We start from the raw sequence: 72,089 nt of genomic DNA, 5'->3' as shown, positions 1-72,089 counted from the left end.
AGCTCACGCTTTTGCATTGTTGTTGATCAGATATTCTGGCTAGCGTCACGATCATTCTGATCTACTCAATTTTCGGTAGAAGCACAATTAGTGACATCGGCAAGAAGCCAAGATACGTAGAACCATGCATGTATAGGTATGTACCGTTTACAAAAAACGGCCTCGTATCTGCGTGCTTCGCTGCAAATGTCGTCGAAAGACGATAGTCTTAGCCGGCCGTACTACATGAGTGCTGGTCTGATCCTGGCCTGGCCTGTTGCATCCGGGTGCGCCTCGACTCACGATCTTGCGCTAGCCGCTCGGCTCGTTGCTCAGACGTTTCCTGGGCACGCTTGAGACGACGAGCTTCGGCACACCGGCGCTTCTCCGCTGCAATTTGGTCGTCGGCCTTTTCCCTGCGTTGTCTGGGCATGTCTTGTAGAGTGGGTTGTATTTCATCAAGCGGCCATTTATGTTTTGCCCTGCCTCAGACAGCGCTTCCTTTATGTTGAATCGGCCGCATCTGGCTGGCATTGATAAAATTGAGGAGGCGGAATCGGCCGCATCTGGCTGGCATTGATAAAATTGAGGAGGCGCTGCCTCAGACATAGACGCCATCTGGCAATACATCGGGAAACATGAGCTTGTGCAGAGGGTGTCCTTCCTCCATGGCAGAGGGCGCTCGTCGGCGCGCAGTCGGGGAAACACGAGCTTGTGCAGAGGGTTCCCTCCCTTCGTGGCAGACGTCGTTCGTCGGCGCGCATAGCATGGCATTTTCAGCGCAGCTTAAGAAACTAGGGTCTCTAGAGTTACGTATCTATGTATTTTCTATTAAAGGAACACACCTCCTAATACTTACCTAGTGCTGTTGCGCCTCAGATATGCGTAATATTTACTTTTTGATCGATAACGTTCACAAGTATGAACAGCCGTACCAGTTTAAGTAGTGTGGGCGGTAAGCAAGTGGTCCAACTTTGGCCGGGTGGCTGAATCGGTTGACAGACAGACAAACAGAAAGACAGACAGACAGACAGACCAAATTTTCAGCGTTTAAGTTCCCCAAGAAAGACTATTGTCTTTAAAAGTGGTAACAGGGCAGCGCAAACAGCGCTGACGGAAAGAAAAGCTGTATCTGTACATAGCCTGGGAACTAAGATAAACCGCAATCGTTTACACTACACGTATCCTGAATGGCAGTAGTTGAGCGCTTAGTAAACACAAGGAAAAAAACGGAGACACACGAACACGGGTGCTTTGTGTCCTGTTTTTTTTTGTCCTCGTCTTGACTAAACGCTCAACTAGAGCCATCAAGATGAACCAACAAGTCCATCTCACCACACTTATTGACTACACGTATGACTCCTTTGCCGTTTTACGCTATGGCTGCGTGATTTGGGGCAAATCAATGGAATGAGGTAATAAAGACTGACAAACAAAGAATGCGTCAGCCGTATGCGAGCGCAGTTTCAGAGCGCAGCTCTTAGGCACCCATTCCTGTGTTGAGCGTAGGCGTCCCCCTGCGTAACCGAGCGAACAAGCACAGCGAAGGATGAAAGACCTAACGCGGAACACAGCTGTGGGTGAAAGACGGGGATAGGGAAGAGAGCGCAAGGAGGAAAGCGGAGGAGGATGAAACTGTTCCATGAGGCGGTAAGGGGAGGAGGAGCGCATGTCAGAAGCGTCAGAAAGAAAGCGTGGTGCCGCGAAAGACATGCTCTGTGGCGGCGACCACTACGGTACACGTAGCGGTCGGCATACTGCCGGAGCAGTGTGCCATCGTGTGTTCACCGATGACGCCATCACAAAGGCATACGGCGAGCACGTCCACCGATACCATATATGGAAACAAAGCGCTGCATGAGCGCATGTCTGTGTGCGGCGGTTGCTGTGGTACGCGTCCACTCGTCACCCACTCGCTGCCTCCCGATCTCCCGCTTAGAGAGGCAGTTGCGCCACACTTCGCTCCATTTCCAGTGCGCCGCACGTGTACCGTGCACCTAAACACGGCACGTGTGCCTGTACCTACAAAACCTTGCACCTATTAATCACAATACAAAATAATGACACGCATACTTCTTTATCTTTCTTTGGTCACTGCTTTTCACCGGCTAACAGTTGTCAAAGGTTATACCTCGATGCACGACTCGCTTGCATGTATCATAAATTTCTGGAATGTTATCGATAGTTCTATCCATTGGCTGTATTCACCAAAACTTTTAGAGTGCAGCTCTCAGGCGCCCGTTCCTGGCTTGAGCGTCTCACCCTCTTGAGCGTCTCACCCTCTCACCCTTGAGCATCTCACCCTTACTGTAATCTTATTGCACAGCTGGCTCCGATGCTGTCCATCATGCCAGTGTTTCCATACTGCCCCTCTCTCTGTGAACACGCTGACGGCACTGGCCCGCTCCCAGTCGGTTCGGTGATTTCGGTGTCGAATTTTTTTGCCTCAATATATCGCTAAATGAAAACACGTATACAGTTGCGCACAAATTTCCTGTTAGGAAGCCTCGTAACCGTAGGACACATTTTTGGCATCTCATTTCTTTCGCCCATAGCCCGGCCTCTAACCAGCAATAAAAACGAAAGCGCAAATCTAAATCTTAAAATGTGGATGTCTAAATACACTAGGATGTTAAACCAAAGCTCATTTGGATCAACTGGGTCTCGTCGTTTTCCTGTAATTATGCCGAAACACATGGTGAGCATGCAAAACCACCGCATGCTTATGTGTTTTGGAGCTGCTTGGGATTCCCGAAACAAGATATTCACTTTATAGACTGCGAGTGCTCGCTAAAAAAACACTACACGCTGAAACCAGCAAACAACCTATTTGTGTTACACCGACTCGTGTTGCACACACACACACTTACAGGCGAGAAATATCACGAACGCGTGCTTCAATGTATTCTTTGCCTCTTCTCGCGACTTTCCGGGCGCTGTTGCTGCTGCTGTGTACTTTCTCGTACGCGCCGCTGGGTTCCTTGCAATAACTCCAGATGGTGCTCGCCTCCGCTCATTCCTGCCGGGGCCACCGCGGCAGTGTTTCACAGTTTGTGAAATGTGCCGTGCTTGCGACAAAAACACAGGTGCTGCGGTATGGAGGTCGCTTGCCGGGCTGTGATAGTGTAAACATTACAACCGTCCATAGCCTCGAGAGAGTGCTTGGAGATGGCGTCTCAACAGCGTGCTGGTCAATTATGCATAAGGGCCACGTAAACACGCCCCCAGAAAAATGGCTCCAAAGCGTGCACTCAGCGTCGAAGACACCCAGACTCGAAAGAAGCGAACGGAACAGGAGCGTCTTCGCTATGCAGCGAAACGAAGTCCAGACCGCGAATGTATGTTGGCTCAAAGACGTGAGGCGAGGAAACGACAAGCGGAGCAACAAGCGTGGCGGCCATGGGAGACAAGCAGCGTGGTGAGGACTACTGCCAGACGCGAAAGGTGGTACAACGCGGGGCGGCCATGAGAGATGAAGAGCGTGGTGAGCTCTAGTGCGAGAAGCGAGAGGTGGAACTAGTCGTGGCGGCCATGGAAGTCGAGGAGCGTGGTGAGCACCTTGACCAGAAGCAACAAACAGAACAATAATTATCGTCAATCAAAGCAAAGAGCATGCAAAGCTTCGCTTACTTCGATTCCCAGAGTGCATGGGATCCGCATTAGAGCGCTGCACGGGCCCGGCCCGGCGATTGGGAAAGTTTATCCTCCCGAGCCCGGCCCCGTGACTGATAGCGATACCCGGGCCAGGCCCGAGTCCGAAAAAAATGTCACCTACCCGGCCCTGCCCGACTGCAAATCTGGCCCGACGGAGGCCCGAACGTGCTGCAGAAAGCAAAGTGTTTGAAGTCGCACCAATCTATGTTTGTTGGCGCATGCTTCTCTAACAAGGACGTTAACCTTCAGTAATTTAATTGACAAAACGTCGTCACGGTGAAAATATATCACCAGACATAGAGGTACGAGGAACGTTCACTCAGCTACGGCATACTGTATTTACTTTTTCTGCAAGAACATTGGTGGAAATTGTCAAGGGCGCTTTGGAGCAGATATTGTATGATGCTAAATTATTTGTAACCCCATGTCTCCACTTTAGTAGCAGGTTGCCATAGCAAGAGAAACCGAGGATGAAAATGAAAGTTATTGGCATTGTTGCAGACACAATCGAAAGTTGATATAGAGAAACAAAGGTTAACGAAGATTTTTTGTTTCCCGAACTTTATTTATCGAATCTCATGCATTTTACCCCCGCAAATTAAATACTTTTGCCATCTTTTCTACTTAGTGAGGACTTCGTGCAAAGCGTCTATTTATCAGAAGCCGTAATGGACAGCCAAAAAATATACGTTTATTGTTATATCATGTCACTGCAAATAATTATTCTATAAGTTTTTTTGCAGCATAATTTACTTTGTCTGCGTGTACATGTCTATGTGCAAAAAAAAGGAAATTATCATAAGACTCTGGCTTTAAGCACGTCCTGCGCTCATGCATCACATAGCCTGCGGCGCTAAGGTTTCTCTGGCTGCTTGCACTAGCTGCAGGGATGCACAGAATCTGCCTTGCGAGGTGAGAATAGCGAAGGAACTAGTCTTTCTTGGACTTGCACCACTGGAGCAAATTTTCAATGTGTTCACAAACCTCCGCGGCATGGACATAGCTGTCTAGCTGATCACGTCGTTTCTCTGGCTCCCTAATGTCGTGCCACTCTTCAAAATCGTCCATAAACCTCCTCTTTGTAGCTTTCTCGCTGCAATTTTCAACAGTGTTTCCGTCAGTCTGCAAGACATTGGTCGGAATGGTGGCAATTCTTGCTTTCACTGAGGCGTACACTGTGCTTCTTCCATCTTCCTCACGCACGCGCAGCTTGCGGAAGGGCGGCCACAAAATCATCGCTGTGTTGTGGAGTTCACTCATCTCCACTTTCCCCTGCAGAAATTAAACGGCCCTCAATTTCAATAAAGGTATTGTCGATGCGTCAGCTGGCATGACCGTCTAATGCTTCGTCAGCTTTGTTTGACAAAGCAGAACGAGGGGCAGATTAGGTTTCTTCTCTTGCTCGAGCATGTCGGTTGCTTCCTTAAACGGAGCCAAAAAGTCAATCATCTCTTTTATAGTAGTTTTGCTAACTTCTTCCATTAGTGAACTTCCTCTGGAATCCAGTAGCACTTCAACCTCCTCGTACTGCGTGTGCACAGAATTCAGCATGGTGAATTTTGAATTCCATCTTGTACTCACTGCTTGATTTACACCGTGGGGTAGCTGGCTCTCCAGCCTACTCTGCTTCAGCCTACTCTGCTACTCTGCCTACATTTTGCAACTGCCCATGCACGTGTGGTAGATGCTCATTAAAGAAGCCACCCTCAAAGGTGTGGCGAAGGATGGTGTTCACATTTTGCAACTGCCCATGCACGTGTGGTAGATGATCATTAAAGAAGCCACCGTCAAAGCTGTGGCGGAGGATGGTGTTCAGGACGTGTGCAGCGCAGCTGATCCTCTTGTAGGGTCGAAGTGCACTGATGCCGTTTGCTCCTTGGTCAGTCACAAACACAAAGTTTTCTAGCAGGCCCTCATCCAGTCTAAGCTTCGAGCATTAGCCCACAAGCTCTTTCCGGATGTTGTCACCTGTCTTCTTCTCGGGAGGAAAATCACTCGTAAATAATACCAAGCTTTTCAGTTCCCAGTCGTAATTAACCTAGTGAGCAGTGGCAGTGATGTACGCCGTTTTCTCATAATCGTCAGTCCACATGTCGACCGTAATGGAACAACGGCCTTCCTCCATCGCTGCCTTGATAATTGGCCTCAGCGTTTGTCGTAAATCACCGGCCACTTGAGCTGTCTTGCGGGCACTATTGTGAGGTACAGAATTAGTTCTTTGGCGGATATGGTTCCGTACCGCGCACTGGCAGCGACAAGCTCATCGGCAAGCTTCAAAAATCCATCATCTCGCATGAGATCGAAGAGCCTCATATCTTTATCGCACCATCGGACGCACGCTGTCGCCAAGCTATCTTTCAGGCTTGTAGTAACCGTGGCCTTCTTTTCAGAAAAGAAGGAAGTTGGCACAGCAGATGCTCCCCTTGATTTAAACTTGTGCCTGTTCAGGTGAGACGTTCCGGTCTTACTGGTGTCAAATCTTAGAAGGGCATTGCCCTCTTTGCATTGCACATGTCCTGCTGGAGATAAAGTATTAGAGTCAACAACCATAAGGAACTTCTTCCAAACTCTTTTGGGAGTGCTTCGACACACGCTGCAGTTTTCCAGAAGCAATGCCGAGCTTCAAGCATGTATTCATTGTCCCCTGCATACATGTAAACCGCCTTTGGCAACCGCCTTTCCGGAGCTAGGCAGAGGGAGACGAAACAGAGGGAGAGGGAGGTGAAACAGCGCCGTCAGGAGGTAAGGCGAATGAATGGCGGAAAATGTGCGGAAGGTGCGGCAGAGTGCTCAGTGTACCAAGAGGTGTGCCAATGCGAGCGGTTTGATGGGGCTTCTGCATTTGTGACCTGAGTAATATGGCTGAGTCTCAGAGGTTTTAGCTCCCTCGCACTGTGTTTGCATGTTTAAAATGAGCTGGCATATTTCATCACATTGTTAATGAACTCGTCCCTTGGTTATATCATAGAGAAACCGGCTAAACATAGCATTCAATATAACGAGTTCCGTGAAGCTCGGTCGAGGCATGCAGTGATGCATGCATTTTTAATTGAATCATAGTGAAACTGAAGTAAAATTGAAGTGGCAGGCCTTCGTGGACGATAAACAAATTGTACTTTTTTCGTCCGCGACGGAAAATGTAAGCATGGAAATGCCCCCGAGAACGCGCGTAGAACATGCCCGGCCCGACCCGAGCCCGCCGCCTCAAACCTGGGCCCGGGCCCGGCCTAAACCCGCAGTGAAGGCTACTTCAACCGGCCCGGCCCGTGTTTTCGGGTAGGCCAGAGCCCGTGCAGTGCTCTAATCCGCATATTTTCCCAGTTGCTGCCATCGCAAGCGAAGCAGTAGGCACTGCTGATACATGTTGATGCTGCACTCCGTAGGCGACGAAGCGTCACAGGCTAATCGGATGTGTAAGACATACCATGTGCGGAAACCTCATGAGACGGCCTACACCGCCTATACCATGCTACACCACGTTGGAACCTCAATTGCGCGGATACTACCGAAGCGCTCACTGTAGGCGCTAGCTAGAGTCATGATGCTTCACCGCTCCTAGATGGTGGCGCCATTCCTATCAAAAGTGAGCATATTTCACGCGTTCGCACCGACGTCACATCTGTTACAGGAAGTAGATGGTGGACCCCAGCATAAAACACTTTCGTGTTAAAAAGTCACAGTTTCACTTGAAAGACGAAGGATCGATTGCCATAGCAAATAATAGGCAGCTATACAAAGTAAGGATAGTAGTTCCGTAGGCTGCACAAACTTGCAAACATTCGCTTAATAAATAAATAAATAAATAAGAATGGTGTGAGCGCGTAGAGGCAAACATGATAACATTACACTAGATGATGCGGGAACTCGCTGTCAAAACCCTGGCATGAGGATGCGCGGCAGCAGTAGCGAGCCAAGTATCCTTCCTGCTCTCTATTGCTTCAACGCAAACTGAGCGGCAAGAGCGCAGCACGCAAAAAGGCATGCGTAAAGCAAAAAAAAAGAAAAAGCCAGCGAAAGCCTAGACGCAGGACTAGAAGGAGGTATGGGAAGGAGGTATATGGTACCCGCGGCCGCGGAATACGCACTTACTGCGGGAGTATAATGACGCTCCCCTCCCCCCAGAACATAGCGCGCGACGGATCACGGAAGACGCTTTCCTCTCTTGAGCGCGAGTGATTGAGCCACGATTATCGGATATTAAAAAAGTGGCTCTCCCGTAATCGAGAGTAGGTGTAAGCATGAAATGGCCACCGGCCAAGCATATTGGTGCTGCGGCGCAGGCCTGAGAGCTTACTGAGCCAAAATGGACCTGTTTTGAACTGAACCTCGTTGCAAGCCTCGTCTAGGCCAAACAACTATCCGCGGCGCGCCGGACGCTGCCGGCCTGGTCACCTAGCGCGGCGACATCCCTCGAAGGAGGCGGCGAAAAACCCGCGCCGCGGAACTCACGGACCACTGGCGTTCAAAAAAGCCCAGGCAACCCTGTCTCAGCACCAAAAGATGACAGTCAAGTGTATGGTGTACTGTTTCTGCCTTTTGAATGTTGCTATTGTAAAAGGCAAATTAAACTTCAGCGTACCAGAAGTTACAGATTAAGTGATATTGTGAAATTAGGAAGAAATCGGAAAGAATATTTATGTAACTTGTTTGGGTAATAACTAGAGTATTTAATGCGGTCCTATAAAGGGGCTGGGGCCAGAGACCGCATTTTCTTATTTTTTGACTGGTTGCCCGGATGATCTTGTTTTACTCTAGAAACGATGCCCGGATGTTCTCGTTTCATTCCCGGCCCCTTCACCTCTTAAAGGGACACTAAAGTGAAATAAAAAGTCAAGCTGAAGTGATAGAGCAATGCTCTAGAACGTCTAAGGCGTCAATATAATCGCGATCAGAGCATTAGAAATCGAGAAATTGAGGTAAATGTAGGACATGATAAGAGACTCCCCAGGGACATTCCCGTACTTACCCGATGACGAACGCACTCCTTAAAATAAATATGTCACTAGTACTCAACCCCTCGCACTAAACAGATTGTTTCGTTGGATTATAAGACAGAAGAAAATGCTACTTGTCCACTTTTATTAGATTCTTAGAAAAAAATACTTTCTTGGATTTACACTTGATAACGACGCGGGCCGTCAAAAGGTTTTGTTTTCGCTCGACTCAGCGCCGGCCTCGCTTTCGAGTTTCAGAAGTTTCGTTATCGCGCAGTACTGCGCTAATGGGGGAAAATGTTTTCTTTCCTCCATGACTGCGCTGGTGTTGCTGGCTCGCTAAACTCGCACTTGAATTTGCTAGCAGCTTGAGCTACCAGCTTCGTCGCCCGACGTCGCATAGCAGGAGTCCTTGCTGCTTTCGCGCTCGGAAGAGCCGGTGTCGAGGCCGCTGTCGTAGTAGGCAACGACGCCGGCAGCGCGAGCCCTCAGCAGCATGTCACGCTCATCGGAGCTTAAATCACTAAAATCGAGCCCAGCATCGCAAGCCAATGTGTCGTTGTCAGGGTCGTCAACTAGTTGGTCCATTGCGACGAGCGTCTACTATTACCGTGTTAACAATTCGGCGCGCGCTTTACCTTCCGCTATGGTGGCGAGCCACCATACTTCCACTTCTGCACTGCCGTCGGCTCCATAGACTTAATAAACTGACTCTAGAGGCAAAGCTGGACCGAAAAAGGGGGGACCGCCAGGGCGCCGCCATCCTGTCGGCGCCATCTTGTAACTTGTCAATGTGGCCAGCGCAATTATTTTTGTGAGATGAAAACAAGTATAGGTCGCCTTATGCTGTGTGATAAAAAACGAATACCTGATGGCTTTATGAATGTTATGTGTGAATATTAAGCTTACAAGAAGCGCTTGCTAACGTAATTTATGCCGTTCACGATGTACTCATTCATTCAATAACGCATGACAGTTTCGGTTTCGGATATTTTTTGTTTTCGGATGAGTGGTAGTTTCCTTTGGTATAGTTTAGCTCTGATATGCGATCGCGCGACGACATCGGTTGACGCGATGGCACTTTCGTGCCTTTTGTGCAAGACTAAAGCTCCAAAGAGCTCTGGCATTTCCCTTGACACGTAAGTAAAAGTGCCTGACTTGTTCAGAACATCACGCGAGTAGACAGCTTTCGTGATTCATCACAATCGTTCGAGAAGTATCACAGTACATCATTTTTTTTACGTATTGCTCGTCAAGTGACACTTGCGACAGCAAACAGGGAAGCCTTAACAGCTATACGGTATTTTCGCTAGTGCGTGACCGTTGAAAACCGCATACTGCCGGAAATTTTAACAGGGTTATCATTGGGTTGCGTAAATGCCAGCTGCACGGCCAACACCTCCCACACCCACGCACACATGGCTGCACACACGCTACAAGCTATAAATTGCCAGATTAAAACTGATTGCTATCGCCAAGTCTAGCAAGCGTTTCAGGAGCTGGCAACATCAGCGTATCATAATGGCGGCGCTCTTGCGGTGACCGATTTCAATGCATGGGCCCTATGGGCAGCTTGTCCTCTAGAGTCAGTATATTAACACTATGGTCGGCTCTGTTCTGGCTCTGTGTCTTGCCGCGCGTTTTCACGTTCCGAAAAAAAAAAAAGCCGTAGCGCCGTTTGCGGGCGCCGTTTTACTAAACGGCGGCACAACGTCACGATATGGCCATGACGTCACCACTCCTCGCTCGGGCGCGTGATTTGAATTGCGTTAGAGGTACGCGGACGCTTCAGACGCAATTTTCTTTTAAAATAAGCGTTTTCTTGGCACGAAAGAAGCGTTTCGAGGTTTCTGGTACCATATTTTAACAGTCCACGTTGAAATAATATTTGCCTTTAGTGTCCCTTTAAGTGCCCGAATAACGACTCGGCACTTTGGGTCAAGGTCTCTTCAAGGTCACCGACAACACGGAGCTAGAGGTAAAATTGTTTCATCTGTAGTGAAGAAGAAGAACAGGGAGCAAGCAGTAGTGGGGCAGTAGTGGGGCAGTCTCATAGATGTAGGGCGTGAGCGCAGATCAAGAGCTCTTGGTGCCGAGACCGTTGCTCTCTTGCGACTGTACTGGTTTTTCGCCTGCCGCTTGAAGTCAGTAAATCTCCGTATCAAAGTGGTGGAGGTGCTGGGTGCCCTCTTCAAACCTGGTACTCCCAAGCCGGACGTTGCCCACCACTGCTCCGACAATGCCTGATGACGCCACCCAGCAAGACGCGACCCAAGCTACCCAAGCTTCATCGGTCATCGTATCAAGCGTGCTGCGCCAGCGCGACCCCGCTTTCTTTAGAGGCACCGATGACCATGACGTAGAAGATTGGCTATCGTCGTTTGAAAGGGTGAGCGCGCACAATAAGTGGGACGACGCTACGAAACTACGCAACGTCCTGTTCTACCTAACAGACGTCGTAAACCTCTGGTTTCGTAACCATGAGTCGGGCTACGCCACTTGGACCACTTTCAAGACGAGCTTCGCGGAAGTGTTCGGTCGCCCCGCAGTGCGCAAGCTTTGCGCTGAACAGCGACTACGCGGACGTGCGGCAGGGCGAGAATTTCACGAGCTATATTGAAGACGTCATTGACTTGTGGAAGTGCGTGAATCCTTCTATGATTGAGCAAGACTGGATAAAGCACATCATGGAAGGCATAGACGACGACGCCATTCAGATGTCGCTGGCCAAGGACCCATGCACCGCGTCTGAACTCGTGGCCTTGTGCCAGAGCTTCGACGAACTACGTAAGCAGCGCGTCCTAGCTCGGCGGTAGACGTCATCAGACGATTCCCTCGCTGCGGTGACCATCGGCGGCGACCACAGGGCGCTGCTGTCGCAGATTAAGGAGCTTGTGCGTGAGGAAGTTGCTCGACAGCTTTGATTTTTTTCTGACCGCGCAAGTGACTACGCCCTATCTGACTCCAACTATCCGACAGGTGATACAGGAGCAGGTCACCGAGGCTTTGCCGTTTGCCTTTCAGCCGACTGCTGTCACCGCGCCGCTATGATTTGTGGTGCCTTCTGCTGCTCCACCGACTCCTGTTGCCGCGCCTCTGACGTATGCGGGTGTCGTCATGAAGCCACGTCCTCAACCAGTACTGACCCCTCTACCACCAATTAGACCACCCGCGACGCCGCCTTTCGAGGCCCAGCCACAGTGCGCAAATCCTTGGCGCACTGAAGACAACCGCCCGATCTGCTACGCTTGCGGAATTCCAGGCCATGTTGCGCGCTTCTGTCGCCGACGCTTCGCGGCGACCCCGAGTACGCCGAGATATGCTGACTACTCCTTCCGACCTCCCTATCGCACGCAGCAGCAACGAGAGCCTGAAACATACTCCCGTGATCACCAGCCCACTTCCGATGCCCAACCTTTTGCTGCTCGTCGGTCCCCCTCACCGCGCCGCCGTTATCTTTCGCCTATGCGTCGCCGGTCCAATACTGGTGAGGCGGAAAACTGACTACCGCAGCTTCTGAGGCACGAGCTGCGCCATCGTCAACCTAAGTCCTCGCTTGTCCCCCGCCAATGTTATTGAAGTGTTTGTTGACGGTGTACGAACTCTTGCGCTTGTGGACACTGGCGCCGCTATTTCTGTAATGAGCCATACGTTTTGCCGTTCTATCCGTAAAGTGACGACGCTACCTTCAGGGTTTTCGCTCCGTACTGCGAGCGCACAATATATTCAACCCGTTGCAGCATGTACGGCCAGGGTGCTCATACAAGACGTGATCTACAGCGTTGAGTTCCTTGTGCTGGCCTCGTGTTCTCATGATCTGATCCTCGGGTGGGATTTTTTGTCCCGTAACCACGCTGTTATCGACTGCGCTCGTGCTCAGGTAGAGCTCGCTGTGTTTCCTGAGATGCCTTCCACCCATGTGGCCAGTCCTGGGGATAGAAAGCTTGTAGTCACCGCCGATATTGACCTGCCACCTCAGAGTGCCGTCATTGTTCCCGTTTCCTGTGCCGCCCTTTCCGACGCCACCGTTCTTTTCACGTCATCTGACTTGTTTCGTCGCCACCACAATACGTCACTGCCTTTTGCCATCCTCGCGCTTCATCAGGACAATCCCGGACTACTTGTTTGCAACCCCAACTCCGGCCCTCTGACTTTGTACCTGAAATGAAACGCTTGGCCACGTTCAGCCTGTAGACGCTGCTGTTGTCGTACCCCTTGACCCCTCTGAGCCTGAGACTCAGCATCCACTGAACGCCCTGACCCCTCACCTTGCGTCCGACGCCGTGCTCTCGGATTCTTTTCACCGTTCCATCGACAGCGACCTCGATCCGGCTGCCAGGACGCAGCTTCTTGCCCTTCTACATGAGTTCTGCGCTTCGGTTGACTTACCGCAAGCGTCACTAGGCCGAACTAATGCGGTTGTTCACACGATTGACACTGGGCCTCACGCTCCTTTGCGACAGCGCCCCTACCGTGTGTCACCTGCGGAACGTCGTGTCATTCGGAGCAGGTTGACGACATGCTTCAGCGCGGAGTCATTACGCCTTCTTGCAGCCCCTGGTCCTCTCCTGTTGTACTGGTCAAAAAGAAAGATGGTTCTATTAGATTCTGTGTGGACTACCGACGGCTCAACAAGATTACTCGCAAAGACGTCTATCCTCTTCCTCGAATGGACGACGCCCTCGATTGCCTTCAAGGTGCCGAATTTTTTTCTTCCCTCGACTTGCGATCGGGATATTGGCAGGTCCCTATGGGGGAGTGTGATCGTCCCAAGACGGCGTTCGTCACATCGGATGCCTGTATGAATTTACCGTGATGCCTTTCGGACTTTGCAATGCGCCCGCAACATTTGAACGGATGATGGACGGCATTTTACGCGGTCTGAAATGGAAGATAAGTCTGTGCTATCTGGATGACGTCGTCGTGTTCTCTCCCGATTTCGCTACCCATCTCTCTCGTTTACGCACAATTCTACGCTGCCCTACAAACGCACGCCTTCAACTCAATCTGAAGAAATGTCACTTTGTGGCTCGCCGGCTCACCATCCTCGGCCACGTCGTCTCCAAATATGGCATTCTCCCTGAACCGGACAAATTAAGTGCTGTTGCCGAGTTTCCCAAGCCTTCTACCCTCAAAAGAACTTCGAAGCTTTGTCGGCTTGGCTTCCTATTTTCAGTCGCTTCGTCTGAAATTTCGCCTCCATCATCGCACCGCTTACGAAGCTCCTCGCCGGCCCCAGCGACCTTTAGCACTGGACACCGGCCTGCGACGACGCCTTTGCGACACTGCGCTGCCTACGTACCCCCCCCCCCCCGTGCTACGCCATTATGACCCTGCTGCGCCAACCGAAATACATACTGACGCCAGTGGTATCGGTCTTGGTGCAGTTCTCGCGCAACGCAAGCCCGGCTTCCCTGAGTATGTTGTGGCCTATGCAAACCACGCCCTCACCAAGGCGGAAGCGAATTATTTGGTCACCGAAAGAGAGTGTCTCGCGATTGTATGGGCGTTAGGAAAATTTCGCCCCTATTTGTACGGCAGGCCTTTCGACGTTGTGACCGACCATCATGCACTCTGCTGGCTGGCTTCCCTCAAAGATACCTCTGGTCGTCTTGGTCGATGGGCTCTTCGTATTCAAGAATTCGACATTCGCGTCGTTTACCGATCCAGGCGCAAGCATTCTGACGTTGATGCGCTCTCTCGTTCACCCATCAAATCTGAAGCAGGGTCCCCCTTCAGCGGTCGACTTTTCCCTGGATGCTCTCACCATCACAGACATGCTTGCGGAACAGCGCAAGAACCCTTGGATCGCGTCCCTCTTGAAAGTTCTCTGCGCCTCTTCACCCACTACCCAACCGCGTGCCCTTCCTCGAAAAGCCAAGCATTTCGTCATACGCGATGCACTTTTATACCGCCGCAACTACCTGGAGGACGGACGTAAATGGCTGCTGGCCATACCGAAGCACTTGCGAGCCGATGTGTGTGCATACTTCCATGCTGATCAGCAACATGTCCATGTTGGCGGGCTGAAAACGTATCAACGACTCTGCCGATGCTACTACTGGCGCGGGATGTACACATTTGTCCGTAAATATATACGGTTTTGTTCCGCATGTCAACAACGGAAGACGTTTAACCGATGCACCCGGTCAGCTGCAGCCTTTACCATGTCCTGCCCGCCCTTTACCATGTCCTGCCCGTCCTGTCCAATCGCTGGATAATTGTCGCGGTGGACCATCTCACGCGATACGCAGAAACAGCTCCACTCCCTGATGCTGGTGCTCGTGACGTCACTTCCTTCATATTGCGCCATTTCATACTCCCTCATGGTGCCCCATGGGAACTGCTCAGCCACAGAGGCCGTGTGTTTTTTTCCAATGTCATACAAGAGCTGCTCCGCTCGTGTCGTATTGTTCATCGCACATCAACTGACTACCACCCTCAAACGAATGGGCTCACCTAACGTTTCAACCGCACGCTCGGTGACATGCTGTCGGTGTACATTGATTCTGATCATTCCAATTGGGACGTCGCTCTCCCCTTCGTGACTTATGCGTATAACACCGCGACACCATCTACGACGGGCTTTTCGCCATTTTCCTTTTATATGGCCGTGAACCATCCTCCACACTTGACACAATTTTACCGTACCGCCCGGACGCCTCCGAATTCAACGTAATTTCTGACGTCGCCCAGCATGCAGAGGAGTGTCGTCAGCTGGCCCGCTCGTTCACGTCCGACAGCCAAGCCCTCCAGAAAGATCCCCGCGACACCGACGAGCATGTGCAGAGTTTTGCCGTTGGATCCCTCGCCTGGCTCCGAATACCTTTCAATTCTCTTGGCCTCACTCCCAAGTTTGCTGCCAAGTACCACGGGCCATACCGCGTCATCGAGCGCCGGTCTCCCGTCACTTATGTCATTGAGCCGGTCAACCCCTCCTCTGACAAGCGCCGTCTCGGTCGCGACACGGTCCACGTCAGCCGCCTCAAGCTGCATCACGACCCTCTCATCCTTGCGTCCCCTTGAGTCGCCAGGATGGCTCCCCTTCGCCGCCGGGGTTATTGTAGTGAAGAAGAAGAACAGGGAGCAAGCAGTAGTGGGGCGCTCTCATAGATCTAGGGCGTGAGCGCTGATCAAGAGCTCTTGGCGCCGATACCGTTGCTCTCTTGCTACTGTACTGGTTTTTCGCCCGCCGCTTGCCGTCAGGTAAATCTCCTTATCACATCTCTTAAAATGGGTTCATGTTTTTTCTCTACAATGCTGGGGCCAGTTGCTGCTGTTGCGATATAAACCAGTTGATTTTCATGTTTAATATATCACCAGTTAAATTTATTCATCATTGAATTTGAACGAAGAATTCATGCATTGCTGCCTCCCTGTGCTCCGGAAGTGCACAAAAGACAAACTCGCTTTTTTATCAGACAGTGACGCCCTGTGCAGTTTCAAATATACTAACACTTTGCGGCAGCTGCATGCCATGGAGTGCCTGGCGCTTGAGTACCTACCTCGCCCTTCAGTTTCAATCTTCATTGTCGTTTTTGTAAAATGACGTTTCAGCTTGACATGAGAGCAGGGCTGGCTTTTCTGTGCTATCGAAAGTGACTGGTCGCAATATTAATAAATTGAGTGTTGATAACGGTCTAACTTAAGACAATTTTCATTTTATACTACAATAATAAAGACATGTGATGTAAACAACTACTATGTGTTCTAGTACACTTGCTATTATGGCCTTCTTGCAAAAAAATTATACTCACAGCCCATAATAGGGGACACCATAGACAACAACAGTATAATTATCGGTAAGATATACATTCCCATATTTCTCTCTCTTACGACACAGTGCTGCAAATAAAATAGAAACCATGATCAAGTGCTTATCGCAAGGACCCACAGGAACATAACCACAAATTAGGTGGTATTTTTATAGACAGATGTTCACGGCAATCCCGGGGGCATTTTATGCTTTATCATATGCTTTATCTTGCGCCTTGTGCGAACGGCGCGAACAGATAATACGGCGTTTTTCTAGATGTGGGGCTACAACTGTATTCCTAGCTGTGCAAATATTTCGCTTCTGAAACTATTCAGGTTCAGTGTCGTTTATTCTTGCTTATTTACTGCCAATCACTACTGAAGTAGCTCGGCTTGTCATGTTTCTTACTTATTAACTTTCCTTGGTGAATTGCCTGTCAGTTTTTAGATGCGAAGCAGCTTATGGCGGGGGCTTTGTCCGTCCCGCGGCGTCCCACACCTCCACAGCGCATGCGCGTCCCCTCCCCCTCTGCTTCCCCCTTTCTCTCCTCTAGGAATCCTCTACTCTACGGAGCGGCGCGCACGAAAGGTGGTGCGACAGCTGCATACTCCGCTAGGGGCGCCACGGTAGTTCCGCGGTATGAAAATGACGGAGCGCGCGCGCCTCATTCTCTCTCCTGTGCAGCGCCGCGATGAGCTCTCGGGTCGCTGCCGTGAAACGGGAGCGGCGACGAACGATTGGCTCGTCCAGCACATGCTAGACGTGTACTCGTTGCGATTCATTTCCTACGACCACAAAGAACCGACCACCATTAGGGGAACGTGCATAGACGTGATCTTCGCAAACTTCAGAATGACTACTCTGGAACACCAACCCTTGGCGCTACACTTCACCGACCACAAGGCCGTCGTCTTCAAAGCGCCGCGTGCACCGACGCTAGGAACCGCATGCGGTCTCTAAATAAATCAACAGGCAACCACCACGTTCTCTTTCTTCTCTTATACATTCTCATTCGTCCTCTCAATCAAATTACACCATCTCCCGCTCAAGCTAACCATCTCCCCGCTGCTTCGCATTCACACATGGTTCCCTTTAGCGGGAGATGGAGTAATTTTTTTAATATTACGAAAACATCATTTGCCTCATTACGCGAAAATAAATCGGCGGGACCGAAAGGTGGTAATAAAAGTGGTCAACGGCGAAAAGAGTAAAACCACGTCAAAAATGCTCGGATTGACGTCAAATTTTTCAGAAAGGTTTCTGTAAACAAAGTGTATTAAGCACTTTAAACATAACATCTGACCCGCCGCGGTGGCTTAGTCAGCTAAGGCGTTGCGCTGCTGAGCACGAGATCGCGGGATCGAATCCCGGCCGCGGCGGCCGCATTTCGATGGAGGCGAAATGTAAAAACGCCCGTGTGCTTGCGTTGTAGTGCACGTTAACAGAACCCCAGGTGGTCAAAATTAATCCGGAGCCCTCCACTACGGCGTGCCTCATAATCAGAACTGGTTTGGCACGTAAAACCCCAGAAAGAAGAAGAACATAACATCTGGTACATTCCTGTCTTGGTGGTAATAAAATCCGGGCCCTCACGGTGTGAGACGAGCGCGCTTCCCTAACGCCACGGCAGCTCCAAGGTTCTGGCTGACTAGAAGTGTGTCTATTGCGTGGGTTCATGAGCGCGTCCATGAGCGCATTTATGCGTGCAATGACGCATTCATTATGTTCTGATATCTACAAACGGTATAACGCTTTCGCACTCCCACGTGTAAGCAGGTTTAACTGTCTCTACAGAATATTCTTTCTGCCACGTCGCTTACGGATGTGCTCAGTTGCTGCAAATTTGTTATTGGGGCGCAAAAAGCTTGGACCGTGGATGTTCTGTTCTCTGTAAATTATTTGTTGCAGCGACGTGTTATTATTAAACACTCACTTATTCACTGGACCGCCACGAAATGTTTAGTTTCAAACATTCGTGGGTTACTGATGCATTCCGTCACTTACGCTTCGGCACATTGATTCAAGAACGGACCCATTCATTTTCTAATAGGTGGGAGATATAGTGGGCATAAGTTTGACTGGTGAGTCGGGGCCGATTTGATTACCTAACACGCGAGAAAAGTGCCACGTCAGGAAGCGGCACCAGTCCCTTTCCTCCTGTGCAACGAGCGCTACTCACTCTTGCTTAGACCTCGGGGTTGAAGTGCTTTGTTTTTTGAGAAGTTAGCAATAAACCTTCGTTTAGGAGTGAATATTTTTCATCCTTGAGGAAAGCCATACATCGCGAAAGGTCTGGTCTGCAACACAGGCTCTCTTTGCGTAGGAATGATCGGTGAACTTAAATTTTTGGCCACGCCGATTCACTCCGTTCCCTGATATGCCCGCCATTATTTTTAAAGCCAACACCAGCACATGTCTTCCGTATACCATCCCAAATTTCGCTGCGTGAATGGGGGAGAGTGCTTTAGCGATCAAGCAGTTGAGCTTCAGTCAACTTATCATTGAGTAGCCTGGCATACGCGCTAATGGTTTGGCGTTCGTAGACTTACTAGAGGCATGCAGCTGAGTGCCACTGCAGCTGCAGCTGAGCGCCATGCAGCTCAGCGCCGTTTTTTCCCGCAACGCCTCCCCGGCGTCTCTGCTGGCGATCGGGCATCCTCTATCCTCAAATCAGGAGCTTTGAGAACATCACCTGTGGAGCGCGTGACGCCACAAAGCACAAAGTGACGCTCCGTGTGGCCGGTTTCAGCTACCATGTCAGAAGACGTGCCCAAGCTTCCTTGATTTCGTCTGAAAGGGCAAGGCCCAGAGTTCTTTTCACTGTTTCGCCTATAAGGCTTATCCTCGTCAATAGACGTATATAGAAAAAATCACCTTACCTCAGCCCACGGCATGCATTGTGCCGTAACAGAGGAGAACAACGTTAAAGAAGAAACAAACTATACCGCCAGCACAATTTAGCAGGGCAAACTAAAATTTGCCGCAATTGATAGAGCGAACATGCCGGGAGGTAAAAAGGGGCTCTTAGGCCAATAATAAAAGAATCTTTCATTGACGGACTATCAAATTCAGTATTCCTGCGCTGCATGATTCACGAGCAGGCCCTCGGTGGGATATACTTGCACATGTAATTTGTACTGAAACAAGTTCTTTCAGCAGTTAATGTTATGAGGTTCCATTTGCTTAATCGCCAAAGTTAATTAATTTGTACCGGCGACGTCGTAGACCTGACTTATCACACGTACGAAAGCTGAGCTGCGGAAATGTTTTAACGCGATAGCGCTAAGGGTCCCATGTCGCAGAAAATCCGGCGTCGATCTCGGCGTCAGCATCCGAGAAAATCATCATCAACCACTCAGGCCCTCCGAATATATTTAGGTATATTTATATACCACGCCTTCTTATATGGCATGCGGTATATGTGGGTTATATTGCCACACCATTCTATCACTAATGTGGCTCATACCTTGTCTTACATTCTTGACAAAGTTAGTCCTCGCGATTTTGAGAATGGCAATCCACAAACAAATGTCATGAACCATCACACCGTATTGGTAAAGCAGCGCACTGACATGGACAAAGTGGAGAGACACAAGGAAACACGACACTCGCTGCACTCGCAACTATTTTATTTTAGAACGAACACTTCATCTTTATATACCCGCGCACCCTCCAACGTAAAATATGCGCAAGGTCAGATTAACAGCATTTTTACAAAGCATATATCCGCGCACACACGAGGCGTCAAAGATAGGCGACATATCTGTGCAATCCTATCCAAATCGTTGTCCCGTTAACACATTCATTTTTACAAATTTCATCTAGTGACCTTCCAAAAAGGCGACCTCACTATGGCTCAGAAGAATAACCATGAACCAAAAGACCCACAGCACATATCTTTTATGTTAAATCTCCCCAGACTGAAATACTAAAAGTGCAAAACAAAAACGGAAACCTGAAAATGATGCAATTTTCTACGCGCGGTTACGCATAATCTCCGGTATCGGTCCACGCAAGAGGCCGCGCTCCTATCAGAAAGCTTGCCTTCGTGCATCTTGTTCGCCGCCAGTGTTTCCCGGTAATCATAACGGTTGCATAAGCTGCAGTTGTCGCGGAGTGTGAGCAGTCAGGGATCTCTCAATGTTATCGCGTTCCACTCTTAAAAGCGATCTTAAGCGTCTTCCAATTTTGTTTTTGGACTTGAACCTTAGGAAAAAAAATTACAGCGACGTTTCACATCGCGAACGCGAGGTACGCATAAGCGTATGGATGCTGCTCCGGAGTTGCTATGCTAGACCGACTGGCATGACGCACACTTATTGACGCAAGCCGCCTAACAAGTTATTCGGCAGTCTCCTGGGCACGAGTAGCCCGCGCCTTGGCCGGTCACGTTCTGCTCGGGCCCGGCGCTTGCCGACGACATCGGGGTCTGTCAACTCGCACTCGTCCTGCCGGCGATTGGCTTCTTGATCATCAGACGAACCCAGTACATCCATAGCGCACAAAGATCCCGTAGCAACTGTCACAGGAGGTGAACGGAGCACGCTTCCGGCTACCCGCCTCCTCCACAGTTTCACCTTCCCCCTCTCCTCCCCCTCTCTGGCACGCTCCTGTGTACCTTAGGTGGCCTCCTCCCAAGGCGCTCGCTTCCCTCTCCCTGCTCAGCGGCCTCGGACTTAACCTCGTCGATTTCACATACGGGGCATGTGCGCTTGCGCGTAAAAAAATCGCAGTTTTGCCCGAACGGCCGCAATCGATGCTTGGATATATCTGATTAGATAGCTATACGAAGTAAGGATGGTAGTAAGGATCGCCGTATAAACTTGTATACATAGGCATACTCAATAAATGTACAAGCATGGTGCCACGCGCACACACGCGACATGAACACATCTCACTCGATGACCGCCGAAACTCGCTGTAAGAACGTAGTCGTGAGGAAGTGCTGCAGTAGCTGCGAGTGAATTGACTTTCGCGCTGCTTCTCGCGTCAACGCGAATTAAGTCGCGAAAACAGACCGCATGGTAGGCTGTGAAACCGACGCAGATGGCTTTCAAGATACTGCGGCCCGAAAGAGAACGCCCCTCCCGTCCTTACCTCTACCCCGAGCGTTGCGTGCGATGGAAGACGGCACGCTTCCTTCCCGCTTTATTCCATTACATACAGCATATGAGGCGCGGCGACGATTTCATCGCCCTTCGACCTTATACCGAACGTCACGGCGACAGTGACGCTGACGACAGAAATGCGCCTGGAGTATCCATATAATTGCTATCGCAATAACAAATTTATTCCATAAGAAGAAGGGTCATCTCGAGCCACTGCTGTCTAGTTATGAGCGGCTCTGGAAATTGACATTTTGCGCTGACGGAACGAACCACCGCTCAATGTGGATCTGCAAGGAGAGGTACAACTCATTCAAGACCTGAACAAGCACAAGATTCTTCATGGAGAAACAGTAGTTTTTAACACGAATAAAATTCATGGCATTGTCAGACCATATTTCATTCCGTCTATCTCGTTATCTGGCTATCCCACCAATAATTTGGGCCGATCCCGCAGGTAGTACCGTCTAAATGGGGGCCGTACACATGAATATGTGCCACAAGGTGCACGCCACTTTTCAATGAACCCCTTTGATGCAATCTTGGGTTTCAATGGGGATGTGTGAACTTTATGGCGACGCCACCAAAAGGCCCAGCGTGTCCACTGGAAAGCGTAAGAGAGGAACCTGGATTGCTTGAAACATGACGCGTCTCTGCTGTTAGCCTACTTGGATGGTCATAGTAAATGAGTTCCACCTGATACGATCAGAAGCACGGGCAGAATCAAAGACGGTAGCATTTGCGCTGGTGTTAAAGTATTAGTACGGAAACTAATAAGGTGTTTCCTTTCGTATTCGCGACAAAAATGCCAGGCGATCTGCACGCACAACTTTGCGAGGGATTCTCTGACCTTTAAATTAGTAATGAGGAATTAAAATTTTCCCAAAACCCGTTAAGCGGCAATGTAGGTGCACTGCCAGGTTCGCTTTAAATTAGAAGACATTGAAATGCACTTAAATTACATCTTTAAGCGCAACCAGTAGAAATGAAACCGAGGGACCGATTTTCATTAGTCATATCATAAAAAGCCAAAGGACACAAAGGACAGTAAAAGGTACATTACTTGTACTTGCTAATTGAATTAAAGAAATGATAAATGAAGGGAAATGAAAGTGGATGAAAAAACAACTGTTCGCAGGTGGGGCAGGAACCCACGTCTTCGCATTACGCGTGTGGTGCTCTTACAAAGTGCGCTACCGCGGCGCCGTTTCCCCTCCGATTTCTGGTGTACTTATGTTTATTTATTAGAATTAAACCTGGGTGTGTTAGCTAGCGCCACCACTCACGGCCTCAACGGCGGATGTGGAATATCATTTCGGCCGCAGGTGTCACGTGTACGTGACGCCGGTGGCAGAAAGATGCACACTCATGCAAATCCACGTCTTCGTATCGCATGCGTAATAAAAAGACGTGGGTTTTTGCCACACCTGTGGCCAGTTGTTTTCTTCCACTTTCGTTTCCACTAATTTATTATTTCTTTAATTCAATTACTAAGTACAAGTCATTTCCATATGCTGACTGTGGGGTCCTTGTTTGTTGGAATTTTATTTTGCATATTTAACTGCAAGTACAAAGCACAAGATAAAATGTTTCAATATCACCAGGTTCTGAACAGTTCCAGATCTCCTAGCGACTATCAAATGGACGCAAGTCAGTTATTGGCACTACCTAATTTTTGAAGCAAACCTTCACCAGATTTGAACGTGGAAAGTAGAGATGCACGGTTTCTCCATCTGCCAAACATCAGAGTTCTCTGCTTATTACCAGCTCATCAGACTTGCCGCCACAGTTCACTGAAATAATAAAGTCAAGACATCAGGTCCACCATATTAGCCCAGGTCCAACGTTTTGGAAACGCTGTGTGAATGCCGCGCAATAAAATTTATTTTGTTCTGCTGAATGCCCTGTTCGGTATTTTGCGGTCGTCACACATTTATTCATCTGTACATATGCTAATAGTGCAAGTGTACCAAGTTTACTTCAAGTGTGCCACAGAGCTGGATGAACACCTTCATTACACTAATCCATAAGGAAGACGTTAAAGAATTGAAGAATTACAGACCCATTAACTTGCTTTCTGTATTGCATAAAATATTCACCAAGATAATTTCCAATGGTATCAGGGCAGCACTTTGCTTCAGCCAACCAAGAGAACAGGCGGGCTTCAGGTAGGGATATTCAACGATGTATCATATCCATGTCATCAATCAGGTGATCGAGAAATCTGCGGAGTACAATCAACCTCTCTATATGACTTTCAACGTTTATGAAAAAGCATTTGATTCAGAGGAGATACCAGCCGTCATAGAAGCATTGCGTAATCAAGGAATACAGGAGGCATACGTGAATATGTTGGCAAATTTCTACAAGGATTCCACGGCTTCCTTGGTTCTCAAAAAAAAAAGTGGAAAGTTGCCTATCAAAAAAGGGGTCAGGCAAAGAAACACAATCTCTCCAATGCCATTCATGGCATGCTTAGAAGAACTATTTAAGCTCCTATACTGGGAAGGCTTAGGAGTGAGGACCAACGGCGAATATCTCAGCAAACTTTGGTTTGCAAATGACATTGTCCTATTTAGCAACCTTGGAGACAAGTTGCAACAAATGATTGAGGATCTTCACCAAGAAAGTGTAAGAGTGGTGTTGAAGACAAATATGCAGAAAACAAATATAATGTTCAATAGCCTGGGAAGGGAAAAAGAATTCAGGATCGCCAGTCAGCCTCTACAGTCCGTAAAAGAATACGTTGATCTAGGTCAATTACTCAAATGGGACCCTCATCATTAAAAAGAAACTTACAGAAGAATAAAAGTTTGTTAGAGTGCATACGGCAGGCATTACGAAATCCTCACTGTGAGCTTACCACTGTTGTTGAAAAGAAAAGCGTATAATCCCTGCCTTCTACCAGGGCTATGACATCAGGGGGGGGGGGGGGCATAAACTTAGAGGTTAACAAAGAAGCTCGCGAACAAGTTAAGGACTGCACAGAGGGTGATGTAACGAAAAATGTTAGGCCTAAAGTTAAGAGACAGGAAGAGAGCGGTGTGGATCAGAGACCGAACAGACATAGCCAACATTATAGTTGACATTAAGAGGAAAAAATTGAGTTGGGCAGGCCATGTAATCCGTAGGATGAATAACCGGTGGACCATTAGACTTACAGAATGGATACCAAGAGAAGGGAAGCGCAGTCGAGGACGTCAGAAAACTAGATGGGTTGATGAAGTTAGGAAATTTGCAGGCGCAAGTTGGAATCAGCTAGCGTAAAACAGAGGTAATTGGAGATCGCAGGGAGAGGCCTTCGTCCTGCAGTGGATAGGTTACACGTTAGTGGAGCTGTATTTCGCTCAAAGGGTCATTTCACACTTACGCATAAATTTGCCGAGAACTCCAACAACAGCACAGCTCAGCGCGAGATTTTTTTTTCATTCCCCGCGATAGCTGCTAAGGACGCCGGACACTGGTGGCGCAGGCGACAGCGGCGGACACCGTCGTCAAACGAAACGGCTATGGAATGTCCCCATAACACCTTACGCTGTAAAAGTTTTATGGTGATTGCCGCAGGCAGTATGAAATGACAACGGCAAGATTCGTAACATGCTCCAAAAGGTTATTTCTATCTCCTGCTTTCATTCATACATCGATGAGAACATAGGATTTATGTAGAAAAATAGCAATGCATTGTGTAAGGAGCTGTAGGAAAAAGACGATGGGGCAGTGTTAATAGATTGGAAGGTGAAACTTATAAAAAAATTGCAAACATGGATTCTCACTTATTCATTTGCATTAAATATATAACTACAATTGCGTTGCATATGTAACGCGAATAAAAAATAGGCGATTGTCTATAAACCACCAGAACGAGGTACATGGGAATATATGCCAAATGGATGGTAAGGGAGCGTTATAAGTCATGGGATTAAAAAATATGCATCCTAACACGTGGGATGCAGTGAGCTGGCGCTAAAAACGAGTAACCGGGTTTGTACGTATGATATGGCTGTGCTTATAATGTTACTTTCGTTGACGCCGAAATTATACGAGACTTTTCTGAGTAATGCGTTGCGCAATACCAGAGTTAGCAGGACACGAGAAGCAGCACAACGTTTGTCCACTTTTTCCTATGTGCCGTGGTATAGCGCTGGCATCATATAATAAGAAACCAACAAGCACAACTCGTTGTGTTAGTAGCTTTGAAAAGAGCGCTACTGATGCCTGCTTAAAAATATTTGAACATATTTTTCGCCTGAAGCGTCTCTGCATAGGCATCGAAGTCTGCGAAGCCACACGACATATGTAAGGACGACGGGAAACTATCGGGGTGGCTTGTGTAATCAGCCCACTATACTATCTCCATTAAAGCCTTCTTGGAAATTGTTACTGCAACTGTTGTTTTTCATCTCGTATCAGCCAATAAAATATGATCTATATTGTGACGTAGGGTTAAACAAGACCTTCAATACGCCCCGAAACGCAGCGGAGTGATCACACTCAAGGCACAGATCAATCTCAAGATGAATCCCCATGTGCGATAAAACGAAGAAGCCGATGGGATGATGAACATGTGCAGCGAACGAAGAAGTGACTAATGCCCACACTACATATATATATAATCATGTCATAAGAAGCCAACAAACAATGACACCAAGGACAACATAGCGGAAATTACTTGCACTTATAATTGAAATAAAGAAATGATAAATAAATCGAAATGGAAATGGATGAAATCCATTTCCGCGGCCATGGTTTCGTGAGTGGTGGCGCTGGCTAACACTCCCATGGTTAGTTCTAGTGAGTGAGTGAGTGAGTGAACTTTATTCGGTCCACAATAGACGCCAGTAAACTCGACATCACCTGGCTAGGTCCACTCGGGGTCCATCAGGTCAAACCTGACGGCCCTCTCGTGGGCCCTCTGGACTGCCAGGACTTGAGAGGTCTGATCCTGAACCTTAATAAGCTTCATCATTTCCTCTTGGCTGAAAGGGGGACCGGCAGAGGCGCAGCCCCACAGGACGTGCTCGAAGTCCGCATAACCACCACACAGGGGGCAGTCGGGGCTTGGGAACCGTTCGGGGTACATTGTGTGCAGTGCCGCAGGGCTCGGGTAAGTGCTTGTTTGTAGAAGTCTGAGAGTGACTGCCTGGGCCCTGCACAGCGATGAGTGCGGCAGAGGCAGGAGTCTTCTTGATAGGTAATTGTGTTTGCAGATCTCGACGAGCAGAGAGGCTCGGGTTGCCGAGGAAAGGACGCATTACCCGGCGCACGGTCAGTCAAACCTCGTTCAGCCGAGTGTGCCTCCTCGTTGGGGTTGAGCGAGGCACCCTCAATGTTTCCAAGTTGCGCAGGCAACCAGGCCAATGAGTGACATTTCAGGTCTTTAGCATTTTTGATGATACGTAGGGCCTGGGGAGCCACCATTCCCATCTGAAAGGCCCTGATAGCGGTCTTGGAGTCTGAATAAATCGTGTCATGTACACCGTCCGTCAATGCAAGAGCAATACCAACCTGTTCTGCAACGATGGAACTAGAAGTGCGGATGGTAGCGCAACTGATGATTTTCGAATCAGAGTCGATGACCCCTGAGGAAAAGGCTTTTTCTTGAGCGTACGAAGCAGCGTCTACAAAGCATGTTCGATCCTTGTCCAAGCAGGCACTGGCGAGCAGAGCTTTACCCCTGGCTCGTCTTCGTCCTTCGTTGTAGGTCGGATGCATATTGCGTGGCATCCGGTGTATGGAAAGCTTGGATCTTATGTCGTTGGGAAGCTTCACAGAGTCGGGACCGACGACCGTGGGGTTACGTCCCAGCATGCCAAGTATGGCTTGGCCCGCTGGGGTGCCGGACAGTCTGACAAACTGAGAAAACTCTTGGGCTTCAACAATTTCTTCGAACGTGTTGTGGATGCCTAACTTGAGGAGGTCTTCTGTATGCGTTCGGACGGGAAGGCCAAGGGCAAGCTTGAATACTCTTCCGATTAGGGCCAGTTGTGCATAGCCGCCGAATAAGCGAATAAGGGTTAGTTCTATTTGTAAAAACATAAATACCCCAGAAAGTGGATGGGAAAACGGCTCCGCGGTAGCTCAATGGTAAGAGCATCGCACACGTAGTGGGAAGACGTGGAATCGTTCCCCACCTGCGGACAGTTGGTTTTTCATCCATTTTCGCTTCCAATTATTTATCGTTTCTTTAATTCAATCAGTAAGTACAAGTAATTTCCCCTATGTTGTCCTTGGTGTCATTGTTTGTTGGCTTCTTATGATATGCTTAATAATAATCGGGCCTCTCGGTTCCCTTTCTTCTCTTTCAATATATATATATATATATATATATATATATATATATATATATATGACAAATAAACACGGAAACAAGGTATACGTGAGCAACAAGAAAACCTGCAAAGGTGCTAGCATGCAGCATTGGCCGTAGCTACATCTTCAACACTGCGTTTTCATGATTACGTCTAGTATTCTATGATAACGGCATATGTGAAACACTGTGATCGAACAGATACCATCCCTTAGGAACTAAATGGTGGCCGTTTAGTTGAAACTCATTTAGTCTATATGTTCGTTTCGTCACCTTTTGGTCTGTAGCATCTAAATATGATTTCCTAAAGTGATGGACAAATGGATTAGGATGAGAGCTGTGCGGAACAACCTTTTATGCATGTGTTTCAGGATAAGGTACCATAAAAAGTTCGATTGACAATAAATACAAGGCTACTAACCTTATTATATAAATCAAATACATCATGTAAGTCAAATATTTCAGTATAACCATCCCGTATGAGAAGCCCGCATTAAAGGAATAGTGAACCCACAAGACCAGGAATATTAAGATTATGGGAGCGATGATAAGATTGTAAACCTCAAGTACTAGTAGTGATATCGCAGACGGTGAGCTATATTATTATTTTGTAATCTATTGTGTCATTGTCTGTCACGTTTTCTAAAATAGAAAGACAGACACCTATGTATTTGTCTCATCAGGTGGTTCTAGTTTTCTTTGCGAATTTTCTTTACGAACAGTGTCCGGAGCTTCGTCGCAGACCACGTGTTCGTGCATGTTCTGCGTAAGTATCAATAGAACACATAGAAAACATAGTAAGATGTACTTTTGTGTAGTGTATTAGGAGCACTCGTGTTGTGTCCGACATGCTGAGGTTACGAATACCATCACTTTCCCTGCGCACACCTTTATTTTACCCTCTCATTACGATTTTTGAAATGGGGATTATATGTCCGTTGTTGTAAGCATGTTTCTTCGTTATGTTTCATTCCAAACAGGCACTTACTCTAATCGTTATGTTAATTGGTCACATAATATATAAATGGATAAATGTATATGCACACTTTGCAAAATGTATGATAGTAAAGCACAATAGGTCATCGTAACTGTGGTACCTTAGTTATTTCCAATATATAATCACTATAATCCAATATATAACTATTTTCTACGCATTCTTTGTATTATATAAATAAAGCTCGTTTTGATTTATTGATTGAAAAAAATGCTTTTGAAGAAATTCAATTTAACAGCTCCAAACAAACACTGTTGTTCTCTTACCCACAATGTCATTATAGAACAAAGGGTAGAAAACATTTTTCATAAATGGAAGTCTGTGAAGCGAGACAATGGTATTGTCAAAGATCTTTTATGGAATCACGGGCAATATTATTATTATATTATTATTATTATTATTATTATTATTATTATTATTATTGTTATTATTATTATTATTTCGATAATAGTGTTACATAACACGACACACGGCGGGAATATTTACAGTGTATTGACAGTATGTGAGACACAGTAGCCAAGATGCTTGCTTGCTTGCCTGCGGTAGTGACTCGTACCCACTATGGGGGATTGGCCAAGAATCGGGTGATTGAAGGAAAACAATCATCGGAGTCTAATAAGGATCACTTTTGGAAATGTTTGAATGACTAAAGGAATTTATTCATATAAAATTTAAGAATTTACCAAGGAAATCGTCCTGATTCAGTTATATAACCCACAACAGCTGCACCAACATCCCTATGACAATGTCCGAGACAAGAGGCACCAAAAGATAGAATATTGGGTATCATAATATTCAATCCAGCACTGTGAAATGTTACCTCTAAAGCGTGTTTTCCTAATGAGGAAAAACGGCGGCATGACAGGAAGAAATGTTCTATTGTTTCGTCTTCACCACAGTATGAGCACAAGGAGGAGGGCGTCATACCAGATCGATGCAGATAAAAGTTTAATGTAGGAATGCGACATCTTAATTTGGTAAAGAGGACTTCAAGTTTTCTATTATAGCAGAATTTTCTGTTCCAAGGAAATAGGAGGTGTCGATAATCAGTTAGATTTGTTAATGACAGGTTCCAGGAGTCTTGCATGACTGCCCGTCTCCTGAACAAAGCCGCGGTTGTGTAAGCTTATACAGCTGATAGCCAAGATGGTGGACAGCCATCAGCACCAGAGAAAACCATCTTCTTCGTCGTCTTGCCCAGGCTGAATGTCTCTCTCGTAGCATTACCCCCGGCGGTGGAAGCTGCGTCTCGGCGCACTTCACACATTGTCGTTAAAAGGAGGAAGGTAGGCGTTCAGTCTGCTGACGAGAACTATGTCACTGGTTGCGATCGCAGGCGGTAAAGTCGGAGAGACGGGAACAATCTCATCGATGACGTCCGTGACCTGGCGGACGATTCGGTAAGGATCCGTGTATCGAGATATCAACTTCTCGGACAAGCCAACACGACGAAATAGACATCACAGGAGAACTAATGCACCGGGAGAGAAGCGAACCTCGTGATCCCGGCTGCCAGAGAAGCGCTTCTGGGTCACTTGCGAGGCCAATAGCCTAGAGTGGGCGATCTGACGCGCGTGATCGGCACGAGCGATGGCATCACGTGCCTATTCGCTAGGCGGCGCGGCAGCATCCGGAAGTAGGGTGTCCATTGGCAACGTCGGTTCACGGCCAAAGAGCATATAAAAGGGTGAGTAACCGGCGGTATCGTGACGCGATGAATTGTAGGCGAAGGTCACGTAAGGTAGCGCCAGGTCCCAGTCATGGTGGTCAGATGAAACATACATTGAGAGCATGACCGTGAGGGTGCGATTTAGTCGCTCGGTGAGGCCATTTGTTTGGGGATGGTAGGCAGTGGTCAACTTGGGCTGTGTTGAGGAGGAGCGCAAAAGATCGTCGATTACTCGGATTAACAATGTGCGGCCTCGATCTGTGAGCAATTGGCTAGGGGCGCCATGGTGTAGAATAAGATCGTGGAGCAAAAAAATTGGCAGCGTCAGTAGCAGTGCTGGTGGGGAGTGCTCGAGTGATTGGATACCTGGTCGCATAATCGATAGCAACGGCGACCCACTTGTTGCCGGATCGTGACTCAGGAAAAGGACCGAGAAGGTCTAAACCAACACGCAAGAATGGTTCCGTCGAGATGGAGAGCGGCTAAAGCAGTCCAGCCGAGGGTGCGGCAGGACGTTTCCGACGTTGGCATTTATCGCAGGAGGTCATGTAATGTCGAACAGACCGCGCCAAAAGAAGCGGCGCCGGGCACGGTCGTACCTGCGGGATAGGCCAAGGTGACCAGCAGTTGTTTCGTCGTGATGCTCGTGCAGGGCCGTTGAACGCAGATGTTTAGGAACAACGAGAAACAGCTCAGGGCCATCTGAGTGGACGTTACGACGGTAAAGTGTGCCATTCACGAGGACGTCGTTAGGTGAGGCATCGTTAGGTGCGGATTCCAGCCCGTCAATGAGCGATCGCAAAGAAGCATCACGACTTTGTTCGTCACCAATCTGGAGAAACTGAGACATACACATAACGCAGGGGTTAGGTTCGATGTCCGATCCGTCTGGCTGGTCAGCCGGGTAGCGGGACAAGCAGTCCGCGTCCAGGTGGAGGCGGCCAGACTTGTAGGTAACTGAGTAAGAGAACTCCTGAAGGCGCAGCGCCCAACAACCAAGTTGTCCAGTAGGGTCCTTCAGTGAAGAAAGCCAACAGAGAACGTGATGATCAGTGACAACACGGAAAGGGTGGCCATACAAGTAAGGACGGAATTTCGAAACCGCCCAGACAAGGGCATAATAGAATAATTGCGTTCCGATTTTGATAGGGGACGACTTGAATACGCAATAACACGATCAATGCCTCGTTGGTTTTGGGCTAAAACTGCACCAATGCCGTGACCACTAGCGTCTGTGCGCACTTTTGTGGGAGCAGCTGGGTCAAAATGGGCAAGAATAGGAGAAGCTGTTGGGGCAGCGATGAGCTCAGAGAAGGCGTCAGCTTGTAGAGGACCCCAACAAAACGGGACGTCTTGTTTGAGAAGGTTAGTGAGTGGACGTGCGAGCGCCGCAATGTTTTTCACGAAATGGCGAAAGTAGGAACACAGCCCCACTAAACTACGAATGTCATGGACAGATGTGGAACGGGGAAGTTCGTGACAGCGCGTACCTTCGCTGGGTCTTCACCGAAAGCGTCAACGTGGGGCCCAGCACACTAATTTGACGAAGAGCGAAGTGGCACTTCGAGGAATTTAGCTGGAGGCCAGCTCGTCAGAAAATTGCTAGAGTGGTCGAAAGCTGCTCAAGGTGTGTTACGATAGTGGTAAGAAAATTATCACGTCCTCCAGGTAACATTAACACGTCGACCATTTAAATCCATGAAGCAGTGTTTCCCTCATTGTCTCAAAGGGAGCTGGTACGTTCTTCGTCGTCTGCCCCAGGCTGAATGTCTCTCTCGTAGCAATAGTTCTGTCGACCCTCCAAGCGACGCCTCGCTGTAGGCGTCATTATGGGGCTCCACATATAATTAGGTATATGTATGCTATACAGTTAGCCATGCCATATATGCGGGCTTCACTGTTACACTATTAAATCAGTAAAGTTTTGAGGTGAGGTGTTTCGATCTTGGCAAAATATACTTAAAATTTTGAGAATGGCAGTCATGTCACAAATGTCATGTAACATGACATTCACATCGCATGCATTTTGCATTAAGACCTCTCAGGATAATAAATACTAACGTGCAAGGCAACATCAGCTCTCAAACCAGAAAGTGATATAAATTTACTAGCCAGATTCTTTACGGGCAGCGTATTGTCGCCTATGCGATGCAATTAAACACTTTACACAGTGTGTTAAAGGTGATAAGGTTCCAAAATATTTGGTGCACTCGCTTATGTCGCGTCAGCGTTAGTCGGATCCGCGTTTAGTTGGAACACCGCCCGGGAAGTTAAAACATAACGCTTAGCCATGCTGTCGTCTTCAGTGCTTCCCCTCTTTGGTGAAACTGACAATTTTGTTGTAACCTAATTACGAATGCCCAAATATGTCTGGATTTTAGCAGGGACGGAATGATACTGCTTTAATTTATCTCTTCTACAAAAACCCTAATCACGTGATTTCCATTTCCCTTGGAGTTTTCTTTTATATTAGTGTACGGAGTCATGTCCTAGGCCCCGAACTTATAGATATAGTATCTGTGTCTGTAAAAGAAAACGTAGGCTTTTTTGGAATAAGGTGCAATCTGCTGTAGGTATTAGACACCGCCTAAATTTTGTACCTAATTAAACTTTGTGTTAAATTGCGCATACTTTAAATTACGAGTATAGGTTTTGTTTAATTTGAAAGTTCTGCTAGTTAATTTTCTTCGCGCACCTTTTTGGCAGCAGCACTGAAATATTAAAAAAAGCCAACAAATGCTTGCAACTGTGTTTGTCCAATTTGGTACCACCTTCGAACCTAGTATATGTCTGTTTTATAACCTGGCATATGCTATTTGGCTATAAGTTCGAAATAGGAATTAGTACTAACCTTCCGAGGACGTGCGACGTCTTTGGGCGCAAATGCAGCAGACGACGTTAAAAGTGACAGAGTTTTGCTATATACCTATAGACAATAGGGAGGGCTGGGAGAGCAATACGTCACATTCATATTTTATCATAAGGGTGTAGACATATTGTGCAAATAATAAAAACACAACTCAATTTCTTTGTTAATGAAGTGAAAGCTGCGCCAACTTTTATGTTGAAAGCATTGACGTATGACTACCCGCGCATGGTTTAACCTTTAAAATACCCTGGTATGAACCACCAAATGTCTCGATGTGTCAGTATTGTTTTCTTCAAGTATTTATTATTCAATAACAGTAGTGAGACAGCATGTGTGCAATCCGCCATATCGATTGTCGTAGGGAAAGCTTTACAGCAACCGCTAAAACTTCACTGAAGAAGAAATACAGAAGTACAAATTTTAAATTCAAGTGTATTACAAAAAAACTCATCACGTGTTTGATAGATATTAGAACAGTACCAATGGGCAATAGTCAATACAATATTTGCCATAATATGAGTCACTCATATATTTGTATTTTTTTTTCAAACCCAGCATGAAATTGTTCATAGAAACTTGTGCCAGTAGCTGTTAGGTATCGATATGCAATAAATATACATATAGTATCAATTAGAAATCTCAATATTTGTGTTTAGTGAAATGAATACGCATCGACATATAGTTATGTGTAAAAGCGTGAGGCGGTCAGTTTCCCCCGTGTTTATTTGAGCCGTGCCACAAGTTTGTAGGTGCGGTGACATTAAGATCCCAGGCACCTTGGCCTGAGGGACCAACATGCGGTCACCTAAATTCGAGGGACGACTTAGGTAAAGATGTGGGAAACTGGTCACCTCACGCCTTCCCAGTGTTGCCACAAGTGCTCACTCTATCGATATATATATGTATATATATATATATATATATATATATATATATATATATATATATATTGTGAGTGAATGCTTGCTTAGGCATTCAGATTCCTCTGTATTCTCCCGAGCAAGAGCCCCACCACCAAGAACCAAACCGGTGATGATGATTATGTACAGATGAGAATATGAAGCGTATGAATAATGATCACACTATATATATATATATATATATGCTCGGGCTGTGAATCGTACCGGCCAGCGCTGCAACTGTTGCTGTAAATAGAAACTGTAATTAGTTGTTCGTCTAATTCACTCGTCCTTCGCGTCAAATTGTTGTGAAGGTGGAACGTTTCCCGTCCTCGCCATGGAGCTCCGAAGCGGCCGCACCGTCGTCTTCTCAGGCATGACTTCTGATGGAACCACCCCGTCCCCACCTACACATGCGGCGCTAATCTAAACGTACGTTACAGTTCCCAGTCTCCGTGATCCTGGGGCATTCTCCACCCAAAATGGCTTTGAAGTCGACGACTGCCTTTGCATGTATGAGCGTGTTAGCCAAAGCCACTACTAGGACCCTGCCATCATACTTGCCAATGTAATATTTTACCTGGACGGGACACGTGTCTGGTTTCAGACCTATCAGGCCAAGCTCTCGAGCTGGGGCATTTTCAGAGAGAGGCTTCGCGACCTAGAACGCAATTCTGCAGGGGAAGTCTGCAGATATGCGTAAGATGATGGACCAGGTTGTCCGGTACCTGAAACTCGTGTTTTCTGTGCCTTTGTCAGCTGCTTCAGGAGAGCGATCTTTCAATGCTCTGAGGTGAGTCAAAACGTTGTTGCGCAATCGAATTACGCAGAGGAGACTGACAGACCTTCTGCTCCAATACGTGCCCAAGAAGAGAGCTGCGGAACTGCACTTTGATGCCGTTATGAAAGAGTTCGTGTTTAGAACGGCAGCACGAACAGCGACCTCCGGCCTCCTTTGACAACCTCTCCGGCCCAACGCCCTCTTCGTCTTTCCAGCCATGAAGCTCGGTAATGTGCGATAATAGCTGTGTACCTAGCGCCAACTTTCTTGTGTGCTTGTATCACATTTGTGTGCTTGTGTAAGTTCATGTTTGCTTCGCTGTGGGAGCGAATGTAGAAATATTAAAAATAATGTATATGAGGCGCTCATGCATTGAACGCTGAAAATACTTGTTCAATCTTAGAGACTTCGCTCAAAAGATCAAAATTCCAGTTAAAAGCTAGCAAAAACACTACTTCTACGCGTTGGTGGAATGACGACTACTCGCGGGATTACAAGCGACGGAAAGCTGCGTGGAAACAACTCATGCAGAACCAGTCTCCGAGAAACTGGAAAAACTATAAATTCATGGCTGGAACGCTTAAAAGAACGGTATCTAAGGCAAAAGATGATTACAATGTCCGATATATTGAATTTCTTTTAAAGTCAAATAATAAGCGTGCACTGTTTCGGTTTTTAAGATCACAAAAATTTATTCCGCGTCCCTTGAACTTGGAGTCAATAGTTTTAACCAAGAGTGATAAAGTAGAATCTCTAGAGGCAATTGCGAGAGGTTTGGAGGTCCGATTCTCGACCTGTTCTTCCCTCCTCTCCTCAAAGACAGGGCACATTTGAAGATTTCGAAGAGATTTCTTTGTCAGAAATGTCGGAGGCTGTTTCATGTCTACCAACTGCAGCCCCAGGTCCTGATGGACTCACTACTAAGATGCTTAAACTTCTATTTGACATCGCTCCTAACGTTCTGTTAGATACTGTAAATCACTCAATACAATATGCTTGGATCCCTCCTGCGTGGAAAATCGCGAAGGTGATTCCACTGCTTAAAGACCAAAACAAAGGGTATGTACTAGACAATATTCGGCCGATCTCTCTAACATCAAATTTTGTAAACGTAATAGAAAGGTTATTATACACCCGCATGATTGAATTTGTGACAACAAGAAAATTATTGAGCCCTGTCGAATTGGATTTAGGCCAGGGATGTCAATCTGGTGCGCACACGTCGACCTAGAAAGCAGAATTCAATTGGCTCGCTACCACAACCAATGTACAGCTCCAGTTACATTAGACATTTCAAAAGCACACGATAATGTGTAATGCCCTATTTTAACAGAAAGGATGCAGGAAATTAGATTACCTTATTACTTCGTAACGTGGACTGCTGAGTTCTTGCAGGGCAGGGAGTTTTACTGTGCGCAAAGTGAAATTGCATCAGGAAAATTCAGACAAACGCGCGGGGTCCCACAAGGCTCGGTTGTTATCGCCGCTTTTGTTTAATATCGTGCTAAGCTCCATTCCTTGTCATCAGATTATATGCACGTACGTTTACGCTGATGATATAGCGTTTTTTGATTCGGCAAATGATATTCAGTCACTGTACGAGTACTTACAGGAATACTTATGTGAGTTGGAAGCTTGGCTGGATAGTATCCACTTGTCTCTTAATGTAAATAAGAGCGCTGTTCTTGTCTTTCCGGTACAAGACCCATTTACGATATCCCTTTCGTACCGCCATTCCACTATTCCAGAAGTGGAAAAAGTCAGATACCAAGGAATTATTTATGATGGAAACCTTAACTGGCGTTAACATATTGAAAATATAAGTTCAAAAGCTTCCCGTGCAATGGGGATATTGAAAAGGATTAGCAATAATCGATGGGGCATGCGCAGAGACACACTTATAATGATTTACCGCTTGTATATCCGGCCAATACTAGAGTTCGGCTGTGTGTTATTCTCTGGCTCCCCTGCTAATAAACTACGTCAACTACATTTGCTGGAAAGGGAAGCACTTCGCTTACGTCTTGGGCTGCCAAAGTTTGTAGCAAACGCTGTGCTCTGCAAGGAATCGCGACTTCCTTCAGTAGAAATCATATTTAAAATACTTACTGTTCAAACATTCATAAGGCTCTATGAATCACCAATAAGAAGATCCCATTTGATATTTATTAGTCAACCAGCTCTATTTTTTAGAGTCTCGTGGCCTCGGTTTCACACGCCACAGGTGAATAAAACATAATCGTTATTAAGTCAGTTAAATGTACGTTTAAATGATATAATCGCGGTAAGCAGTATCCAAAATTCATTGGTTATTACTTATGATAACATATACCCCAACCATGCGAAGCAACTTCCCTGGCATATTCTTACCGGCTTACTCCAAGATCAACTTGGACAAGCTCCTAACAAACGTAACTATAGCTGCAGATGCTTCGCAGAGTGAGTAAAAGGCCGGGGTTGGAATTTTTTCATCTGCATTAGATCGGTCTTTTTGTGTTCGGCTCCCAGACTACACTCCAATATTCCTAGCGGAATTCCTAGCTGTTGTCTTAGCTTTGCGTAAGCTACAGCCTCCCACAACGACCGCGGTAGTATTAACAGACTCTCAATCCTTGTGCACCTCACTTACTGCTCCTGGCGATTCGCATATAGTAAAAAATGTGCACTCATTGGTTCCAAGTCATTTGCGCAATTTGCGATTAGTATGGGTACCTGGTCACAAAGGCATATTTATGAATGAAGTGGCAGATAGCCTGGCAAAGGCTTCTATTACAGGCCCTCTGCGTTCCCTTCTTCGAACGACGGGTTTCATAACGTCTGCCAGGTGTAGAAGATACACCCTTATGGCATCAAAATCAGATCTAGCATCATCCACCGAACTGCACCACTTACAATTCCCTTGGATCAGGAACTTTTACAAATCCAGACAAACAGAAGTGGCATTAACAAGACTGCGATGTCGAGTCCCCCGCCTAAATTTCTACATGCACCGATCTGGCCTCGCGATTTCCCCTTTGTGCCATTTCTGTAACACATTCGAAACGATCGACCATAACTTACTGGACTGCCGGCGTTTCTCCTCCCTAAGAAAAAGAACATTGCAAATTGCAATGCGACAGCTCGGCCTGCCATTGAACACTCCGGAACTGCTGTCTTTCGGAACTTCTGTCCTTGGACACTCCCACAGGAATGTATGCATCGCTACAGAGAAATTCATTGTTGAATCAAACTGGTTCCATTGTTAATCATATTATTCCATTTATCATTACCTTATTGCCTATTGTACTAGTATGCCTACTTTTTATATATTTATTGTCCAATGAATTGTATTAGAATTTATTCGCTTTAGTATATTTACCAAAATTAGACATTTGCTAAATTTATTCACTTAGCACGTATATAAAATCTGCCCGACTCTTGGCCGATCCCGTGAGTGGGTATGCGCCTAAGATGATAAGGTCATCATCATAATCATCATCATGGCCCTTTGTTTGCTTCTATAGAATCGTGCAATCGACGAAAAGGCAGCCTAAGGCATCCCAGCCTTAAGGACAGTCCTCGAGGGACCACGCTGTCCTGGGAGCCTCCTCCGAACATGGAAGGCCGTCCATGTTTCCGTTGCCATTGTTTTCTTCCCCAAGACATCATCGACCTCTCAGCCACCAAGAGACGCCGTTCACGCTCCCATGACTATTCTTCCGGCTACAGTGAGCACTTCCTTGGCCACTGGTCAGGCTGACACGAGTATTGCGGCCGCTGCCGCCACCTGAGTGTGCGCGTTTTCCACCCCTGCCTTTACGGGCCGCTCAGCTGGCAGCTTGACGGACGTCATGGGAGCCCGCCCCGCTGTAGACACCGGATGCGAGCAGTTTTTTCGGCCACTGGTTTCTACCTCTGCGTCGACATTCAAAGCTATACCATCACTTCCATAAACCGAGACCACGTTCCGTCCAGAGCAGTTGGCGAATCAGCTCCGAAAATCATCAACGCTGGGGCGCATGGAGATGCTAATGCTACCACCCCCGTAACCCGACTTGTCCATTCACCCAGCACTAATGGAGGTCGCGCTGAAGGAAATGAAGGAGACTAACGCGGTTGAGGTCAGCATCGTCGAAGAGCTGCCCGTACCCGAAAAACGCACAATATGCACAAAAGACCGCGACATGTGCAAGTTACCACCGCAAGAAACCATCGCAAGCGGCCTCAAGCGTCGCTGAAGTGACCACACGCGCAAGGCACGCGGTATTTCGTCAAGCTCAGCTGATTCGAACGCATCGACGCGCCTCGATCAGTCAATGGCAGCGCTGCGAAGAAGCACCCGGCGCTAAGCAGAGCGGCTGTTCATTCGACAGAATTTCCTGTATAGTACGTGCTCAGTTGAGAAGGCATAATCATCGGCGAGACTTGCGACAACAAGCGCGCAAGAAACATTGCCGCTTTCTAGAGAAGGTGGCTGTGCGCTGGACTGCTCACCGTCAACGACTTCACTCCCTGGACAAATTGCCTTCTGGTTAACTTGCTTGTTTGCAAGCCGTGCCGGTAACATGCAGCGTAGAAGAAGTAAACTAGGCGTTCGCCGTAATGGCCATTTGTCTGCTTCTCTTCTTTACAATATATCATCATCATCAGCCTATATTTATGTCCGCTACAGGACGAAGGCCTCTGCCTACGATCTCCAATTACGCCTGTCTTGCGCTGGCTGATTCAACTTGCACGTGAAAATTTCCTAACTTGATTACCCCACCTAGTTTTCTGTCGTCCTCGATTGCGCTTCCCTTGTCTTAGTATCCATTCTGTAACTCTAATGGTCCACCGGTGATCCATCCTACGCTTTACATGGGCTGCCAAGCTCCATTTTTTTAAATGTCAATTAGAATATCGGCTATCCGCCTTTGCTCTCTGATCCACACCGCGCTCTTCCAGTCTCTTAACGTTAGGCCAAACATTTTCCGTTCCATCGCTCTTTGTGCGGTCCATAACTTGTTCTCAAGCTTCTTTGTTGACCTCCTAGTTTCGACCCCATATGTTAGCACCTGCAGAATACATTCACTGTACACTTTTCTTTTCAATGACAGTGGATAGCTTCCAGTGAGTATTTGGCAATGCCTGCCGTTTGTACTCAAGCCCAATTTTATTCTCCTGTAAATGTCCTTCTCACAATCAGGGTCCTCTGTGAGTATATTGACCTAGATAAACGTAATTATAGACTGTAGCGGCTGACTGGCAATCGTGAATTCTTGTTGCCTTGCCAGGCTATTGAGCATTCAATCAATCAATCAAATTTTTTATTAATTCACAAAAAGGTTCTGCAGATAGAGGTATACAGAAGGAGGTCCCATAGTAAAAACTGAATTGGGACCTCCTGTTCATGGTTAACATAAAAGTTACACTGGCAAGAACGGTAGCTGAATGAGTACAATTGCAAAAATGATAAATAATAATACAGACATAAGTAAATAACGATATTAATAGTCAACAGTGTATCGGCAGTAAGTAATATAATAAAACTAGGTAAAACTAACATATAAGTGGAGGCAAAATAAATGGAAAAAAAAAAGAAAAATTAAAGAACAGCTTAAGCAACATGTTGACGTACATAAGAACGGCAGGTCTAAAATGAAAGCGGGTTATACAGTACACTATGTCACATACATATCACATAACAAAAATTTTTCAATTCATGGCAAAACCTATGGGCTTTCTGTAGTTTTATAACAAATGGTAATGTATTCCATGATGATATGGCTGCAAAGTGAACGGTCTGTTTGCCATAATTAGTACGTACTTTGGGTAGAATGAAGTTATTATGAAGCGCGAAACGTGTTGGATTGGTGTTCGTAGTGGATCTTTCCTTCTGCATCTTAATCTTCAACCCCGCACTTACTCTTTCTCGGTTAAGGTCCTCAATCATTAGCTGTTTTTGTCACCATTGTTGCTGAATTGGAGAATGTCATCTGCAAACCGAATGTTGTTGAGATATTCGCCGTTGATACTCACTCCTAAGCCTTCCCAGTCTAAGAGCTTGAATGCTTCTTCTAAGCATGCAGTGAACAGCACTGGAGATATTCTGTCTCCGTGCCTGACCCCTTTCTTGATAGGTGAGTGAGTGAGTGAGTGAGTGAGTGAAATAACTTTTATTACAGGTCCGGCGAGGACGCGAACTCGTCGCGCACCCGGCTCGTCCCACGTCGGGACCGGCAGGTCTAGCCCACCAGCCCGGTCGCGGACACACCGGACAGCCAGGATTTGCTTGTCTAGAGCGGGGCTACGCAGAAGCGAGTCCCACTCATCCTTGCTGAACTTGGGGTATCTCGACCCGCACTCCCAGAGCATGTGTGCTAGAGTGGAGGTCTGCCCACAGGATGGGCAGGCGTCGTCGCGATATACGTCAGGGTAAACTTCGTGCAGAACGGCCAGACACGGATATGTGCCGGTCTGTAAAAGTCTAAGCGAAACAGCTTGCGCCCTATTCAATTTGGGGTGAGGGGGTGGAAAGACCCTTCTGGACATGTAGAAAAATTTTGTCACCTCGTTGTGAGTAGCGGGAGCATCCCTATGGCCGTAGGGGGGAGGGGTGTCGGCTCTCCTTACAGAGGAAGCGCGGTCGGTGAGGTCGCGCGCAGCCTCGTGAGCAGAGTCATTGAGGTTCGGGGGAGCACCCTCGACCGACCCTACGTGAGCGGGAAACCAGTGAATCGAATGATGCGTGAGAGCATCCGGATTGGAGACGCTAAGAAGACGAGCAGCCTGCTCGGCGATGCGACCCTTCTGAAAAGCCCTAACTGCCGTTTTGGAATCGCTGTAGATCTCAGACCCACGACCGTCTAGCAGGGCGAGGGCGATGGCGGCTTGCTCGGCGACTTCGGGGTCTGAAGTGCGAATTGAAGCGCTATCGGAAAGCTTGCTGCTGGAGTCGACCACGACGACTGCAAAGGTCTTTCCATCGCTGTACTCCGCGGCGTCGACGAAGCGTGCTCTGATGCCTTGTTGATAGATCTGTTTCAGAATTGCTACTGCTCTCGCCTTGCGTCTGCCCTCGTTTTGGACGGGATGGACGTTTCGAGGCACGGGGGCCACTTCGAACTTGTCTCGAATGCACCTAGGGATCGGGGTACTGACCCTCGAAGATACCACAGGAGGGTAACCCAGCTCTTCGAGGATGCGTTTACCTGCCGCTGTGGTGGTCAGGCGAGCGAGTTGCGCGCGTTCTTGGGCTTCGGCAATCTCCTCGGCGGTGTTGTGTGCCCCCAGCTTGAGGAGATCTTCGGTATGGGTCCTAATGGGTAGCCCGAGAGCCCTTTTGACTACTTTGCGGATGAGAGCATTGAGCTTGTCTCGCTCCGCTCTGAGCCAGTTGTGCATAGAAATCGTGTACGTGAAGTGGCATAATACGAAGGCGTTGATAAGGGTGAGGAGATTGGCTTCCTTCATGCCTTTGTGTCTGTTTGTGATTCTGCTGAAGGAGGCGGAATGCGTTGTCCGTCTTTGCGATGATCTTGCGGAGAGCCGTTCCGTTCCCGCCGTTGAATTCGACAAACATGCCCAGGACCCGAATGACGTCGACCCTGGGTATCACGCCTCCATCACAAGTGTGAAGACAGATGTTGCTTTCGGAGACTGGCTTCCAATCGTTCGGTCTTCTTCCCTTCTCTTTTCTGTAAAGCAGAAGCTCCGACTTGGCGGGGGAGCACCGCAGTCCGGTGGGGCGGAGATACTCCTCGATCACGTCGATCGCCTCCTGCATGGCTTCTTCGACTCTGCCCTCGCATCCCCCGGCGCACCAGATGGTAATGTCGTCGGCGTAGATGGTGTGCTTGACGTCCTCAACGCATGCCAACCTCTCGGAAAGACCAATCATACAGATGTTAAATAGTGTGGGGGAGATTACGGCGCCCTGAGGAGTGCCCCGTGCTCCGAGGGGCACATCTTCGGAGCGGAAGTCTTCAATGCGAAGATTGGCCTTCCTGTCCGTTAAAAAAGAGCTTACGTAGCTGTGGAATCTGGAACCGAGACCTAGGTCTGAAATGGTCTTGACGATAAAGGCGTGGAGCAAGTTGTCGACAGCCTTCTCGAGGTCCAGACCGAGCAGAGCCTTGACGTCTCTGGAACGGCCGTCCACGATCTGATGCTTGACTAGTTTCATTGCATCCTGCGTCGAGAGTCCGGCGCGGAACCCGATCATGTTGTACGTATCTGTCGACTCTTCTTGTGGAGAATCAAGGTTGCTGTGCAATCCTTGTAGATATTTGCCAAGATATGCACATATGCCTCATGTACTCCTTCATTACGCAATGTCTCTATGACTGTTATATATATATATATATATATGTAATATATATACTGTAACGGAATAAAGGAGACAGAGACAGTATATATATATATATATATATATATATATTGTAACGGAATAAAGGAGAAAGAGACAGCACCCGTTCCTGGGCCAGCTGTTCTATTCCCTTCCTCGTCGTCTTACCTCTCCTACTGTCTGCTTTGCGAGCGCCCGAGACCAAGTTCACTTCATTATCAAACTCGGCCACGCTGCGAGTTTCTGGCGCACTTGGAATCAGGCAACTTGTCCAGGGAGTGAGGTTGTCAATGGTGAGCCGTCCAGCGCGCAACCAGCTTTCCTGGTGGGCGGCACTGGCTCTTTCGCGCTGGTCGCAGGTCTCGCCGACGGTTGCACCGTCGCAGATGTGCACGTAAGGCATGAGATGCTGGACAATGAAACGCTGCTATGCTCAGCTCTCGCGTGCATCTTCTCACTGTAGACGCTGACTGATCAAGTTTCGCCGATGGGCTCAAATACGCTGAGCTCTACGAAATATCTGCTGCTGATGATTCGTCCTTATCCGAAGTTGGAACGATGATCGTCCGCTTTGAAACGGATGACTGCTCTGGCTTCAGATTCTTGCATGTCTCTTGCAGCGTCTTGTGATGGTAACTTCTGATGGTCTCTTGAGCGTCTTAAAGCCTCTTGCGCATCTTTCGCGTGCATGGAGGTGGTCTTCAATGATAATGAGCCCAGGCGTGTTACATGCCTTCGTTTCTGTCAGCGAAGCCTCATTCAGCGCGGGGCCAACAGCCACGCATTCGGCCAATTCTAGCATCTGGCAGGTCTTGACGGTTCTGCCTGCTTCGATCCGTGAACATATCGGGTTTCTGGAGTGCTAGCTGCTCAAGTACTAAACGAGCCAGTGTCTATATATATATATATATATATATATATATATATATATATATACAAATTGCGACGACCTTGTTGACTTCGGTGTCCTTGTTCGGTGGCCTCTTATGATATGACTACGAAGACTCGGGCCGCTCGGTTTCCATATATATATATATATATATATATATATATATATATATTATATATATACATATGCGTACAGAATTTTTATACACCATGTATAGCTGACATTATGATTATAGTCTATGAGCTGGCATACTGATATATGCGGACAATACTTGCACGCGAAATTTAAAAACATAATTGAAGATTTCTTTAAAAAATTACAAGTTACCTTATTATAGGAATATGTTAGGTACATATTGTAATTTACGAGTTGTAGCCGTTGGGATTCCAAGGCGTATTCAGATGGAATTAATTTTCAGGATTACTCCTGTTTCGCGGTACAAATTCCCAAGTGCGTGGCGAGATACCTGGGTGCTGCAGTTAATTTTGTGACTCATTGCGTAAAACGGTGGGCTGATAAACAGGTACCTGGAACGCTAGGCGATATTGCGCGATATCATGGTACCATTCATGAAACCCGAATGATATTTGGCAATCATTCCAAGAAGATTGGCCTTGCAAGCTCACCGGTGATAATTCAGTAAATTGTAAAATGTGCTGTAAATAGGAAGCTTCTGTTTACTGTGCCATGCTGTTTTATAAAGGACAGAAAATCAAAGACGCCGAAAAACGTCTGCGTATATAATTTTGGCTCTTTGTATAAGACTATGGCGCAGTAAAGAGAGTGATGTCATACGAGCCAGTTTCGAAGCGTTATTGAAGCCTTAGTGTAAATACGTAACTGAAAATATTGTCAGTGAATTTTCGTCTAATATACCAATGTTCAATTCAATTTCTCTGACGACCATATTCTGCCGCGGTTTGAGAAATTCAGCCAAAGGACTTGAAAGACGCTGTATGGGGTTACTTTTTTAAATGTTGCATGTTATAAGAAGTCGCAGTTTCACCCAAAAAGTAGAAGCATTGATTACGATAGCAAATTACTGGACAGCTATACAAAGGAAGGATAGTACTTTTATCGGCCTTATAAACTTGTACACATAAGCACACTAACGAAATTAACAAGCATGGTGTCGCGCACGCACAAGAAAACATGGACGCATCTGCATCGATGACCGCGGGAAGTCGCTGTCGAAATGCTGGAATGAGTCAGTGCAGCAGCAGCAGCGGGCAAATTGAGCTTCGTGCCAGCGCTCGCATCAACACGATCCTAGTCGTGAAAACACAGGGAGGGCAGACTGGGCCCCCGCCGCAGTTGGCTTTCAAAATAAAGCCGCGCGGGTGGGCGCTCGCGGCGCAGTACCCTCCCCCCCCCCTCCCCCAAAGCCTTCCGGCCCGGCGGGAGCGTGCGGCCGCAGTAAAGCGTGGCCCTCCACCTGCTCCCCCTCCCCCCGGAGACTTCCTGCGCGATGATGATTGTTGGAGTTTAGTGGCGCAAGGGCCAGGTATGGCCAAAGAGCGCCATGACGATGGTAATGGTTTGTTAGTGGTATATGAATAGTCTATTATATGAACATTAGATGTGGCATGGCTGTAAAGGGGCCTAAAATCAGTCGCTGTAAAGTGCGTAAAATCTATAAGTAATAAGATTATGGCAATGAGTGATTATGTGTACTATGGACATGAACAATGCATTGCGAAAGAATGATACGAGTTACAAAAAATTAAAGATACAAGAATTGGCAAGAAGCACAAGTGCCTAAACAGAGCCCTTGAAACACAAGGGCCTGGAGGCATGTGCAATTAAAAAAAAAACGATCGCACCAACATCCTCTAGAGAGAGGATGCACTACGAACTTATTGGGCTAACAACATGTAGCACAACATCTTTCAAGAAAGCAAGGACTGCGTTGGTGCTAAAAAGTGGTTGTTTACCGAGAAACATAGCGGGATGCAGAGGGACACAATAGCGATATGCGAGAGGAAAATGTTTCTTTCTTTCTCTTTCGGCTTCCCGACACTCCAAGAGGACGTGGAGGACGGTGAGCCTGTCACCACATCTACCACATGTTGGAGGATCATTTCCATTCAATAGAAAATTGTGAGTACCATATGTGTGTCCTATTCTGAGACGACAGAATAGGACATCAGTTCGTCGTGTTTTAGTTGTACAGGGCCAGAAACCTAACTGTGGCTTTATCAAGTGGAGCTTATTAGTTGTTTCAGCGTCCCACAGACGCTGCCAGTGGCCTCGCAGTTTCCTTCGCAAAAAAGGCTTCAGATCTGTGGAGGAAATAGCAGCGGCAGGATTAATAGCTTGCGATGTAGTTGATGTGGCCAACTGGTCTGCTAGCACATTGCCCTCGATGCCTCTATGGCCAGGCACCCAGCATATTATTACATGTCTACGAGATTGGTAAATGTTACACAAGAGTGAGTAAAGCTCAATAAAAACAGGATTTTTATGCTTTTGTAAAGAGGTTAGCGCTTTTACAAGACTTAACGAGTCTGTGAATATTATTGCTTTTTCTAGTTTTAATTTCTTTATATGTTTCACCGCAGACAGTACTGCGTATGCTTCTGCTGTGAATATACTTGTTAGGGGGTTCAATACATAAGATTTAGAAAAAGAGGGGCTAACAGCCGCGTAAGATACGCCAGCATGGGACTTAGATGCGTCGGTGTAGAACTCCGAGCACGAGTACTTCAATTGAAGTTCGCGGAAATGCAGTGTAATTTTGAGCTCAGGGGCGTACTTTGTGACCTCTACAAAGGATAAATCACAATCTATCACCTGCCACTCCCAGGGCGGTGACAGCTTAGCAGGAGGCATTAGGCGATGTTCTACAAGTGGGACATCCAACTCCTCGCTAAGTTCTCTTACACGCATTGAAAAAGGCCGCCTCATAGAGGGTCGATTATAGAAAAGCGTTGCACACTTCAAATCATTTACGGTTACAGAACGAGGATGTTCTCGATTGGAGTGCACGTTGAGAAAATAGGTGAAGCTGATGTATGTTCTCTGGAGGTGGAGTGACCACTCATTGGATTCTACGTATAAGCTTTCAACGGGGCTTGTTCTGAATGCGCCAGTGGCCAGGCGGATACCTAGATGGTGGACAGGATCTAACATTTTTAGTGCGCTCGGGGCAGCAGAGTGATATACCACGGCACCATAATCCAATCGTGACCTAATGAGGCTCTTGTGAAGATTCATTAAACACTTCCTGTCACTGCCCCAGGATGTGTGAGATAAAATTTTCAGTAAGTTCATTGTTTTTAGGCATTTCGTCTTGAGGTGTTTTATGTGGTGGATGAAAGTAAGCTTAGAGTGAAGTATGATGCCTAAAAACTTGTGTTCTTTGTTCATAGGTATTTGTTGTCCATACATTTCGATGGTGGGATCTGCAACGAGACCTTTCTTCCTGGTGAAAAGAACACAAGAGCTTTTGTGGGGGTTTACTTTGAACCGTTTTCGTCTGCCCACTTAGACACTTTGTTCAACCCCTGCTGTACCTGTCTCTCGCACACTGCAAGGTTACAGGACTTGAAGCCTATTTGTATATCGTCCACGTAGATGGAATAGAAAATAGCTGGTGGCAACGAAGCACGAAGCGTGTTCATTTTGACGATAAAGAGCGTGCAACTGAGCACGCCTCCCTGGGGTACACCAGTTTCCTGTACGAATGGACGCGACAGTGCATTGCCTATTTTAACCCGAAATGTGCGGTTGTGTAGGTAGCTTTCAATAATGTTTAACATATTGCCGCGAATGCCAATTGCCGACAGATCGCGCAAGATTCCATAACGCCAGGTTGTATCATACGCCTTTTCCATATCTAGAAACACGGATAAGAAATATTGTTTATGTATGAAGGCATCACGAATGTTTGCTTCGATGCGCACGAGATGGTCGGTTGTAGACCGCCCTTCTCTGAAGCCTCATTGATATGGATCAAGAATTTTGTTTGACTCAAGGAAGTGTAAAAGGCGACGGTTTATCATTTTTTCAAAAAGTTTGCAAATACAACTTGTGAGGGCTATTGGGCGGTAACTTGTTACTATTGTGGGGTCTTTACCTTGTTTCAAAATCGGGACAAGGGATTCTTTTCATGCAATAGGTAGGTACCCGGCAGCCCATATAGCATTAAAGAGTGCGAGTAGCATTATTTGAGTATCGCTGTGGATGTGTTTAATCATATCGTACATGATCCTGTCAGGTCCAGGTGCAGAGCTCCGACATGTATTCAAGGAGGCTCTCAACTCGGCGATGTTAAAAGGCGTGTTATAGGGTTCGTTCTGTCTGCATTTACGATCGATAGCCTTGTGTTCTGCGATTTGTTTGTGCTTTAGGAACGCCTCGGAATAATTATTTGAACTAGATATGCACTCGAAGTGTTCGCCAAGAGCGTCAGCTTGGTCTTCCAAGCTGTTCGCTTCGTCATTCACTAGCGGCAAAGGATGGATTTCTTTTCCCTTTAACCTCTTTAGCCCGTGCCATACTTTTGCCTCTTGAGTGTATGAGTTTATACCAGAGAGAAACCTCTCCCAGCTTGCCCTCTTAGCCTGTCTTCGCGTCCTTCTTCCCTGGGATTTAACATGTTTAAACTCTATTAGATTTTCAGTCGTAGGACATTCACGTAGTTTCCCCCAAGCTTTATTTTGCCGCCTTCGTGCCTGTCTGCAGTCGTCATTCCACCAGGGGACCCGTCTTTTGAATGAAGTACTCGTTTGAGGAATGAACTTCTCAGCGGCGTCAATGATAAAAGCAGTAAAATATGATACGGCGTGATCTATATTAAAATTATTTATAAAATCTCGTGATAAATACGTGGATTCCCTAAAGCATTCCCAGTCAGCTGAGGCTAGTTTCCAGCGTGGGACATGCGGAAGGGAGTCATGTTCGGTTACTAAGTTTAGGGTTACTGGAAAATGATCACTTCCGTATGGGTTTTTAATAACATGCCATTCTAAATCAGGGAAAAGTGAGGCAGAGCCAATTGACAGGTCTATTGATGAATAAGAACTATGATGGATAATGTAATATGTTGGTTCATTCTTATTGAAGAGGCACGCAACGGAGTTAACAAGGAAGTTTTCAATGAGTCGACCTCTCGCGTCGCATCGCGAATCTCCCCAAAGGGTGTGATGAGCATTAAAATCACCAGTGATAATGTATGGCTCTGGGAGCTGGTCGATGAGGCTGTAAAATTCCGTTTTACTGAGGTGATGGTTGGGTGGTATGTAAATGGAGCAAATGGTTATAAGCTTGTTGAATAAAATTGCTCGCACAGATACAGCCTCGAGAGGCGTGTGTAGGGCAAACTGTTGGCAAGCAACAGACTTACTTACAACGATGGCTACACCTCCGGACGAGGCAGAAGCGTTGTCACGATCTTTACGGAAAATGGCATATTGCTTCAGAAAGTTGGACTGTGTAGGCTTTAAATGTGTTTCTTGGACACACAGCACCTTCGGATTATATTTATGTATGAGTTCTGTGATGTCGTCGAGGTTACGAAGTAATCCTCTGACGTTCCACTGTAGTATCTGTGTGTTCATGTTGCAGACAATGTTTGTGCTGTGTGTCTCGTGTGAAAACACTAACTTAACTTACAGAGCCCTTGTCGGGCCCTGTGATGCGGGCTTTTTCTTTTTTGGAGCGGTCGAGAGATTCTCGCCGCTCCTTTGGCGCTGGCTGCGCCGTCTGGCTGGAAGATGTGTCCATCGGCTCTTGTGGAGCGCTGGACACCCGCTCTTGAGAGCGGTTTGTTCGCAATGAAGGCCTCATCTCGAGGGACAAAACCTTGGAGGCCACCAGCCCGGAGGTGGATGGCCCCTTCTGCTGGGGTGGCGGAGCAGCGCCTGCTGCGGTCGCCGAGGGGGCAGATGGCTTCACCGCCGGCTCACTACGCGTGGGCCGGACAGCAGCCGGAAGCCGCTGCGACGCTGCCCCCTGACGCGTCACATCAGCAAAGCTGGTTTTAGACAGGTAGGTCACCCGCCTTCGTGCCTCTTTGAAAGTTATGTTTTCTTTTACCTTAATTGTCACTATTTCCTTTTCTTTTTTCCAGGATGGGCACGACCGCGAGTATGCGGCGTGCTCCCCATCACAGTTAACACAATGTACAGAACTTTCACAAGACTCAGAGGAGTGTTCGTGGGCACTGCATTTCGCACAAGTTTGGCGGCCTCGGCAGTTCTGCGAACTATGGCTGAACCTCTGGCATTTGAAACATCGAAGGGGATTTGGCACATATGGCCTAACACGAAGCTTGATGTAACCGGCCTCGATGGACTCGGGCAGGACACTTGAGTTGAAAGTAAGTATTAGATGCTTGGTCAGGAGTTCTTTCCCATTTCGCCTGATTTTAATCCGTTTAACATTGATGACATTCTGATCACTGAAACCCTCAAGGAGTTCAGCCTCACTCAGCTGCAACAGGTCATCATCTGATACAACGCCACGGGTGGTATTCATGGTACGGTGTAGGGTTACTGTTAATTGGGCATCTCCAAATGACACTAGATTGGGCAGTTTCTCGTATTGTTTGAGATCACGGAGTTCCAAGAGAAGATCCCCGCTTGCCATCCTAGATGCTTTGTAGCCTGGTCCAAAAATATCAGTCAAAGACTTTGAAACAAGGAAAGGTGACATTGATCGTACCGATTTGTCTGAGGTTTCAGAGTGAATAACATGAAATCGGGGGAAATTCTGTGTTTGTCGTCCAAAAAACTGGAACACATCTTCGGTGCGCCATCTTTTCAGACGGCGATCAGGGAGTAGGGGGAATTGTTCAGCCATAGGTATGGAGTTTTTCGGCAGCGACGCCAGCCACCCACCAAGGAGCCCAACGAGGGGACGCTGCAGGACCTGGAGAAGACAGGTCCTGCAAAACGCCAGCTGTACGCCACTACTATAACCAAATACGTATAACCAAGGGTGGTTATAACACACAAGGTGTTATAACCCTCGCCACCAGGAATGCTGGAAGTAAATGGAAGAGAAAAGACGACAGGAAAGATTAAAGGTGAACGAGAAAGACGAAGATTGAAGAGAAGGACAGGAAAAGGCGACTGCCGATTTCCCCCGGGTGGGTCAGTCTGGGGGTGCCGTCTACGTGAAGCCGAGGCCCAAGAGGTGGGTTGCTTCCGCCGGGGGGCCATAAAGGTCCGAACACCCGGCATCGGCTGAACCCCCAGGATCCCCTTTTCCCCGGACACGGCTAAGCCGCGCACGGCTACACGCGGGAGGGTCCAACCCTCATGTGCTCGGGTCCGTGGTGTCGCAACACACCAAACGCCTGCTTACGCAGACGCCCCTGCGGGGAGACTTCCTGCGCGGCGTGAGCGCACGGCCGCAGTAAAAGGCGCGGCGCCTCCACTTCCCTACCCTCCTTCCGGAGCGTTGTGCGCGACTGGAAGGCTGCGCTTCCTTCCCGCTTCCTGCCCTTATGTGCGCGAGCCGCGATAGCCAGCTCACCGTCGCGCGCTTTCACTCGCACATACAGCATACGGTGCGTAGCGACGATTTTGTGGCCCTTGGACTTTATGCGGAACCTCATGGCAACACCGACGCAAGAAATCCGCTTCGGGTGTCCATATAGTTGCTATCGCAATAAAAAAAACGCCCGGTTTAATGTGTATATCAATTATTTGGTGTGGAAGATTACGAAAAGCCAGCGAACATAGTTCAGAAAGTGCAGTGGACTGAGAGAAAATTTGGCGCCCTTGCGATGGTTGCGCAGCACCGGTGGCTCGGTCTTCTTCACTACAATTTCTCCGACAGTAAACAAGAGCGGTCCTGGCGATCTGAGTAGACAAAACGATGAGAAGGTCATGGTATGGCTTTAGGCGGCTCAGATGATCCGTCTCGCGTCCACAGCGACGGTTGTGGGAAGCAAGGGACAGCGGCTCTCTGATGCATCTGGCAGGTGACGTACACACGACCACCTGATATGATATTTGGCGGTATGCTTGGGAAATAGGCCAAGCGAATGAAACGGTATCCAAGCCACTCGAGAGTGCCAATAGTGAATTTCTGAGCTGGTTTGTCGGAGCCATTTAGCTCGTTCTTGATACCTCAATTATTAAATTGAAGCTGTATAGTCTAACCTCCCACGGGTCTCCCTTCTCCGAAGGCAAACACTCGAGAGGCGCGCGCTGCCTGTTCCGCTGGGTTCCTTGCAGCAGCAGCGGCAGATGGCGCTGGCCTCCGCACATCGGCAGCAGCCGCCGATCCCAGCATGCGCCGCTGGGTTCCTTGCAGAACCAGCATATGGCGCTCGTCTGCTTTCATCCGTGGTAGTGGCGACGCCGGCCGTGTGGAGAAGAGAAAGCAAACGAACCAGAAAGCTTGCCTTGGCAAATAGCGTTCGCCGCAAGTTTCTCCCGGTTAATATTACGGTTGTATAAGCTGCAGTTGCCGGGAAGCGGCAACTATAGCATACAAAGCAGGGAGTGACGTAAATACACTTTCGTATACAAAGTGTATTTGCTCCTCCTAGTAACTGATTTGTTTACAACCTTATTTACAACTCTCCTAGTAACTGATTTGATTTTACAGTGCTATGCGAAGGTCACGTATAGTGAAGGCTCCTCAAGAGCAGCCTGCATGCGAGGCGCAATAAAAGTAGGTTTAAGTGCATTTCTCTTCTCTCTGATCCATTTTTTTGGAGGCGCAAGAAGTAGCAGCAAAAGCATAGTCGCGAACCGTTGAAACCTCTAAGGCTAATACTGAGGTAAATTGTGTCTGAATAGCGCCATGTCAATAAGTACAAGCTACGCCGGAATGGCCAATACTCCTAGTTGTCGCTGACAGCTTCGCTGTCCGACCACCTTCAGAGCGCGGATTGGAGATCATTTTTTGATTTAGTACATACTTCGGGTGAATCTGGGTTCAAACTGGAGAGGGAGTAGAAAACGTGTCGACGCATATATGAATTTACGAAAATTTTAAATGCAGAAAAATACATAATTCAATATAATAAAAAGTACGACACAGTTTCAGTACAATACCATTCACGCAGGAGGCAAGAGAAAATGGTAACGCTTTGGTAATGCAAAACGAATATTTGTTACATTGACAATTGTGAATATCGCTTTATTATGTACATGATTGTTGCGAGATGTCGAAGACATCCTCAGGTCATATTTAAAGCTGACAAAAGTATACCACACGAAACATCTTGAGCCTGGTGACTTTCCTCCTTTCTTATAGTGATTCAAGATTTGCTACTTGCGAAATAACTTTTCGAGTGTCGCAACGTGTGTAAAGATTGTGTAGGAATCGGGTGCATAATCCTTGAACGTTTCCAAGTTTGTTTGCTTTTCCCACGTGTGCGAGTCCCCAGACCGTGGTCGCGTACTCGAGAGCAGGTCTAATAATTTAGGCCTTTAGTCGAAGTGAACTAGTTGAATTTCTCCGTTTGAGTTTTGCGAAACCTGACTTACTTCGTACCGCATAACATATATGAACAACTATGATCGCATGCGTGAGCCGTTTACATGCTCGGCAGCAGAAACTCCGGCCATGCCAAGTTAAATAATTTCGTTACGTGTCAAAGAACCGTTTCCAACGTACAAGGGGCCACATACGACCAGGCGCGGATCCAGGGGGGATGTCCGGATGTCCTGACCCCCCCCCCCCCCCTCAGATTTCTGCATCACCCCCTCGCTGACAGGGGGATGGCCCTGTCGCAAAAAAATATGGCCACCAGCATTCTTCAAAAGCATTTTTCGCGAGTACCAGTGGTATCAGCCATGTAGAAGTAAAGCTAGCTCGTTCACAAGCTTAGTTTTATTCCGTAGGGGTACGTGTGGTGTCGAGAAGTTGCCGTAGTTATTTTTTCTCATGAACAGCTTGGACCTCCTGGCGCCGGCCGTGCCTTACTCGTCCCGTCGGTGGCGTCGAATGAACGAGGGGATGTCCCTTTTGTCAAGCACGCCATGTGCGTACGAGCGCCTTCGCGCCTGAGTAACTTAGTTCCCCCTCGGGGTGTCATCGGTTGCCTCATTGGCTGTCATCGGTTCCGTGACCAACCTGGTAATGAAAGAGATCTCTCGCTGAAGTGTTCATATATACATAATAACAACTAACAGCTAAACTAAGAACTACGCATAGGCAACTTTTTTTAAATGTAGCACTCATTGTGGTCACAGGTACACGTTGACAATATCCAGTACGAGCACAGTACCGTTCGTACGCTATAAGTTTTTCATTGTAACTGCGCAGTTTTATTGTCGTGCATTAAGCATAGGAGGCTCAAACCCGCCGTATTCGTTTATCTGAGTGGGCGTTCTCGTGGAGCGGGGCGAAGCCTCGAGCCGCGGCTGCGAAGTGGGGGAGCGTAACGTCAGCGGCCAACGCCAGCGCGCGGGCCTAGGATCGCGTCGCGTGGTTAGAGAAACGGGAGCAGATGCGCGCCTTCTGTAAAAGGATGACGTCGCGTATGAAACAAAACATGAAGACGCTGGCTCGCGCTCTCGGTTAACACGCCACATCGGTCTTCTTGTAGGTGGCGTCGTGAGTCTTCATACGCGGTGATTTGCATATCGTAAACACCCAGCGTAGTGGTTGCAGCGTTGGATACGCTCGTATTCAAGAAGGTTCCTCTAGTCAACACAACACCTCGACTCGAGAGGAAAGATAGCACCGCCATCCCTCTACAGAAGTGGTCACTGAGCTTCACGATCATTCACTGGAATTCTTTAGAATTGTCGCGTCTTTATAAATCGAGAGGCGGCGCTGTGCTCAACAAGGTGGAGTGGAGGAAGAGCTGCCAGTCGAGGGCTGTTTGAGAATAGGGGAGTAATTAGTCCTCCAAAGCAAACGAAGTTGTCTCAGCCGAACACAAAGAATCTTCTTAAGGAAATCAAGGTGTCCCAACTTGAACTCCGAAGGCGGACGCGTGCTTATGCATTTATAACGAACCTGCAACAGATCATCCCAAATTTCATTTTCAGAAACACTACAGGCTAGATTATATACCGGGTGTTCAAAATTAAGCTTTATTGTTTTCTTAAAATTAGGCACTAGGAGGCACGTGAAGACCACCTGCGCAATTAAGTTATGTGGCCAGGGGGACACAAAGTGAAATGATAATTATCGCTGTTAGCAGCCGAATTAACTAACATTGAATTATTAACTTTTTATTGACTGCAGCAAGTGTGTATGTTTGTATTCAAAAGTTAGAGGCAGTCGTGTTTCTACACAGTTTCACTTGGAATAATTCTTCTAGCATGTCTGTGTTCCGAGATACCCAACTTCAAATTTTAATTGTCGTTCGCATGATTACGCATGCAACTTGCAAGAGAGTGAGGATCGGCGCAAAGCTCCTTCCTGATGTGACGCGGCTGTTGCGTGCGGCGTTTAGTCTGACAACGGGGCGGAGGCATTGGCAAAGATAATAACTGTCCCCCTTCCCCTCACGGCTGGCGAAATGAAAAAAATCGAAGAATCCGTAACCGCTGTCGTAACACGCGACAGCGCAGCCTGTAAGGATGGCGGCAGCTGCCATGCCGAGATAATGGCGCGAGCGGAGATTCCGGAGGGCAGTGCGTGTGCGTAATGGTGACTAGACGACCGGGCATGGTCCTTGCTGGGCTACGCAAACAAAGTGACAGCTGATTTCCAAGTATTGTAAGCTTTATTGAAATCAAGAGCAACAACTGCACCATCAACAACAGAAACCTTTTTAGCTATGCTAACGAATATTTCATACTGCCGCTTTAAGTTTGTGGTGTTGTCATGCACAAATCTCATGACAACACTTCACCCATCAAGATTTCAATGCCCTAAAAGTGTTCAAAATGCCTCCCTTCCACAGCAACGCAAAGCATAAACCGCTCTCGCGTCGACTCGATAACTCTGCGCAGTACGACAATTGAAATTTGGAGTCGGATATCTCGGAGCACGGACACGCTAGAATAATTCTTCCGACTGATACTGTGTAGAAACACGACTGCCTCTAACTTTTCAATACAAACATGCCCACTTACTGCAGTCTACAAAAAGTAATTGTTCAATTTTAGTTAATCGGGCTGCTCACAGCGATAATTATCCTCTCACTTTGTTCCCCCCTGGCCACATAACTTATTTGCACAGGTGGCCTTCGCGTGCCTCCCAGTGCCTAATTTTAAGAAAACCATAAAGCTTAGTTTTGAACACCCTGTATTATCAGGCACAGCCGCCAAGTACATGGCTGTATTGGGTAACGTCCTTTTTCTATAAGCTCAGAGAAACCGATACCTGGCTTCACTACAGGTCTTCTTTCTCTTTCTGGGGTTTTACGTGCCAAAACCAATTCTGATTTACGAGGCACGCGTAGTGGAAGGCTCCGGATTAATTTTGACCACCTGGGTTTCTTTAACGTCCACTACAACGCAAGCACAAGGGCGTTTTTGCATTTCGCCTCCATTGAAATGCGGCCCCCGCGGCCGGGATTTGATCCCGTGACCTCGTGCTCAGCAGCGCAACGCCTTAACTGACTGAGCCACCACGGCGGGCTACAGGTGTTGCTGTAGCCATATAAAACGTGGGTTTATCGTGAGCAGAAACGGTGAATTTCGGTAAATAAGAAAGGCTACTATCATCATCATCATCATTGACAGAAGCTGACCCCCCCCCCCCCCCCCTCAGAAAAAACCTGGATCCGCCCCTGCATACGACGTAGACCGCGCGAGTACAACAAGAACCACGAGCACCTGCCCCCGAGCGTATACCTGCGGGTCAGGCTCCGACGTAGCCAGCATGCCGGTGGCTCATAGATGATGCCACTACATGCGCAATATGTCTATACAAAAAAGGAGATCTATATGGCACATGCTTTTGCAGCATTTCTAACAACGCTGGTCGAAGTGTGTAGGGTGTAAAACGTACATCTAGAAAACAAACTCTTATAAATGGTGAGTTGAAATACCACGAAGTGCTTTTAAACTCATCTGGATGAAAAGTACTTTTTTCTCCTTTATATGGGTATATATGTTTTTTATAATAAACGTTTTTTTCTCACTATCTCTTATTTGTAGACAAATACAGAAAACATAAGACTGGAAGCCTCCACCAGATGAGCTCTAGAACCAGTGTGTCGGTTTGCACTGAAAGTTTCGTGGATGCGCAATGACTATTTGCTTATTTGCACATTTCTTTGAAAAATTGTTTATTTACATGGCAGAATATACTAGTTGTGGTTCTACAATTTCGAGTAATAAAATTTTCGGTTAAAATATTATTGTAAAGATACGCCCGCGTTACCCAGAGCTGCAAAATGTTTGCCGTACCAAGCAAGGGCACCTCGGTGATCTGTTGTTTAAAAGCGAAGCTTCGCCTTACGAACCTCGCCGGATTTCGTGACCGCGGGAGCAGCAGCATGGCAGGTCTCGTACCGAATAGGCCAACCAATCACAATAGAAGAGGCACACCGCGTGATCTGTTCGGTTTGTTGCCGCACTACCAGATGGTGCTAGCCCCCGCGCATACGCGGTGCTATCAGTGGGGAGAACAGAAAAAAAAATCCAGAAAGCTCGCCTTCACGCGTCCGCGATTCTAAGGTAATGCAGCAGTAAAAAAATATTGCGGATGGGAAAAAGCATCGATGTTTCGGCCGAAAGGCGAAGCATCGATCGCGATAGCAAATTAGCATGGAGCCATACGAAGTAAGGATAGTATTTTATCGGCCGATTCAACTTGTAAACATTCGCTTGCTAACTACATTAACAAGCATGGTACCCACGAAACAACGAAAGGAACTATTTCAGGTCTAATTAAGATGTCTTGTGCGGATAATTCAAAAAACTTTTAGTTGCCTTGATCAAGACATTTTCTGGCCGTCGACGTCTAAAAGTACTTCAGTAAGCCCTGTTACGCTAAAAGTTGGCCAACAGACATCTTCACAAGAGCAACCGAAGGCTTTTATTAGACATTCCCTCAAATTTTTGTTGAAGCAGCTACAGTAATACGAGGTTTGCCTACCGTTACAATCTATCTCAAATGAGTCATGGACATCAGAAAAAAAAACACATTTATATTGCAAGATAGAGTGATGCACAGGTTGTTTTTCCAGATGTGAATCATGGGAATTGTATAGCACATCCCGATTGGTCGACTTGTGCAATTTGCTTATACCAATCAATTGAATGAGACCGGTCATAATTATTTTTTACATAAAACAAGATCTGTATTGTACGCCGATGTCATGCCAATGTGCCTCTTTTGACGGAAACAAGGATGTCACCTCTGCATGAAAGATATCACTGTCGACAAAACATTTCCGTGCTGGGTATCCAGCGAAATGAAATAGTTTCTAGCAGGCAGTTTCTAGCAGGGAGAAATAGTTCTATCAGTGATGCTACGGTTCAGGCAGAGATGACATTCTGGTTGCAATTACAGCCGGCAGAATGTCATTACACCAGTATACGAAACAGAATGCTGTGCTACAATGGATTCTTAAAATAAACAATGGTTCACATCTCGAAAAGCACGCTGCCCACCACTGTGTCCGGCAACACAAATATTTTCTTCTGATGTTCGTGGCTTATTTAAAAGTACTTTGTAACGAACGTTGTGGGTGCCCCTTTTTATGTATCGCCATAAGCTTGCAGAGCATTAGCACAAATAATGGGCAGTTCATCGGCATACCATCCATTGATGAATTCCTTGCTTATTGCATGTTACCAGCACTGAAAGAATAATTACAATATGCTGTTATTTTTTACACACGCTTTATGATGAGCTTTCAGGCAGTGCAGTGCAAAGAACATGATTGCAAGCTAAAATGCCGCAATACATATACTTCACAGTGTGTGACACAGTGAGAAATGAGAAAAGATGCAGAATGGGTAATTACCAAAGGTGAAAAATAGCAGAAAAGGTGACCATACATAATTCTTGAAGATGATTGCTGCCGCCGCCAGAGCAGGCCTGTCCTTGTAGGAGAGCACTGGCTGCCCACAAATCCTTTCCGTCGCTGGTCATGCGTGAAATATCTTGTAGACACAGGCAAGCAAAACCTGCACAGACGAGGAAAAAAAGCGAAAGAGGAAACGAGAATGTAAAAATTGGAACTTCAATTAGCAATATGCGCCAAGAAAACAGTCTAACTCACATTAAAAATAATTTAAGCCCTCCTTTGTCCTAAAGTACCAGGCTCTTAAGGTATGTATGTCATGATGCTTAAAATTGCTAGTACATTTCCTCACCACATAAATCCAACATCATATTTCCTGGCACATAGTTATTAAAATGCAGAGCATAGTCAGACAGAGAGTGCCTTCAAATTATTAGATGGCCTTTTGTGGCTAGAAAGGCACTTATAAACTTGACAAACAAGTCTGAGAGCCTTTGTGCAAAATATAATCAGTTTTAAACAGTTAATAATTCTGCAGATAAATTATCTGCTATCCTAATTAAAAAAGTTATATCGCATTTTGTATTAAACGAAAAGAAAGTTTGGCATTTTGCACGGTCTAGCTGTCGCCTTTTTTTCATAATTAAACATGACATAGTACAGGTTAAGCAGGTAGCATACAAAGGCCTGGTGATAAAGTATCACAGTACAATACTTCTGGTGTTGGGTCAATCACTTTTAGGCGAAGCTTTATAGGCTCACAAGTGTCGGCGGTGGGGGTGGTGGTGTCACGCTGCAAAGTAGGTCGATCCTTGCAAAAACGCAGACAGGATGCAAGCTCGATGGCACATACCAGAGATAAAAAAGAGAGAGAAAAAGTAAGGAACAGAAAAAGAGAAAGAAAGAAAGGGAGAAACAAAACGAGGAAGAAAGGAAGAGAGATAGATAAATAAAGTGAGATAGAAAGAAAGAAATGAAAGAGAAATAAAGAGAGGAGAGAGAAAGAAACAGAAGCAGAGAAAGAAAGAAAGAAAGAAAGAGAGAAAGAGCAAGAAAGAAGGATCCGTAATCCAGCTAGTGCCAAGAGAAAAGATGTCAGGCCGTCTATAGAGTGAAAAGGACAAAATAAGAGAACATCAAGTCAGTTAAAAGACAGATAGGCAATTACCAATGAGGTGATCCACAGTTATTCAATAAAACACGACAAGCAGTTGTGAGTGTACTCCCAGATGAAGCACGTACTAGGCTACAAGTGCACTTTATTTGCAGCTTATTTATAACAAAGCACCAGTGCAATTTGTACATCAGCAGCCGATTGCATTTTACATTGTATGAAATAAGTAGGCTTCATTCCGGTGGGTACGTTACAAGCTGTATAGTGATAGATGTGCGCGCGCACACAAAGCGATAACCCAAGCAAGTACAAAAGGGCACAAAATAGGGCAAGTACAGTGTGGCTCATGATTATGAGTGATGTACTCCCTTCGGTTGCTTCATGCTGCGTCTGCCATAAAGACTACAAACAAGCAGAACCCTCGTATTAAAATTAAGCTGACGAAAACCGACAAGGCAGTAGAGCCCAACAATCAATAATTGTCGCGGTTAACACCTAAAAATGTTCGGATATATCCGCATATATCAGAACTTGTCACTAATGCCAAATCAGCAAAGCAAACTTCAAGCCTCGCGGGAGCGCAATGATCCTGACAAAGTATTCAAGCAAGCCTTTTGAAACTGTGCACTTTGATTTCGCGGAGCTCAAAAAAAGAAGGGGAGGGAGTGAGAACTACACAAGCATTTCTTTTGCATGGCCAACGACGAAAGCACGAGAATGGTTGCGTGTAGGGCAGGAATAGAAGATGCCAACTGCCTGAATGAGAATACCCGTGCTTGCGAAATTCCTTTTGTGCAGGAGCCCCTCAAGTACACAATAGCTGCTTGTTGCAATAAAACGTGACGAATTTAAGAGTGGTTCTAATTTGTTTAACGACCGACAAGGAGAGTTCTGCCATAGAATTCGAATACCTTGATGCATGTAGATGTGAAAGCGTTGGACGAATTCTTGAACGCACCGATTGACATTGATTACTAGATCATCCAAGTAATTCATTATTATATGAAGGTTATCCTAAGTGCACCATCTTTAACCACATGAAAACTTGAAGTAGATGTTTCCATGACTTTTTTTCGTAGCTTCATTCGGGCGAGCTCTTCATGGTTGTTCCTAAATCGAACCATTGCAGTTCTGTATATTTAGTGGGCTATACCGTATGGAGCACATTGACTGTCGTCTAAGAACATAAAAAATAGGGGATTTGTCAGAAGATCCGTATCGTCGCAAATTCAGCATTACTGAAGCTTCGCACATTGAATCTGTTTATAATTGCTTCGATAATTCTTAGCTGAAATTACTGCAGTAATACTTTTTATTGAGTTGGGAGGCCGGCCCATGTAGTACTTGTAATTGTAAATTAAATCCCTAATGTTACCAAATGTATTCACAATTAAGCTCATTGCGAAATTAAGATCCATAGCTTAATTTCGCTTAGCTTAAGCTATGCCAAACTATAGCTATAGTTTGGCAGCACCACAGCTTTGGCGACAAACGCTAACCTACGACGCTTGTTTGTCACGCAGATGCTCCTGCTGTCTTACCTCCTGCATCACAGTCAGGAAATTCTTGATGTCACCAATGGAACCACCGGCCCCACGTCCTGGGACCCCACCGCCGAAGTACTCTTCGCCGACTGGCCATGCCGTCCACCATAGAGTTTCTCACTATAACACCTAGAGGGTAAACTGGCGCCACCGTCTATAGTTTCATAAAGGGCCTGCCGTGCCCTCATGGGAATGACGGGATATGTGTCTGCGAAGCTTGTGTTGGCTGGTGTTATATGAGGCTTCGTCTAAAACGTGGCTATGGCTACACAAATAACGCGTTCTTAAAATAATATCTACATAAAAAGGCTTTCATTCACCCATATTACATCTCTCAATAAAGTGTACTTACCTACAATGCAGCATCAAGCGAAGAAAAGCAAGAACAGACGACAAGTTGTTCCAAAGCGAGCGAGAATATTGTCGTCTGCCCTCCAAGTTTAGCAGCCAGCTGATACTTTTACGTTTCATAGAACTGTTCATCCAATAGTATGTCCTCAGAATTAAACAAAACATGTTTTTGTGTAATAATAAAGCTAAAGCAGATTTTTACGCCCTGTCTTAGGAAATAATCATTGTGACAGACGGAACGGTGCCAGTCAGGCGCGTCTTCAAGGCGTTCTGGCTCTCCAAGAACGATGCCAATCCGAATCTACAATATACCGGCATTCCCTTGCATACCACGACGCAGCAGCGCCACATTTCCCTCTAGGTTTTACAGTGTGAAACTCTATGCCGTCCACCGTTTGGCACGATGGACTCAGCCCAGCTGAGTTCCTGCCCAGTATCGCCGGCGCGGCAACCAAGCGATGGGTGTGCCGTCGACGTTCCGAGTAACTTCATACCCCCTGTCTAGTCGACCATTCCTGCTCCACCACCGCCTGTACAGCCGGATCACCCGAGCGCCTTCGGGACATCAAAACAATGCCAGTGCACGGCTGCGCTAAACCTACCCCCGTCCTGGACCGCGCATGCCCTAGTGGTACCGGCCACATCTAATCGGGAGGCATTTTCGCCCTCTCCGCACCTGTGCCTTATAAGGCCGTTCGGATCCCGCGCGGCCATTCATGGGTTTTGCAGCACCAAAGCTATGGCGACAAACGCTAGCCTACGACGCTTGTTTATCACGCAGGTAAACTATCACTATTCCTTATTCATACCTCGACGTATTCGCTATGCTGCTTTATTGGTGCTGCCAGGCCCAAGTTGTTGTGTTGCTATTTTTTTCGACTTCTTTCGTGTTCTTCGGCAACTACTAATTTTATCCAGGTGACATCGAGCTTAACCCAGGACCCACCACCCGCGGCAATTAAGAACCAAGTGATATATTGGAAGCACTTATCGAAATCCGTACGGGCCGAACATCATTATTAAATGACATGAAGTCAATCAAGCAAAAGTTCTCTCAGAGCCACAAATCTTTTGATGCGATAAAAAAACGACTAAGAAGAAGACTGCTCAACACTTGTCGCGGTAAAAAAGGAAGTCGACGAGCTCAGGACGCTCGCCGAACAGAGCGCAAATAAGATTGCGTCTGTTCAGGCTAAACTTAACGACTCCGAAGATAGGGCAGCGAATATCAAACCTAGTCTTATTTGGTTTGAAAGACACTGAAAACGAAACGTGAGCTGCGTCCGAAGCCTAATGATTCAACACTGCTGTACACAACTAAACTGCCCCGTTGAACATTTAGACACAGAAAGAGCACACAGGTTAGGTCGCTTTATTATTAACAAAAATAGGCCTATAATTGTTAAATTCGCGGATTTTAAAGTAAAAGAACGCGTGTTGTCCTGTGCTACAGAACTAAAAGGAACTGAATATCGGATATCAGAAGACTATTCCCCAAACACGCTAACTGCTAGAAGGCACCTAGTTCAGTTTGCCAAAGCACAACAGAGACCCTTCAAACTACGCCACGACAAATTACTAATGGGAAATACAACTTACACATACGACCAAAGTTCCCATAAGGTAGTCGCTCGATCACCGGGTTCCTAGTATCCGACCGTCCCAATAACCGTCCCAATAACTCCCTTTCATTTCTTTACACCAATATTCGCAGTATTCTTCCCAAAATTGATGCCCTCCAAAGCCTACCCAGTACAACGGCATCGAACATCGTCCTGCTTACTGAAACTTGGCTTAACCCGTCCGTTAATAATGCAGAAATTTTTTCACATTTCCCAAAATTTTTCTATATTCCGACGCGACAGCACCCACGAAAGGGGGGGGGGGGGACGTCGTACTGATATGTACACAAGAAAGTCTTCAGTGTGCTGAAATGAAAGTAACAACGCCTTTAGAAATTCTCTTTGCGATAAGCAACGCTTCCCGCCCAGCCGTTGTTATCGGTACATGCTATCATCCACCCACCGCAAACCGCTCTTTCATAGCTGACTTCCATGAGGTGCTTCACTCGGTAACAGTGCTTTATCCCCAATCACCTGTCATACTGTTCGGCGATATTCAACTTCCCTGCCATCAATTGGTCCAATATAGCTGAAACAGCGTCAAAAACACTGTTGAAAGTGATTTCCTTAATACATGTCTTACGTTTGGCTTAACGCAAATCGTCAGTAACCCCACGCCACACAATGATAAGTCTTCTAACTTATTAGACCTTATCCTCACGTCTCACTCCGATTATGTTTCGCCACTGACGCATTTACCTGGCCTTGGCGACCATTCAGTGCTACATGCCTCATTCCAATGTGGCATCCCCGCCCCCACTAAAACTAGAAAACCTATTACGCTTTACGACAAAGGCAACTATACTGATGTGAATATTAAACTAGCGGAATTTGCCCGCTCGTTCTTTACCGGTTTCTTAGAACGTTCTGTTGAAACTAACTGGCTTTTTTTTCAAAATAAAATGCATGAGTTGATAAAAGTTTACATACCTACTATCACTGTAACCGAAAAGCACTCATCACCTTGGTTCAATACGACACTAAAGCGTCTCAACCATAAAAGGAAAGGCTTTACCGCGCTGCTAGGCATTCTAACTCTGAGTGCCCATGGCAGAAATACTACAACGCTGAAAAAACGTACCTATCTCTTACTAGTCAAACAAAGCGCTCTTTTTTTTCAACTACCCTACCAAACATTCTGCGAAATAACTCTAAACAATTCTGGAATATTATAAATCCAAAGCGTTCGCAACCTCTTGCACTGTGCGACGAAAAAAATAAGCATATTCGAGATCACGAAATCGCCGAACCGCTTAATCATGCATTCTCTTCCGTGTTTACGATTGAACCCAAGGGTGAACTTGCTGAATTCCCATATTTCAGTCCCCATTCCATGCCCGCAATCACCTTCAGTTCTGGTAGAATCAGGAAATGTATTGATTCCTTGAAGCTTTAATCTTCCCTCGGCATCGATGGTATTAATTCCAAAGTCTTAAAAAATACTAAATATGTTACAAGCGAGATCTTAAGTCATATTTTTTAGGAATCGTTATCATAAGGAGTGGTGCCGGACGACTGGAAAGTGGGTAAGGTAATACCAGTCCCAAAGAAAGGTCATTCATCATCATGTAGTAGCTACCGCCCAATTTCTCTAACCAGTGTCTGTTCAAAATTAATGGAACATGTACTTCAGTCCCACATTGCTACATTCCTAACGTCTGTTAATTTCTTCCACCCTAACCAACATGGCTTCCGTATAGGTTTATCTTGTGATAGCCACTTAGCACTCTGTATAAATGACATAAGCACTAACCTTGTTCAAAACATTTCGAAAAGGTGTTTGACAAAGTTCCGCACCAACGGCTTCTCCTAAAACTTTCCCGCTTGCACCTTAATCTTCGTGTTTTAGACTGGACACGAAATTTCTTGACTGACAGACAACAGTTTGTGTATGCTAACAACCATTCTTCCTCTAAAAGCCCTGTTCTCTCCGGTGTGCCCCAAGGCAGTTCTCGGGCCCCTCCTCTTCCTTTTATAAAAATAATGATTTACTGGCTGATCTTTCTTCTGACATTCGCCTTTTTGCTGACGATTGTGTCATTTATCGCCCAATCCTCACTGGTACCGACAACCATGCATTGCAAGATGATTTTGACAAAGTTACCACTGGGTGCAACATGTGGCTAATGTCACTGAACACTAGAAAGACTTTACTAGTACCTTTTTATCGACGGAAACTTCACCATACCCCGAAGGACGTTCTCTGCAACTCGGAAATATCATCTGTGTACATCGAGTATATCTGTGTATATCAAGTATATATAATCTGTGTATATGAAGTATATATCAAGAATGTTTATCAAGTACATTGGCCTTACACTTTCAAATAACCATTGTTGGTCCTCTCATATTACGAACATCACTAACGAAACCAATCGCACGCTTGGTTAATTCCGCCGCAACTTTTGCTTTGTACCCCCATCCTTAAAAATACTAACTTATATAACTTTTGTCAGAACTTAGCTAAAATGCGCAAGCTCTGTCTGGGACCCACACCAAACCTCCCTTTCTAACACTCTAGAAGCAGTTCAAAATCGTGCAGCTCGTTTTATTTATTCTGATTATTCATACCAGACTAGTGTCTTTCAGCTAAAATTAAAAGCAGGAATTTTCAATCTAGATATAAGCGTCATGTTTTTAGATTATGGCTTCATCACAAATTTTACCATATTGCTCCGACTACTTCAGCCACCATTTCAGTGCACCGTCAATCTTACCGATTACGTAACGAAACATCTGTGTACCTTCCGCCAGCCCGGACCACTGCGCATCTACATTCTTTCTTTGTCAAGACTGCCCGGGACTGGAATGACCTTTCCGCTGACGCCGTGCACCACTCCAATCCACATCATTTCAAGGCTCCCATTGAGTGCACATTTTACTGAAGTGATCACCCATTCCTCATGTAATACCCCACACCGGGGCCTTTGAGGTAATAATAAATAAGTAAATAAACAAATAAATAAATAAATATCTTGTAGACACAGGCAAGCAAAACCTGCACAGACGAGGAAAAAAGCGAAAGAGGAAATGAGAATGTACAAATTGGAACTTCCATTAGCAATATTCGCCAAGAAAAAAGTCTAACTCACATTAAAAATAATTTAAGCACTCCTTTGTCCTAAATTACTGGGCTCTTAAGGTATGTATGTCATGATGCTTAAAATTACTAGTACATTTCCTCACCACATAAAGCCAACCGCATATTTCCTGGCACATAGTTATTAAAATGCAGAGCATAGTCAGACAGAGAAGTGCCTTCAAATTATTAGATGGCCTTTTGTGGCTAGAAAGGCACTTATCAACTTGACAAACAAGTCTGAGAGCCTTTGTGCAAAATATAATCAGTTTTAAACAGGTAATAATTCTGCAGGTAAATTATCTGCTATCCTAATTAAAAAGTTATATCGCATTTTGTATTAAGCGGAAAGCAAGTTTGGCATTTTGCACGGTCTAGCTGTCGCCTTTTTTTCATAATTAAACATGACATACTACAGGTTAAGCAGGTAGCATACAAAGGACTGGTGATAATGTATCACAGTAAAATACTTCAGGTGTTGGGTCAATCACTTTTAGGCGAAGCTTTATAGGCTTGCAAGTGTCGGCGGTGGGGGTGGTGGTGTCACGCTGCAAAGTAGTTCGATCCTGGCAATAACGCAGACAGGATGCAAACCTCGATGGCACATACCAGAGATAAAAAAGAGAGAGAAAAAGTAAGGAACAGAAAAAGAGAAAGAAAGGGAGAAACAAAACGAGGAAGAAAGGAAGAGAGATAGATAAATAAAGTGAGATAGAAAGAAAGAAATGAAAGAGAAATAAAGAGAGGGAGAGAAAGAAACAGAAGCAGAGAAAGAAAGAAAGAGAGAAAGAGCAAGAAAGAAGGTTCCGCAATCCAGCTAGTGCCAAGAGACAAGATGTCCCGCCGTCTCTACAGTGAAAAGGACAAAATAAAAGAACATCAAGTCAGTTAAAACACAGATAGGCAATTACCAATAAGGTGATCCACAGTTATTCAATAATACACGACAAGCAGTTGTGTGTGCACTCCCAGATGAAGCACGTACTAGGCTACAAGTGCACTTTATTTGCAGCTTATTTATAACAAAGCACCAGTGCAATTTGTACATCAGCAGCCGATTGCATTTTACATTGTATGAAATAAGTAGGCTTCATTCCGGTGGGTACCTTACAAGCTGTATAGTGACAGATGTGCGCGCGCACACAAAGCGATAACCCAAGCAAGAACAAAAGGGCACAAAATAGGGCAAGTACAGTCTGGCTCATGATTATGAGTGATGTACTTCTTTCGGTTGGTTCATGCTGCGTCTACAATAAAGACTATAAACAAGCAGAACCCTCATATAAAATTTAAGCTGACGAAAACCGGCAAGGCAGTAGAGCCCAACCATCAATAATTGTCGCGGTTAACACCTAAAAATGTTCGACTATATCCGCATATATCAGAACTTGTCACCAATGCCAAGTCAGGAAAGGAAAATTCAAGCCTCGCGGGAGCGCAATGATCATAAAAAAGTATTCAAGCAAGCCATTTGAAACTGTGCACCTTGATTTCGCGGAACTCAAGAAAGAAGGGGAGGGAGTGAGAACTACACAAGCATTTCTTTTGGCCATCGATGAAAGCACGAGAATGGTTGCGTGTAAGGGCAGGAAAAGAAGATGCCAACTGCCTGAATAAGAATGAAGCATTCACTCATGCTTGAGAAATTCTTTTTGTGCAGGAGCCCGTCACGTACACAGTAGCTGCTTGTTGCAAAAAAAACGTGACGAATTTAAGAGTGACTCCAATTTGTTTAAATACCTACAAAGAGAGTTGTGCGATAGAATTCGAATACCTTGACGCATGTAGGTATGAAAGCGTTGGACGAATTCTTGAACGCACCGATTGACATTGATTACTAGATAATCCAAGTAATTCATTATTGATATGAAGGTTATCCTAAGTGCACTATCTTTAACGACATGAAAAGTTGAAGTAGTTGTTTCCGTGACTTTTTTTCTTAGCGTCATTCGGACGAGCTCTTCATGGTTGTTGCTAAAAGCGAACCATTGTAGATCTGTATATTAAGTGGGCTATACCGTATGAAGCACATTGACTGTCGTCTAAGAGCATAAAAAATAGGGGATTTGTCATAAGATTCCCATTGTTGCTATTTCAGCATTACTGAAGCTTCGCACATTGCAATCTGTTTCATAATTGCTTCGATAATTGTTAGCTGAAAGCACTGCAGTAATAATTTTTATTGAATTGGGAGGGCGAGGTTGTACTTGTACTTGTAAATAAATCCCTAATGTTACCAAATGTATTCACAATTAAGCTCTTTGCGAAATTAAGATCTATAGGAAAACGCACGGCTTTATCGGATCATGCTTTTCCTTACAGTGGAAATATACTGCTGAGAATACTCGGAAAGCCTGCACTAGTGAATTTGACTAAGCATCATCGGTATCTTATTTGAGGAATTTTGACTATAGGCATGAAGTTTATAACGAAATGGTATGATTTTTGTAATGACTAGGTTCAATTGTTCAATTGTATTATGCGCCTTATGACCAATAAGAAGAATGGAAAGCACAGAAGAATCATTAAATCCTATTTGTGCTGGTGTTAATAGCGCGAGTTCAATTCCTGCTACGAATATGATGCTTCATCCATGAAAAGTTAATATTTTATTTCGAATAACGTACTTTTAATTATTTCAGACAGTGGTAGTAGAGACGCGCAGCATATATGTGTATCTTAAAATAATAAAGTGGATGGTATTATAACTATCGTAAAGTTCTGGCAGCATTATTAGCTACGACCATGCTCTGCATAACGACTACGTCCAAAAATAATTGGAAGTGCCAAGGCGCATTACTCACGAAGCGTTATAGCATATGAACTTTTATTGTTCTCGGGCGCAATACGTATGCGGCGAAGTTTTACACTCATGGGTAATGCCTAATTAATATTGTGGCCAGATGTCAAATCACACATGTTATCCATGTGACACTTATTAGGCGTACGTGAGCGATAACAATAGCCTGGTCGTTAAGAGGAGGACTGGATATTATACTTTGTAACGGTTCTAGGCATTTTATTATGCCTAGACAGATGAATGAATCTTGAATTCATAACTTGATTTACTCACAGCCTCTATGAGTCATCCGTGCCATATAGCCCCGGAAGACAGCCCGTATGACTGTGTATTAGAACGGCACGCCGCTGTTCGGATATGCGAAATATACATGGCTTCAGAACGGCCCAACAAGGAAGACGAAAAGACGAAAGATCACACGAACACAAGCGCCGTGTGATCTTTCGTCTTTTCGTCTTGCTTGTTGCGCCGTTCTGAAGCCATGCATCTGTACCAACTCGCCCAATTGTCAGTGCTACTCAATGCGAAATATAGTTTGCGGAATGCAAGCAGTACATCGGAATGATGGCAACACAGAAAAACACAGCGATAACGAAAACCAGGAAAACCAGCACATTGAAAGAACATAGCCGTACCGTAGCTCCTCCTTATTTGAACAATATGCGAATGTCGTTTATTCCGTATATAGATTGCCCTGCATAATCTACGGATGCTTTCTGCATTCATTGAACAATAAATAACAGGAACCCTTTTTATGTTTGGAGTCTCTAAATAAAATACAACGTGTGCTCACGCTAACCTTTGTATACAGATGTTTTTTTAATCATTGCGGGATATGTTACAGTATTATTATGGACACGCTAAATTGTTCAACACACATATTCTCAGTTGTTTGTTTTGGTATTCAATAAAATATTCAAATAGCTTTATCTAACAGACCTAGTATAGCAGTTCAGTCAACACAAAGAAGATGTCGAATTTAGAAATTGATCCTAATTGAATAGATCGAAATCGGAAATACATGCTCTGCGCCAAGTATTTGTGAAGAATGCTTTTGATAGTGAAATGGTCTGGATAATCATGGATTATAAAACACCATTCAATTTAGCACAGACGTCAGTTGTTGTGGAGCCATCAGAAAGGAGTGCAGCAGACGCAGGTATACGTTAGTACCCTAAATGTATGAATAAATGCCTATCTGTACAATTACGTGACTTTTTTTTCAAATTGTGAGCACTTTTTCCCACGCAGGGCACTACCTCTGGCAATTTGTTTGTCTTGTGTTTATTTGGCGTTTCTGCGTGATTCCTTAGGTTAATGCACAAAGCTCTGCTATGGTCAGAAGAATACCGAGCCTCAGCAAAAATCTGACGCTGCTTGACCTGCTCTACCCAAGGCACACTTCTCAGAGGAGCGACAGCACCGAATATTGCCGAGCACTATTTCGGCAAGAGATAATCAAGCTGCCCAAGATGTCCAGGTCGTTGCTGTTCGGAGATTACTGGTGAGTGTTATCCGCTCACTCCTGCATAATATGCAAACACGATCCGCTAAATGCGCACTCCAAGTTTTGCACTCCCTTGAACGAGTACTTGCGGGTCTACAGTAACAAGATGGCTTGCCATCCACAACCACTGCAACCTTTCCGAGAACAGGTCAAGTGCACTTCCATACTTCAATGGAATGGCAGAGGTCTGCAGTCACGGATGTCTGAATTTAGGCACTATGTTTTTGGGAAAAAGTTCCCGATTATCATCATTTGCGAACCTCATTCTTCAATAGCAATTCCACTGTCGGGTTACGAATCCTTTCCTTCTTCATGATGCGTTGAGCGAAGTCAAGTTCTGTGTGTATATTCGTAAGGAGCTCACGTATGTTCAACAAATAGTGCAACCACTCGACGACAATCATTACGTATGCCTCCATGTCAGGTTTCATTCATCCTGATTGGCGCCTACCTATCACCATCACGTAGACTTGATCGACAGAGACTAAACGACATACTCACGAAAAATCCAAGTCCTTATAGATAAAAAATCACAGCATATCCACGGTGTGAATGATGATGAGTGGGCGAAGCTCCGGAGGGAATCATCGGATCTCCCGCTTAAGGAGACGCTAGCACAAACGCGTTAGAAACGTGCAGTACTCTCTAGTAAGGGGGAGCGGCCACAGCGTCTTACGCAGCCATTTACACATGCCGGAATGTGCACCGCGTTTGCCGACGCCATCACATGACTGCTGAGAGAGTATACCCCCCGTATTCATGAACACTCCTCGACTTGAACTTGACTTGCCACCGCCTTGGGCAGCGCGTTCGAAACGCGTTGAAGGTAAGGCGGAGAGGCCACAGCGTCTTACACCAGCGTCTTACACGGGCCGTAACGCGCTAGCACAAACGCGCTAGAAACGCGCTAGAAACGCGGCCTTTCGTTAATGTTGGGTATTTATTGCCATCGTGGTGCGTGTGTCTATGTACGCTTCGTGGCGTAGTGGGCTAACGCCGCGCGCTCGGAAGCGAGGGGTCCCTGGTTCGATTCCGCGCTACGGACACAACTTCGAAATTTTTTTTCTCATTTTTCTCAGACTGGTT

At 46.4% G+C, this 72,089-nt stretch overlaps 1 long non-coding RNA gene across 1 annotated transcript; it reads right to left on the bottom strand.

The window, feature by feature from the left end:
- Positions 1-16,324: 16,324 nt before the first annotated feature.
- On the bottom strand, positions 16,325-33,307 carry LOC125945367 (uncharacterized). The gene is made up of 3 exons (XR_007466856.1): positions 33,250-33,307; positions 23,097-23,221; positions 16,325-16,412 (listed from the first exon to the last, which is right to left on the bottom strand). It is a non-coding gene; the product is annotated as an uncharacterized LOC125945367 (long non-coding RNA).
- Between the last annotated feature and the right edge of the window lie 38,782 nt (positions 33,308-72,089).

The sequence above is a fragment of the Dermacentor silvarum genome, chromosome 5 (assembly GCF_013339745.2).
Source record: "Dermacentor silvarum isolate Dsil-2018 chromosome 5, BIME_Dsil_1.4, whole genome shotgun sequence".
NCBI classification, from domain to species: Eukaryota; Metazoa; Arthropoda; class Arachnida; order Ixodida; family Ixodidae; genus Dermacentor; species Dermacentor silvarum.
Note: the sequence above shows the minus strand (reverse complement) of the source record. Positions and strands in the feature narration are given on the sequence as shown.